This window comes from Mytilus californianus, unplaced genomic scaffold, assembly GCF_021869535.1.
Source record: "Mytilus californianus isolate M0D057914Y unplaced genomic scaffold, xbMytCali1.0.p SCAF_1, whole genome shotgun sequence".
NCBI lineage: Eukaryota > Metazoa > Mollusca > Bivalvia > Mytilida > Mytilidae > Mytilus > Mytilus californianus.
In genome coordinates, this window is record NW_026262581.1 from 36182724 (window position 1) to 36254271 (window position 71548).

Genomic DNA, 71548 nt, shown 5'->3' on the forward strand with positions numbered 1-71548 from the left:
GTAAGTTCCTTTCTCTATTTTCCAGTTTGATATTCTTTATCTAAACACTAACTTGTCCAATAAACTCATCATAAATACCAGCATTGAAATTTTGTATTTACGCCAGACTTTTCAGACTTATCAGAAATCTGTGAAAAAGGCCGTTGATACTAGATGCTACAGACTTTTCAGAATTCTGTTAAGAAGGCTGTTGATACTAGATGCTACAGACTTATATCAGAATTCTGTTAAGAAGGCCGTTGATACTAGATGCTACAGACTTATCAGAATTTTGTTAAGAAAGCCGTTGATACTAGATGCTACAGACTTATCAGAATTATGTTAAGAAGGCCGTTGATACTGGATGCTACAGACTTATCAGAATTCTCTTAAGAAGGCCGTTGATACTAGATGCTACTAACTTATCAGACTTCTGTTAAGACGGCCGTTGCTATTAGATGATACAGACTTATCAGAATTCTGTTAATTGCCCATTGGTATAAGTTTCGCGCGTTTCGTCTATAAAAGACTCATCAGTGACGCTCGAATCAAAAAAAAGTTAATAAGGCCAAATAAAGTACGAAGTTGAAGAGCATTGAGGACCAAAAATTCCTAAAAGTTTTGCCAAATACAGCTAATTTAAAGGTAATCTATTCCGGTAAAAAGCCTTAGTATTTCAAAAATGTATAGTTTTGTAAACAGTTAATTTATAATTATGACCATATCAATGATAATTCATGTCAACACAGAAGTGCTGATTACTGGGCTGGTCCAACGGGCGGGTTTCGGATAGCATTTGCTCATGTGACAGCTAGTACTACTAACATAACTTTCACTGTAATACGTCATGTAACAAATGCATACAAGAGATGTCAAAATAATACATTTTCGATATATGCTCTGCTTTTTCATTAGGAAAATGATACTAAACTTCATCAACATTATTGATTTTTATATAAATAAAGCAAAACATGTAGATTGGTTAACCATGTTTTGTTACAAAGGTATGGTACAAATAACAATATTTTCGCCTGCAATTTAGAAATATTCCTGACACAAATACCGACGAAAAGAAAGCCAAGGAATATGTTCAGCTATTAGATAGACATCGTTGATATTTATATTTATTTTTATATCTCTATCTTTAGTAGTCATTACCTTTGTCTTGGAGACTTTATAAATGAATTGTTACTCCATATAACTATAGGTTTCAGTATTATTTACCTTTAACGGCGACAATAATTGACATTTTCCAATGGATACAGATTATAATTGTCTCTAATAGCTGAATGTTTTGCACTCATGTGTAAAACCTAGTAGAAATACAAACAGAAAATAAAGAAAAAACCTTGGAAAATTTTTTACTTGAATTGATCTTTATTTTAGTTCTTGTATTTTAAAAATGCAATACACTTGAATTTCAAAATACATTTGAAGTGTTCTTCATATCTTAATATATTCTCCATAAATTGACGCATATAAAATATTTGTGGAAAAAAAGCATAAAGACTATAACATAAAAATGAGGTTTTCAGTTCCCTACTGTCAATTAAATTAACTAATTCCAGGATAAAACATATGTAATCTCATTTGATACGATATGCAAAATTTTGTTTTCTTTATTGGGATTTTACTTATAATGCTTATATATGAGTTATGTACATATTAATAATTGAAATTGTAAAAGATTGTGTATTCCTAAAGGTTTTATTTTGTGTAGTATGAAATTTTCTCCGAAGTACAGACCCTTGTAAACATCCCTGTATAGGACGGCAAGATATGTACTTTGAGCTGAATTTCAGTAAACGAAAAAACATTAATACAGCATTCATTTGTTAATGTTTGTATTTGTGTTCTGTTATTTGTTATACCACTAATAAACATATCAAATACTTATTCTGTCATGACTTTTATTGTGCGATTTATTTTATTGTTAGAAACGCATCATAATGTTGTTAAATGAAATTTGGATAAGACGCTAGTCCAGGTGGAGTTTCACATCAACTGTAGATCTTGGACTTTATATAAGTCCTTAAAACGGGTATGGATTTACAGCATGTCTGCTTTGGTGTTTGGAATCAGAATAAGGGCTCAGACAATAACATGATGTAAGTTATTTATTATGAAGAAATGTCTAAGGTTTAAATTTTGTTAAACGATAATTTCAAACGTCTCAAAAAAAATTATCAACTATCTGAATCCGTTATTTTTTTTTAGATAAGTGCTTCTCTCGACTGTAATTCACAATAAATTGTAACTGACGTAATTGACTGTAATTGAGAAACGATTTTCTTCTTGCAAAACTAATTATAGCCTGCAATTTACTTCCGTTTATTTCTCCTTGTTGTCCAAATTCCAAATTTAAGATATAAGACTGTCTCATAATTTCTCAAACATCGTTGAGAAATTAACTTTACGATAGCAGAGATGACTTGAATTGTCTCATAGTGAATTTTCTATATTACATTGCAACTGTTAGTAATAATAACGTATGTGGTATATATCTCAAAGTCGATACAAATTCCAGAACTTGCATTTCCTTATTATGATTTGCTTGATAAAGAGTTGTTGATTAAAAGTGTTCTATTTAACAATAGGCTTTTAATGGTAAAGTTGAAGTCATCTCCTCGGTTGACCGTCATGGAATATTTCAGTCACAGATGACCACAGATGTGTTCAAATCTGTCTCAACATTATAATTTAATGTGACAATTTATCGGGTTATTTTATTGGCAGGAACAACAGCCGGGTGCCCACCAGTGGAGCAGAAACTGCTTTCCCTTTTATGGTACCTGCGTTTCCTACATTTTTTATTGTTCGCGTTGTTTTTGCTTTAGTTTTTTGTGTTATTGGGTGTGATTTTTGCTTACTCAATGCCTTGATTTCTATCGGTCTTATTCTTGTCCATCTTCTGTCCTGAAGATGTGGCATATTTTCAGTTCGAGAACTCACATTTGGTCAGATTTAAAGTAAGAGAATTCATATGTACTGGTACAGGTATTTCATGATTTTTTAAGTCTTATGGAATGTTGCTTTATCACATACCGGATTTTAACTTAGCCGTACATCAGGTGTCATTATTTCAGTTATGTTTCGCTTAGACGTGAGCTTAAAGTTATATCCCTGTAATCTAAGGTCAGCTTGAAACTTATAAAGTGGTGTTTTCATTTTTTATTAACCCTTATTCTTCAATAAAGATATCCTAAATCAATATTCTCTAAGTCCAACTTTCTGGTATACATATATCAAATAAAATTCTGATGTACATTTAACATACTCATTTTTTAAACTTAATATTACATGGCGCGAGCAATTAATTAAGTGAAATGCAGTTACAACAAACACTCAATGAGTAAGGGATAGACGTGAACATAATTGTATTAAAATAGTTTCAAAGAATATAATCAATTTTATATAGTTAAGTCACAAATTAATACTCATGAGCCACTCAAGCCGTATAATGACCGTATTGCAATAATTTGCAATTGGTGAATACATCACTTTTGCATTTATTTAATTAAGCTACGTTAAAATCTGAATTTAACGAAAATAAATATCTGTGTTCCATCTCTGTTTATTTTATTATTATATGTTATACAGTACGGAAACTGAAATATTATTCATAAATTTATGATACTGATTCAATTTAATAAAGCTGATAATTAAGTTAATACATGGAGACATTAGTTGCATTTTAATTTCCTTTGAAATGATTATAATGTTAATATTCCTTCTCAGCTATTTATATGCTTTCCAATATCTTGGTAAATGTTAAACACGTGACCTGTATGGAACTTGGTCCATACAGTAGTGCAAACAGTAGTGCAAACAATGGATTCTTGCGCAGCATCATATTTTCAATTTTAACTTTTTACTTTAAATTTTCAATTGAAATTCAGTTTAGGTACGAATTTAAAGCGATGTGAGGTATACGTCAAAGAGGTAGTTACACATCAGCTGCAAATTGGATAAATTCCACCAGTTCTATGATATTCGGCATCATCCTGCTGTAGAATTAATTTACAACATATGATTTTAGTCTTCAAACAAGTCATAGTTTAAGCAAATGGACGAAGGTATCAAAGCATTCTTAAACGCTATGAGTTATTTTTTTATACTACACTGCATGTCCATATAAAGAAACTTCAAAGGCTAGTTGTTATTTACTTCAGACCATAGCAAAATTGTCAGGTGAGATGAGATGGCTGTTTTAAATACATTCTTCTACTCGATCTTTCCAATTGACGGCTAAATAAGGTTATAAGTTAAGGTAATCAATACAGTATATACAGTGTAGCCATTTTCAAAAAGCAGTCTAAGATAAACTTGATTTTACAGTCGGCTGCTTAACAACAATGTGTTGCTCATCAGAACCAAAGTTTCAGAGAATATTTTCAAATAAATTCAGCATACGCTTATGCAATTCGGTTTTGATGGGAAATGAGCAATAAGAATAGAGTAGCAGTTTTTTGTAGCTCCGGTAAATGCTGGATTTGCATCAGGACTTTTGAATTAATATGTCACCGACATTTACCACATCTCGTCAATTCTTTAATTGTGTATCATGCTATTCGTCATGTTCCTGAACCTATAGAAAAATATAAAACAAACTAAAAGAAAAAGAGTTTCAGATGTCATATTATTTTAGTTCATTGAGTGATGTTTTTTTTTCAGTTAGCAGTAACGTATCGTATTTCCAATTAAAGTTGAAATTAAGAATAAGTATAGAGAAAAAAAGATATGCTTTATAATTAGATCTTTTTTCTTAAAATTGACAATGAAAGACAACCAAAATTCAACATACACTTATACAATTCGGTAAAAAGTGGATTTGCATCCTGGGTTTTGAGTACTTTTGTCACCGACAATGACAATATCTTTTCAGTTCATTGCTTGATTGATTACAATTCCCTTGTTCTTGGATTCAAATGAAGAATTTAAATAAAACTTAAACTAAAGATAAAGAAAACATTTAGCCAAAATAAATATTTATGTTATCTTTTTTTTCAGTTACCAACTTATCTGTACTATAAAGTTGAAATAAAACGATAGTATGAAGAGAACAGCGGTTTGCTTTATATTTAGATTTTTTTCTTGCAAATGATGAAATTTTCCTATTGTCTGCTTTTCTTCATTTAGTACTACTATATCTTTATGTAGTATTAACGTACAATTAGAACATGTATACCAAAGCATGTTTTCACTTACAGAGGTAAAGTCTCGACTAATTGAAAACTTGTACAAAGTAGTTATGCATGATGATGTTCACTCCATAAGTCGCCTCGCAAATTAGTCTTTATTAGGTTTCTAAAATTTACAAAGGACATGCATATTAACCGATCTCTGGAATCTACGTGTCCACTATCGCCAATCCGACATTATAAGTGGCTTGGTGTGTTCTTAGTTTTGAAACTTTTTATTAGATTTGACTGAAACCCGTTTAATGAATATGTATGCATTGCAAGCCATTGTATTTCTGTCAAAATACCATTTAGTCATTTAACTTCACTTATTACTTAGTGTACAAAATATGTGCTAGAAACACCAAATCGACTATTTGGATTGGTTAATTTCTTAATCTGAGTACGATAATCTTACTCAAAATTTTTATGATTTTGGAGTTCGTGCTTTTCCGGATTTTTTACTCCAATGTTTTTCTATTTATTCTTGGAATTATGATAATCAAAATTTTATTATTTATGACGGTATACGATATTCATAATAATTGATACTGTATGTTCCATTTGTAGCATTGCTGGCTATTTTTGTTTCCAGGCGGAAAATGTAAAACAAGTATGAAACTATAAATCTAACGATAACCGTAATGAAATGTGCCTTGGTCCGATTAATATATTTTTAAAGTTTCAGACGGGAAAAACGGTCTAGAAGTAATTAGATATATAGACTTTTATCATTGAAACAACTACATGCTGTATCCTTTTTAAATTACGTCATATGACACTTTAATCTTAATTTGGCAATTTATGTGTTAATGTCTAATGTCTTTCTACCCTATCTGCATAACACTATATTGTAATCAGCAAGCCCATTATATCAGCAATTACAGAATTTTCTATATCTAATTAATTAGTGGTATTGCATAAACATGCAAGAAAAGGTATGCATCATCTCATTACCTCACTTGATTTCAGATTTAGATAACATATACAACAGTAATCAAAGGATGAATTTAGAAGTTAATGCAAAAACACTTTTTTAGCTAAATGAAACATTAATGTTTCAAAGGTATCTCACGACAGGTTTGAAAAAAAAAATTTTTTTTTTTCAAATGTGTTGTTCAAGTTTAAAGCACTAGCAGTATTGATTTCTAACAAGTACATAAAAAAACATCTTATTTTGTATAAGTTTTCGACTGTACGTAACATTTATATTCTTATTCAAAAGCTTTTACTTTCAATGCATTTTCTTTGAAATACACCAGAAAACAATCACAGGAATAAGCATCAATGAATTAATAATAAAGCTGTAAACTATGTGCGTTCTCTTCTTCTTTGAAATTATTTTTTGTTAAAAAAAATTATCAATCTAAACGAGAAAACAAAATCTTATTGATAAAAAATACTCATTTGTTAAAAAATTGCAAAAGGTTCATTTAATTATGGAGAAACGAAATAAAAGTTAGATTCGTATTGAGATATGTCCTAGCACTGACTGACCTCATGGTATTATAAATCGGTTTTAAACATGCAAGGTACTAATTAAAGTGCGTAAGATAATTTCTCCCAATAATGAATGAACGCGCCCCGCCTTAGATAAAATGCATATAAATAATGTTATCCTGTAATTGGCTGTCCCATTGTCACCGAATTTATTATCAGTGTCTTGTCTATGTCATGTTTCAATTAATTGTACCTCAAATTGAAGACCTTCTAAACTATATGTGATGTGTTTATCTGCGTTTCCCAACTTAACAAGACAATGACCATGATCATTTTGTGTTTAATGGTTTTAATATAACGACCAATTAATATATTGCTTTCCAATTCCTGGGTTCGGGTATTCCGGATGAAGGTAAATCCAGAAAAGTGCTTCTAACGCACCAAATATAAAGTGTGTTTACATAGTCAATGTCATTGTTGGTGGACGTTTCGTCCCCAAGAGTGTCACCAGCCAAGTAGTCAGCACTTTTGTGTTGAAATGAAATATCATTGATATGATTGTTTTTCTGTAAATTTGCTGTTTATAAAATGGTGAATTTGCTGTTTATAAAATGTTGAACTATTTGAAAAACTAAGGTTTTCTATTCCAGGGATAGATTGTTTCAGCATCATTTGGCCCACCATTTTGAATTTTCTGTTTTAACGCTCTTCAACTTTGTATTTGATGCGGCATTCTCATTGTTTTGGTTTGAGTGTCACTGATGAGTCTTATGTAGACCAAACGCGCGTCCTGGGTACAAAATCATAAGTCTGGTATCTTTGATGAGTTTTTACAACCAATGCGCCGATCCCATTGTTGGTGGACGTTTCGTTCTTGAGGGTATCGCTAGATTAGTAGTCAGCATTTTTGTGAAATATCATTGATACGTTTATTTTTCTGTAAATTTACTATTTATAAAATGTTGACCTATTCGAAACACTAAGGTTTTTGTACCCCATGTATAGTTTTTTTTATATCATTAAACATTTATAGTGCAAGTTCAGTTACAAAGCAGAGAATCAACGTATTGTCCGTTACATTTGTTTTGAACTGAACAGCAGATGGGCGTGGATGCCTAAATGCCACAGTTCATGCAGAATGAGGTAGATATGATTTCCTGATAATTTAAAAAGCAATAAAGTCATCATTATAGGTTATACGCGTCTAGTCCAGTTAACAACTTCTGTTGTCACTGAAGTTTTCACTGTACGTCTCCATACTACGGAGGACGGAAAAAGTCCGGTTTTACAAAAATAATTCAGATGTGTCGATAAATTTTATTTCTGTAAAATTTTCATGATGTCCACAATGTATCTGAAATTCGGATGGCTTCCGTCGTTGTACTTTAAGTCGTGAACTCTACTGACAAATATCCGGAAAATACAGAGTCAATCGGCGTCCGTAAATCCGTTCTAAGATTAAAAGTTTCCTCTCATCCACATAGCTTTCAATACTGAACCATCGAATCAAGGGAAGGCCCATGTCACTAAGTGTACGCCGTGTGAGTCTTTTTAACATTCAGTAGAAAATTATACAACCTATAGTTGATCAAAGTTCGAATCAGCACAACGTTTTCGGATAACACACTTGTTTCACAAATTTTGAACACACACCCGGGTTAGAAATAGCTGGGTGACATCTAGGCAGATTACAGATATAATAGTTACACGTCAGGTTCTGCAAACTTCTATTGTACTATCAATCTACTGAAGACAAGAATAAATAGTAATGCCACAATGCTTTGCTGACTTAACTGCCGGTATTCATAATACAGAACATTAATAACAAATGTTGTTTACCAAACTGTAAAAGATTACTTTTGCCTGCTGAGAACTCCAATGGATGTTGTATTCTTCACAAATTTTGACCATAACTTGTGCAAATTGGCAATTTATATCAGAATATCGTCAGCTTTCACAGGCGAATTTGCGTTAAGATCGTGTAGAAATGCGCCTTGTTGACAAAACTCCATGCTTTAATAGTATTGTTAATAAAAATTACATACAGTTGTGCTGAAAGAATACTTCCTTGACTAATACAAGTGTTTAACTTGAACCATATTGATAACGTTCCACCATGCGTATTATCATATAAAGACAAAGTTTAATGTGCAGACCATTGTGCGGAACAATATGTTTCAATTGTTTCAGTACTGTCTATTAAGATGATATTGGTGGGTCTCTTCTATTCTACTCGCGACAAAAATACAACCTCTTGTAGATAAGATAAGATGCATTCATGTTATTTAATGGTTCTTGTTAAGCAGTTTGCTGGTGATTCGGAAAATCAGGTCTTAATTTAGTAATTTCCTTCTATAGCAGTTTCTCAAAACATTTTGCAATACTTGGCACTAGATATATCATGTATATCACAAAGAATGAGTTTATAGTATCAGTACGTGGTTTATTGCCACCTTTATATTAAAGGGAAATAATACGTTTTCCCCACTCGCCATGATATATCTGCACTTTAATATCAGTTTAAACACGTGATGTAAATGTTTTAAGAGTAATTTTCCGTGGCCCGTATTCGATGTGTTCGTATGCAATACGATCATGTCCACACGCTTTTCTGTTGTTGTCTTTCAAGTGCGAACTGATGTCAATTGACATCAGAGTATTCTACTAAATTGTACGCATCTTATTAACTTCTGAAATGTATGATTCACGCTCTAGTTCAATGATCACCTAATGTGTAAATACTGTTTGAAACTGGTTATACCATATGATCAGTAAGTCCTTGTTATCCGTGAATAGAGTATCATCTGTCTGTGCATACGTTAGGTTTTTGCTATCGCTTATAAAGAAGAGGCGAAAGATACCAAAAGGACTTTCAAATTCATAAGTCGAAAATAAACAGACAACGCATTGGCTAAAAAGGAAAACGACCAACAGACAAACAAACAAAACGCACTACACAAATCACAACATAAAGACTGAGCAACACAAACCCCACCAAGAATTGGGGTGATCTCAGGTGCTTCGGAAGGATAAGCAGATCCTGCTCCACATGTACCACCCGTCGTGTTGCTCATGTTAGAACAAACCCGGTAATAAGTCTAATTCGGTAGGTCACATTCGGGGAAAACAGGACGTGATTGTAGTTACGACAATTTGAACATATCCGTTGTCATTTGTGAAACGGATATTCCATAACGGTCAACCAACTCGTTATGGCGTTCGTAAAATTTACGAAGGGACGATTTCAACTTCACCACTGGGAACCCTTGGTTTAATAGCTTCCCTGTGAGCAGCAAACCTCTATCAAGGAAATCATGATAGAAAATACAAGCCTTGGAATATCGTATCAACTGGGAGATTTATACTCCGTATGTAGGCGCTGCTGGAATGTTGCTACATAAAAATGGAAATTTCACAATTGGAAATCATCTCTTTTGCCGTAAAGTTTTGTTTTCAACCGACCATCATTGTCAATTTCTAGATGTTAGTCAAGATATGAGGATGACTTAACTGTATCTGTTGTATCATTTATCTCAAGTTCGATGGGATAGATGCGTTCAGCATAATCACCAAATTTTGAATTATTTAGTGAGAGAACATCATCTATATAGCGGAATGTGAAGTTAAAGGATACTGCTAACTTCTTTTCTTTCTTCCTAAGAAGTTCTTGTATGAAGTCAGCCTCATATGAATAAATGAATAAGTCGGCAAGAAGAGGAGCACAGTTGGTTCCCATTGGAATGCCGATTGTTTGTTGAAAAACATGTCCTCAAAACGTAACAAATATGTTTTCAATCAAGAAATCAAGCATCTTGATAATGTCAGTTTCAGAGAATTTATTGTTTGAATCAGAGTTATTTTTTAAAAAGTACGATTTATCTCTCCCTAAAAACAAATTCCGGAGAATATGGCATGCATTAAATTAGATTCTTGTATTATAAATGAAACTGCTAGTCATAACTATCAAAATCGAGTTTAATAAACGCACACTAGTTGAAATTTTGGTAACAATCCTTCAGAACATGCTATTTCGTCGTTGATAGCCAGACTAAAATGTACAATAGAAATAAGAAGATGTGGTATGAGTGCCAATGAGACAACTCTCCATCAAAGTCATAATGTGTAAAAAGTAAACAACTATAGGTCAAAGTACGGCCGTAATATAAATAAGAAGATGTGATACGAGTGCCAATGAGACAACTATCCATCCAAGTCACAATGTGTAAAAAGTTAACAATTATAGGTCAAAGAACGGCCTTCAACACGAACCCCATATAGTACATACACCAGAAACACACCTAGAAAATAACATATCAAATGCAGACATCATCGACAAAAACCTTTATGAAATATACAGAATATATCCTGTTCTAAAGTAGGTCATGAAGGAGGAGGGTTTTTTTCTACCTAGTAAATTATTGCTGGGTCTTCCATGTGCTCAACGAAACCTCTGACTAAATTTTAACATCAAATTTAACAGCAATGAAATCCGGGCTTCAAAGTTATTGTGAAACTACCTATTCCAGAGGCAGCGTGAATCAGATGTGTATACTAAAAAAAATCCAAAGATCTGTTAGAGAACAAACAATCTAGACTCTTTCATCTTGCAATATTATTAAAACATTTGACTATTCTACACTTTACACAAGTATTCCCCATTCTGAACTAAAAGAAAAATTGAAAGAGTTGGTCCAACTTTGTTTTATAAACATAAAATGGCGGGCAACGTAGATATAAGAATCTTTTCTAAGGGAGGGATAAATTGTACTTTGTAAAAATCACTCTGATTTCAAACAAATATTTTTCTGAAACTGACATTATCACGATGCTTGATTTCTTAATTGACAGCATATGTGTGACGTTTAGAAGACGTGTTTTTCATCAAGCAATCGGAATTCATATGTGAACCAACTGTGCTCCTCTTCTTGTCGACTTGTCCTTTATTCATATGAGGCTAATTTCATACAGGAGCTTCTTATGAAGAAGATAAGAAGCTGGCATTATCCTTTAACTTTACTTTCCGCTATATAGACGTTGTCCTCTCGCTTAATAACTCAAAGATTGGTGACTATGTTGAACGCATCTACTCTTTGAACTTGATATAAAGGATACAACAGATACAGTTAAGTCAGCCTCATATCTTGACTTACATCTAGAAATTGGCAATGAAGGTCGGTTGAGAACAAAACTTTACGTCCAAAGACACGATGTATGCTTCCATTTCTATGAAGCAACATTTCAGCAGCGCCTGCATACGGTGTAAATATCTCCCATTTGATGCGATATTCCAGGGCTTGCGTTTCCTATCATGATTTTCTTGATTGAGGGTTGCTGTTCACACGGAACTATTAAACTAAGAGTTCCAAGTAGCGAAGTTGAATTCATCCCTTCTAAAATTTTACGGACGCCATCATGAGTTGCTTAACCGTTATGGAATGTCTGTTTCAAAAATGACGACGGATATTTCCAATCGTCGTTACCACAATCCCGTCCTCCTTTTCCCCGAATGTGACCTAGAAAATTAGAAATATCACCGGGTTTATACTTACATGAACAACACGACGGGTGCCACATGTTGAGCAGGATCTACTTACCCTTCCGCAGCATTTGAGATTACCCCCAGTTTTTGGTTGGGTTCGTGTTGTTCAGACTTTAGTTTTCTATGTTGTGGTTTGTATACTGTTGTTTGTCTTTTTGGTCTTTTTCTTTCTTTTCCTTTTTTGCCATGGGGTTGTCTGTTTTTTTTTCGACGTATGAGTTTGAATGTCCCTTTGGTATCTTTCGCATCTCCGTAAGAAAAGATTTATAATCAACTGCTGATATTAAACATGACACCGACTGTAATAAGATTAAGATAAAAGTCAGTGGCTGCTATTATACACAACCTGAAAATAATTTAGAATACATTGAAAGCTTAAACACATCACTTGCCAGGCTAACACATTCGAATAACCTACCAAACTTAGTACTCACTGCTGATTTCAACATGCCAGACGTTAAATGGGAACCCGACGAAGAAAGTAAGAAAACTAAACAGTTATAGTATGAACATCAATGACACGTTTAAAGAAGCACTTAAAGAAAATTGTATAATCCAAAGAGTAAAAGAACCAACACGTCAAGATAACATATCAGACCTTGTCCTAATAGCTAATCTGTCAAATATTGAAAACAAATCATCCAAGATAGAATGAGTGACCATAGCATAGTCATTACTGACATAAACTTAAAAGCAAAAATAAAGGTTAATATGAATGGAGAAAACGATCACCTAGATAAAAAGGGTGGACAACTTTCATACAAAAATCAAAAACAAATATCATACAAGAATACTTGAATGGATTTAAAGATATATTATCACTGACAATAGAGAGATAATACAATAACAAGAAAAAACAGAGTCTACAAAAAGGCTAAACGTACGAACAATGAACAAAACTGGGTAAATTAAAGCTCCTAAGAAAGACTGTTAAATCTAAAATGGAATAAGCATACGAAAACTTTATTTCACAAATATTGAAAGTAGAAGAAGGCGGAGACAGAAAAACGCCCGTTGTAGGAAAAAGTTTTGGTAATACGTTCAATCAAAGAAACGAGACTCATGCGGAATAACGAGACTCATGCGGAATAGCAACACTCAGTTCAAATGGAGAAATAATGAAAGTCAGTAAACGTAAGGCAGAAGCACTTAACCATCAATTTGTTTTTGTTTTTTACAGTTTGAAATATATCGCCTATCATAAGCAAGTTCGAAATTACAGAAAAAGGGATATGAAAACTTTTAAATAACAGCAATCCCAAAAAATCAAATGGACCTGATAACATCCCTAACAGAGTCCTCAAAGAGTGTGCTACCAGTGTCTCTCAATACCAACAACCATAAATGGGATATACACATCAACAACATCGTAGCTAAATCAAATAAATCATTAGGCTTCCCAAGGAGAAACATCAATACATTAAGAAATTAAGAAAAAATCATACCAATATGCTTTTTAAGACCAAATTTTGAATATGAAAGCAGTGCTTGAGATCCATACCATAAAAAAGATAGAAATGATGCACAGAATATCAGCACGTTTCATTAAACATCGGTACAGTAGAGAACCATGATCAGCTACTAACATACTGAACGAGTTAAAATTGTCGCCATTAGAGACCAGACGAAAAATTAAAAGGCTTTGTTTGATTCATAAAGCCCTACATCATAAAATAGCCATTACTATACCAGATAATATACAACAACAAAACAGGACAACAAGGCAATGCCACCAACGAAAATTCAGAAAGTTTCAAACATCATCCAATACTTACAAATACAGCTTCTTTCCTCATACCATATCGCATCATAGACTGGAATAACCTACCAACAAGACTGTCAAATATAGATGATGCGGAGGCATTCAAAAGCAGCCTCGTATCTTCTTTAACAGAGTAGTCATGCAAGAAACAGCAAATTTTAATCTGCACATGTAAAATTAATATGGTTTAATAAGCACCATATTAGACGACTGACTTAATACTTGCTTGTATGTTTTAGATCCTTTGCATTTCAACGACGCAGATGAGGAAGCCAAATTACAAGCTATTCGAGGTAAAATCAACTGAATGGATACGTTTCACCTGAGCTATTTGATTTCCACTTGGTGCATGCTTTAACAGAATATTGATTACTAGTACTCGGTATATTGAAATTCCCAGCTGCATGAAAATTTATTAAAGAAAGAATGGTGATATATGCTATGGAATGTGATAAATAGGTGGACATAGTGAAGATCAAATTCTTATTAAGTAAAAATCATGATATTTTGGTGCATATCATTATAATGACTATGCTAGTCAGGCATTGCTTTAAATGCATATCTTTCTGGTGTAAGCACGACAACTCTTATTCTTCACACACGTAAGGCTTGGTAAAAGGCAAGAAAGGTTATCGTCGAGTTCAATGAAGTTATGATGACAAAACGGTCAACTTCCAAAGACGAAAAAGTACGATTAATGTAGGTAACTTTTAGGGAAGGATATTTTACACACAAACGCGTCTATATACATACCATTTGGCTTGGTTTTTACAGTCCCGTAAGGTGTTTTGAAAGCAGGTATACATGCATTATATAAAAATATTGAAAGCGTTGCTCAAATTTGATATTTGTTTGAATAAAAGGAGATGTAGGGTATCATAAATAAGACAGCAACCAAATAAATGCAAATTTGAAAGCTAACCAAAGCCAACACTCGGGTTTCTTCAATGGATACATGTCTTTACAATATTTCAAGCTCTAAATTAAAATAAAAATAGATAAGTGTGGATAATTTTACAAACACTTTTGAAAATATGCAATGAACACAAAATCCCTTAAGTAGCAAAATCAAATACACAAATTTAGGAGACCTTGATACAATGAACAGGAACGATCTCTGTTTGCTCATATTTGAGAAAAAACAGCTTCATGTACATGTTTGTATTGTAATGTTCGGACAACAAATGGTATATAGTTGAACTTTGTTCGATGCGTGCATATGTTAATAGTGCTGTTGTGCAAATGTTCAACGCAATAGTTTTAGTAACTATGATTTACCACGGTCCATAAAATCAGTCAGTTTGATATTTATAACATGAGAATAAATAAGAATATGTGGTATGATTACCAATGAGGAAACTATCTACTAGAGACAAAATGATGTACTAGATGTTAGCAAATTTACGCCAACCGGCATTTAACAATGAGATAAACTCATACCGATTTCAAGCTATAAAAGGATCCGACCATGATGACAAATGTTAAAATTTCAAACGACAAAACCAACGACATGTCATTGATTTATTTACAAAACAATAAATGAAAAGCAAATATAATATACAGTGCTCAACAAACGACAACCAATGAAATACAGGCTCATGGTTTTGGTACAGGCACACAGCGAACTTGGCGGGGTTAAACGTGTTAGAGAGCGCACAACCCAACCGTAACATAATTTAAGAACTATGACTGTTAAAACCAGTTGAAAAGGGGTTTACTTATCGGATTTATATAAAGCTAAAAAAGCAACTTACAAGAAGACTACTATAAAGACAGAAATAAACGATCATAGATTCACACATGTATTTACTCTACTTCACAACACGCAAATTTGTCAACTTTTTTTCAGAACTCAATTATAAACCGATTTATTTCTTCGATATTTTTCTTTACCCTTATACATAATTTCAACCAAAGATGAAGAACTGGATCTTCCATCACTGTATTGGATACCTAAACTACATAAGTGTCCTTACAAAAAACGGTATATTGCTGGGAATTCCAAGTGCTCCACGAAACCTCTTTCTAAATTATTAACATCTATTTTATCAGCAATCAAAGCCGGGCTTCAAAGTTATTGTGAAACTGCCTATTCTAGAGGTAGCGTGAATCAGATGTGGATACTAAAAAATTCCAAAGATCTTTTAGAGTACATACAATCTAAGACTCTCTCATCTTGCAATAGTATTAAAACATTTGACTTTTCTACACTTTACACAAGTATTCCCCATTCCAAACTAAGACAAATTGAAAGAGTTGGTATTGCTTTGTTTCATAAAAATGAATGGCGAACGTAGATACAAGTATCTTGTCTTGGGGAGGGATAAATCCTACTTTGTAAAGAATCACTCTGATTCAAACAAAAAATTCTCTGAAACTGACATTATCAAGATGCTTGATTTCTTGAATGACAACATATTTGTTACGTTTGGAGGACATGTTTTTCAACAGACTGTCAGAATTCCAATGGGAACAAATTGTGCCCTCTTCTTGCCGACTTGTTTCTTTATTATTATGAGGCTGACTTCATACAGGAACTTCTTAGGAAGAAAGATAAGAAGTTAGCAATATCCTTTAACTTTACTTTCCGCTATATAGATGATGTTCTCTCACTAAATAATTCAAAATTTGGTGACTATGTTGAACGCATCTATCCCATCGAACTAGAGATAAAGGATACAACAGATATAGTTAAGTCTGCCTCATATCTTGACTTACATCTAGAAATTGACAATGAGGGTCGGTTGAAAACAAAAATTTACGACAAAAGAGATGATTTCCAATTGTGAATTTTCCATTTCTATGTAGCAACATTCCAGCAGCGCTTGCATACGGAGTATATATCTCCCAATTGATACGATATTCCCGGGCTTGTATTTCCTATCATGATTTCCTTGATAGAGGGTTGCTGCTCACAAGGAAGCTATTAAACCAAGAGTTCCAAATGGTGAAGTTGAAATCATCCCTTCGTAAATTTTACGGACGCCATCACGAGTTGGTTGACCTTTATGGAATAACCGTTTCACAGATGATATCGGATATGTTGCTTATGTTGTAATTATAATCCACTTCCTTTTTCACCACGAATGTGACCTACCGAATTAGACTATTTACCGGATTTGTAATAACATGAGCAACACGACGGGTGCCACATGTGGAGCAGGATCTGCTTACCCTTCCGGAGCACCTGAGATCACCCCCAGTTTTTGGTGGGGTTCGTGTTGCTTAGTCTTTAGTTTTCAATGTTGTTTCTTATGTACTATTATATGTCTGTTTGTCTTTTTATTTTTTAGCCATGGCGTTGTCAGTTTATTTTCGATCTATGAGTTTGACTGTCCCTCTGGTATCTTTCGCCCCTCTTTTATATACTACTGGACCCTTCTCAAGTAGGATATATTGTAATGTTCGCTATGTGATAAATATGTTCGATGGTCGTTGAAACTGTCGTCTGATCGAAACGGATTAATGGGTGAATTTATAATAGAAAAGATAATGGCATGTTGTTTGGAGTATTTATATGCTTACTTTATATCGTATCAATCTTCAGGAAATGGTCGTTGTTGTTTGTAATATCGTTTTTGGTTTAGAACAGCAGGTATTGAGGTCCTCGTGGTCATTTTTGGTTTCACATGTTTGTAAAGGAAGTCAAGTACTCGCTTATAATACTACTTCTTCTTAATGTTGTTACTAGGCAACTCGATAGCTTCAGGCTTATCGATAAGAAAATTCGGTTTTGAGCTATATACGCTTCAAACCATGAATCTGACAAACTATATACCTTTATTAATAAAATTTATTATTAGTTTTGATTCAATGTTACATAAATACAAGTGTAGAAAGATACAATATCATAAAAAGTAATGGTCACGTGATTATTAGAGTAAGGAGAATATTGTTGGAACCAATGATAAGGCCTAAATTTACCTACACTGCTGACGCTGGCATATAAAAGCTCAGAAGCGGCAAAGTTCGAATTTGGTAAACGCTAATAGTAAAAAGAATCTGCTTCCCCTCAGTTATACCTATGCTGTTTTGTGCAGTATCAACAGAAAAGGGTATGTTTGACTATGGTCAATAGCTGAGTAAATTTATGAACATGAGAAAAAGGAGAAAAATAGAGAAATTAATGTTTATTTTGTTTTGAGCTTGGGGCTTTTCTCTAGAAGTTACAGAATATTGGGCCATGTATGTTAATATAGTTGCAGAGATCTTGCAAATGATATGAAGGTTTAAGGGTGTACTTTAAAGACTCAAACATCATGAATAAACCTTAATATCCGAAATTTTTAGTATGTAACTTGGGGATATGGAATTATCCTATTGCTAATTTTACAAAAGTGAATTTAACTGGGAGAATAAGTCACTTGTGCTATATTTAAGCTCTTTAGTAGAATGATATTTTTATTTACATAAGAAAAGGGGGGTCGGACTTTGAAAAATCTACCTTTTGTCACTGATGTTCAGTGTAAATAGTTGTAAATATCTTTAATTATTATTGAAGTTTGTAATATATAACGTATACATAATTGCTGCTAATAGCTCTGTAGATTAGAGAAATACTTCTAAAAACAATTCAAGAGGAGCGCTCATGTTATATTAAATATATGCTATAATTTATGCCGGTCAGTGAACTGACCTATGGCTGACTACACGTATGTGTACTATGATATATAGACTGTCAGAAATAATATAATACTAGTATATAGACAATATGAAAGCCAGTTGAGCCAAGTGGAGATTTCTCCCATATTTCTCTATATGCAGTAGCCATTATAATATAAATGTTAAGTACAGAGTATAACTCAAATGGTTGCTCCCTTATCTAATTATTAACATGTACTCTTGAAGCATCAATAAAATATGAAAACTTCCTTTAGTCTTGCCCATCTTCTTTGGTTAACTAGTTTCAATTTGGTAACTTTATTTCGAGTTCAAACGAACGTAAAACAGAAAAAATGTAGTTAAAATTACCACTAAGCCATGCTGTCACAATGATATATAGACTATATATCATTATTAGTTCCGGTATATTGAAGATTCGTTGGGATCTTAAACGTTTGTGAGTTTGTTTACCATTACGATTAATGAAAGATATTTTGATCATACTTTTCTAAAACACAAACAAACAAACAGAGAGTAAAATAAATGACATGTCTGCCGAAAAATTGATTTAAAAAGATTACCGAAATTAGAACTTGAAAAAACGCAAGTGATTTAGAAATTTTAAAGCTCTTTCCAGGGGTTAAAAATCACTAACCACCAAAAGAAAATTGTAACCCTTGAATAGCAAATTGGGCTTTCCTCTAGTCCACTTTTTTCACCGCATAACAATTTTCAACGTAATAAGCAATAAAACGGCAATTTTTTTTACCTTTTTCCTTTCTTTTTATATTTGTTGGAGGTCCCGTGCCGATTACGGGAATGTTGTACTTTTAGCAGACAAACCGGATATTGACCCGGTTTGACGATCGTGGCTTTCTTTGATTGGATATTAATTACTGAGTTGTCAACAAAGATTTGGCCGGTACACGTGAAAATGAAGACTGTTATCATGGTGTTTAAATGTTGTTAAATATACGATATCTCCTGCCAAGAGCACCGAGAATCAAAAAAATACAATACTTAAGTTGAGTCTTCCTCAAAAAAATATTTCATAGAGAGAACCATCAGCTGCTGCTTTGTGTCATTGTGATTGCACTACCTCAGAAATGACAGTTAATCGCTTGACAGTCTTCAGCTTATTTATAATAAGTTTAATCAAATATGTGGCTCTAGACAAATGTTCAGTATGCAGGGGAATTATAGATAATTTTGATGAGGTAAAATAATTAGGTACAATCTTAAAAACTGTAGTTTTCTTCAGTAATTAGAATGTTGCTGTTAGTCATGTACAAGAATAGTCACTACATTTGTAAGAACAGCACTATTTCAACATGTAAAACATATTCCAAATAATCAGAGACTGTGCTGGGCTTGGCCAATGTCGCAAATTACGATTTTTTATTTCATCTGGCAACAAAATATGGCTGATATTTCTGGCACCAACATTTTCACTTCTTAACTGTAACCACAGGAATCGGAAATTCTATCAATAAAATTCTGTAAATAATAAAGTCGACTATCAATAGAGCTTCTCGTAGCTCTACGAGAAGCTCTATTGATAGTCGACTTTATTATTTACAGAATTTTATTGATAGAATTTCCGATTCCTGTGATAAAAGTATTAAAAGTACTCGAAGTAAGGACGAATGTTTAAGCATAACATAAACTGTTTCAGTGTTAAATTTATCATAATTAATTAAATATAATTTGAGTACATATATAATTATTTATTTTAATGTAATTTTGATTTTTAGATTTGTATTATTGAAAAAGAGACATAATTTGATATTGTATAAAAAAAAACTGATATTAAATAATTAACACTTGATAAATTGTGTCAGAGTTCATTTTATTTGATAGTTACATAATGGGTTTCTATTGAATATACACCTGTCTCGGAGACATAATTTCACAGTGTGACATGTATATTAGGTTTGAATTATTCGATGACCAGGTAAATCACGAACATGTTATAAATAATGAGTTTTAATTGACACCTTGTAAACAAGAAGTTGTCACACCACAGGTGTCCACACTCTTTCCAAAAATACAATTCATAAAATGTATAATTTATTAATATGGAAAAAAACTTAATTTATTTGTTAATTAATTGTTAATCATGATAGGCTTTGTTTTTTATTCTTGATATTTATAAATTATTAAAATTTTATTTATTTTTATATTCCTCATTTATTGGGCTTTCATTGAGTTTTTTTTCTGTAGGATTGTCGGTAAATGTTTGATTTCTAAGTGTTGTTTGACAGTTTTATCATATAGGATTGCATTGAGTTGTTTTTTTAAATGATTGTCGGTAAATTTATGGTTTCTTCATGTTCGAAGTGTGTATTGAGAATTAATATTTAAGAAAATTACAATTAATTTCTCATTTGAATAAAGCTTCATTCATGTGCAAGCAATATGGAAAATTCCGATTTTATTTCGTGGGATGACAATCTTAATAGTTACGACTTAGATATACTCCTAGTTGAATAAACTGATAACGAACTCTTTGTTGATAGTGAAAAGGACGAAAACATAAGCGAGAGACCCACCAACAAAAACAATTGACAATACTGCATACATAGATGGATATGTGTGTCCTCGAAGCAACAAAAAATCTATAAAAAAACACAGGTCATACATCAAAGCAACACGGAAGACACTATTTAAAAAGTATTTTATAACCTTGTTTCCACGAGACAATCATTTGTAGTGGTTTTTGTCTTTTAATCATTTGTAGCGGTTTTTGTCTTTTTATTCTGGGGTAAAGAGATGGCAATTTAAAAGTAAGATTGTTTATGTGTATACATATACAAATCCTTGGTGTAAATAAAATCTTTTATTATCAAATATATATATATATATATATAAAAGTCTAAATTGAAAACAACGTTCAAACCTATGATTGCGTTGGATAAAAAACACAATTTTTATACGTGTGCATGTAAAACAAATTTCTTGGTAGAGGGGTCTAAATACAGCACAAACAACAATTTCCAAAAGACCAAAAAAAGTGAAAAAGTCTATTTTAACAAAACGCATTTGACTAACATGACTAACAGGTCGAACAACTGATGTTCTTAAACCCTGCTGACTGCCATTGGCGATTGCCAAATAAATTGATCACCAGATCTAACAAAATGGATCTTAATATTAATTAAATACCAAACAGAAAACAATAATCTTGTGGAAAAGATGATATACCACAAACATATATATATATATCTTTTGCAGTCACCATTGAAATGTCCTCAATACGATTTTAATTTAAAAATGAATTAGGTTCATGTTTTGAACGAGAAGCGTAGTCTGAAACGACAACAGATGCATATGAAGCTCATTCATAATATTACGACCAGCAGAAGGTTTCCTTTACTAGGAAAATTTTACTCCTTTTGTAAATTTACTGCATTCGTTCATCTTTGGCACCCTAAAAAGAAGAAAAAAACAATGACTTCAGAATAGGAGAAAATAAACAACTTTGCTATAAACAGAATGAAAAATGAATAAAATGTCTAACAAAATGCAGGCTATAAATTTCATAGTGCACAAAAAAGAAGGACTGATTTAAGGAAATTTGTTCATGAACAATTTCAATATTTAGCCAGTAAATAAAAAATTTCGGGTATCAATCAGAAAAAATCGCCACATTGTTGGTTCAAATTTTACGAAAATAGTCTTATTTTCAGTCACGAAATAACATTTGGGAGTACTTTTGGCCCATAAAATTATATATTTATTAGCATATTTTTCAAGTTTTAAGAAAAAAATTGGGAGATCAAATGGTTTCTACGGCAATAGGTGAAGTAAAATGGGCCGAGTTTTAACTTTGTTTGTATTTGATTAATCTCATCATTAGAACACATTTTATCAATAACAAATTATAAGAATTAGTTTTTTGTAACTTTTAAATATACTTGCATGCTTTAGCTGTGAAAGGTATCGGCATTATCCATTAGAAAAATCGTGAGGCGTAGAACCTTTTACACAACAATACGGGTTATTACCCATAAATCCATCGGATTAATCGGCTTTCCGGTGGCCACGTCATTTCATTGGCTGTTATATAGATAAAATTGAGAATGGAAATGGGGAATGTGTCAAAGAGACAACAACCCGACCATAGAACAGACAACAGCAGAAGGTCACCAACAGGTCTTCAATGCAGCGAGAAATTCCCGCACCCGGAGGCGTCCTTCAGCTGGCCCCTAAACAAATATATATACTAGTTCAGTGATAATGAACGCCATACTAAACTCCAAATTGTACACAAGAAACTAAAATTAAAAATAATACAAGACTATAGACTCTACTAGAGTTGCGAATCTCTTGTATTATATGTCTCTGATGGGGCACATTACGTTTTTTACGTTTACGCGCTGTTTTTTATTTCATACTCGCACAGCATTTTATTACATTTGCGCACATTCATTTTAGAGCTAACACAGGTAAATCTATTTAAAGATAATTCATTATAAATTTCTCGAAAGTTATTAACTTTGAACATATTTATATTTTTAAATTATGAATTTTTCATTTTTGTTCTAAAACAATGATCATGGGAAATCCTGTTATCGCTAATGACATACATGGTACTTAAATGTGAATATTGAATAGCATTCTTTTTTCATTTTACTGAATAGTAAAAGAACGCACAAACATGGAGTTTCGATTGTCAGAAACAAATCCGAAAAAAAATTTTACATATCGATAGAACACTTTTATTCTGCCTTTGAAATCTTTTACGGAGCATCACCATGAAATATCCCCTACCATCATAGTGATGCACTACAAAAATTGCTAAGATGGGATAAAAAGATCTACAAATAGAAAAAGGAGAATAATTTTACCTGTTTATTATCTAAATTTACCTGTTTTCCTTGTAACATGAAGGTGTCTGAATGTAATAAAAAGCTGTGTGCAAACCTAATAATTTTTACGTGTCAAAGTAATGGTAACGAGGGCAAGCGTAGTGCACCGCATTAATGATCTTCAAAATGAATTCATACAAATAGACTCGGTCATTTGGCTTTTCATCATTTTGAATTAAAATTTTATACAACATGTTTACTGTAGTTTCATGATGACAACGTAATTACAGAAGACAAAAACTATTATGAACTTATCAAAAAACATTGTCTTTCTTGAATTCCATTAAAAATGTTAAATTCAGACGTATTTTGTCTTTGTCTGTCCTCACTTTTGACAATAAAATAGCATGCCTGACGACATTATTTGTTTTACTTCTACTGTGTTTAATCTTCTGAAGAATTTAGAGCACACCCAAATGACATGACATGCCGGGTGGCCATCATTATTTTTACTTCTGCTGTGAATAATCCTCAGAAGAAGTTGGAGCACCCTAATACAAGAGAGATAATCCAATTATATTTTTTCCTAGTATTGAAATACCTACTTCAGATCTGTCTACATACTTCTGACTTTAGGACTTATAGGTTTAGAAAGAGTTGTGGTGCAAAGTTAATAGGTCTTGGTAGGTTGTTTGAGGCTTGGGTCATCATGTTCTATAATTTTTTTTTTATACAAATTTTCTCTATTCTGTACAAGCATTCATTATTCTCTATTCATTTTTTTACCATTTCTCTCTATTCTTTATTTTTGATTTTAAAACATTTTCTCTATTCTGTAACATATACAGGCCATAAGCTAATTATAAGGACAGGAACATTGATCAATAGATTTATATATAAGTCTCATTAGTCCCTGTTTTGAGCCAAAGCCTTAAAGCCCTCAAAATCCTAGCTTAAACGCTGGTGTCAGTGAACCTGTTTGTTTTGTTCTTTCACAGAAAGAAAGAAAAAACATAAACTAACAGGGCAATACATTACATGACAAATCATCCCTTATAGTTAAATGATGTACAGTGCAAAAGAAACTTATATTGAATGTGGTTTCAATATGTGTAGGAGAAATCAAGACTCTAGCTGGCTGTAAAGTTGGCTCTAAGTTTTCCAATCTGGTGACAAAATATAGCAGCTGGTGATTTTGCTGGCTCCAACTTTTTCAAGTTTTTAGGAGCCAGAGCAGCCCCTGAATAATTATGACGTCTTGAAAAGCTATTTTGATTTTTTGCTGTGACACCCACAGGCACTTGTTTCTATCTATGGGAAGGTGAACTATCCATATGTAGTACATGGACATTCAACAACACAGAACATTAATTTGGGAATTTGAATCTAATTTTAACTTTGATGATCGCCATAAACATGATAAATGAGCCCACTTAAATAATAAAGGAACTGTATCAATTTTGTTTTCATAAATATTTAATATATGTGCTTTCTAAGCATATTATGTATTGAATTTTTTCATATAGTCATATAAATAAGGAAAATAAACTGCTTATACATTGTAACTTCATTGATTATTTTGCAATTTATACAATTAATTTATAATATTGAGCTATCGGTTCATTCAACCTATGCCAGCATCTTCAAATTTAGGTATAAAATTGTTGGCAAAAATATTGGCATAGGTTGAATACCATGAATACAGATTAAGTGTTATAAAAAAAAATAATTAAGAAATAATTCTTTCATGCCATGCTCTATCATTTGTCTATGCTCATCTTAACATAGGTAGGCATTATATTTGTCAATATCTTTATACCGTCTGTCTGTCTGTCCATCTGTCTGTCTGGCAAATCAGTTTTCCACACTTTTTCTTCGTGCTTGAAGATATTGATTTGATATTTGGTATATTGTTTTATCATGACAAGTTACAGATCAAGTTCAAATTTTGTTCAGGTCTGATGATTTTGTTCAGAGTTATGGTCCTTGGACTTAGAAAATTCACTCAAATATTCAGTTTTCCGCACTTTTTTTCGTCATGCTTGAAGATATTGACTTGATATTTGTTATATACTTTACAAGTCCATGACAAGTTATAGATCAAGTTAGCATTTTGTTCCAGCACAATTAATTTTTAACAGGTAGGGGACTTTGTATTGCCATGCAAAACTCTCAGAATGCTTGTTTTATTTAATTTTCTAGCGAGCAAAACCAAAACAAATGTCCATTTTGGTTTCCTGCATTGTTCAAAACACAGCTGGCGTTGCAATTTCAATTGTGACGTCAATCACGTGCAGCCTATGTTTCATTGGAATTAGAACATGGTTTTGTTTCCAAAGCGAAAGAAGAACGTCATATTAGAATTGGGGGCCAATCAATTTACAACCAGTTTAAACTTACCGTTTAAGTGTACTCAAAACTATTTTTGTTACTTGTAATATTATTAAAGTGAAAGGAAGCAACTCTATCTTTAGTATTAGGAATTAACATAATGAAATATTGAAAATTAAGGATTTTTGTTTATAAACATATATGCATAAACATGTAAACTAGTATCTATTTGATGATATTTGAAGTAGAACTAGGTCAAATGTACACAAACGATGAAAAGAGTACTATTTAACATCTGCTCCACATTGAAAAGTGTGTTTAATTCACAGTTCAGTATTTATGAAATCATTGTGTGTATATATATAAATTTGTGTTACATGTACTTCTTATTACAATAGTGCTATATTTAGCATTTCCATGGATTCTAATATATACAAACATTTTTTTTTGTAAACACTGACATGTGAATTAAGTACAATTTTACAATGTTCATTCCTACATATGTCTCTGATCATACTGTAGGTACATGTAAAGTGTTTTTCTTCTTTTTTTTCCTTTTTTTTTTACTGTGCACTTTAATATTGACATTTGGTATATACTGTATACATGGTATATATATATATATATATATATATATATAAGTCTAGAGATTTGCACAATGATACTTATATAAGATGGTATTATACGAAGATGTTGTTATTAAATCGTGTTGACAAATATTTCGGCTTAACAAATAGCCTTCTTCAGTGTCAATTATTTTAACGTTTGTCAACACGATTTAATAACAACATCTTCGTATAATACCATCTTATATAAGTATCATTGTGCAAATCTTTAGACTTATATAATTTTTTCCTTATCTGCACAGTATTGTCTATTCTAGACGATCCGGTACATAGTAAATTTGCTGGTTGGTCCTTTTTATAGACTTCTATATATATATATAGAGTCTATAAGAATCTACCAACCAGTAAACTTAATAGGTATTGGATCATCAAAATTGACAATACTACACAAACAGGGAAAATTATATGAGTCTAAAAGATTGTGTAACAATACCGATAAATAGATGGAAAACAAAACACTAAAAAGTGTTGAATATCATCGCACAAAGTTGGAAAAACTGAACAGATGATATAAATTATACAATAATTGCAAATATTTCGGCTCAACAAATGGCCTTCCTCAGTGTTAAAAGTTTTAACAATACTGATATATAATGTATAAGGTGTAAACATAGATCAGTAATAATACAGGTAAGTTTTGGTCGATTGATTTTAATCCAAAATCCTGAATATCATAATATAAACATTAGACTGTAAATTTAATTATTTCTTTCTATTGATTCCATCTGGATGGAGGACACCCAGTATTTTTATCCAAAACTTCTCCCGATTCTCTCTTTGCCTATTTTTCCATGTACAATCCTGTTCGATCACAAGGATCTTCATGTGATCAAAATCTTTCAGATTGTGATCTGGTAACCTGAAGTGTTGGCTGACAGGAATATACGGACACTCAAGAACGTAAATCACGTTTGAGCTTTTGCAGTTGACATTGCAGAAGTGATCTTCTGCAATGTCAACTGCAAAAGCTCAAACGTGATTTACGTTCTTGAGTGTCCTATATGTGGTCTCCAATATGTTGGTGAATCTATGCAGCCATTTCACAAACGCCTTAATGGCCACAGGAGTGACCTCACAAAAAAAACGTATATTCCTGTCAGCCAACACTTCAGGTTACCAGATCACAATCTGAAAGATTTTGATCACATGAAGATCCTTGTGATCGAACAGGATTGTACATGGCAAAATAGGCAAAGAGAGAATCGGGAGAAGTTTTGGATAAAAACACTGGGTGTCCTCCATCCAGATGGAATCAATAGAAAGAAATAATTAAATTTACAGTCTAATGTTTATATTATGATATTCAGGATTTTGGATTAAAATCAATCGACCAAAACTTACCTGTATTATTACTGATCTATGTTTACACCTTATACATTATATATCAGTATTGTTAAAACTTTTAACACTGAGGAAGGCCATTTGTTGAGCCGAAATATTTGCAATTATTGTATAATTTATATCATCTGTTCAGTTTTTCCATCTTTGTGCGATGATATTCAACACTTTTTAGTGTTTTGTTTTCCATCTATTTATCGGTATTGTTACACAATCTTTTAGACTCATATATATATATATATATATATATATATATATGCAGCTTAAAAGCATGTAGTCTGATTAATTGACATATTAATTGTTACAAATATCATATAATATAGAAAGATATTTTCTAAACAGTACATATCTGGCCTTTCCAAATTATAAAATTTCAAAAGCGGTCTGACATATTACCGCTCATACATATTATCTACATTAATATATTTATGCCGCTACTCATACATGTCATATGGGCTGGGTAAATTGTAATTCTCTGTACATTTAATTTGGCAGTAGAGCACTTCTTTGATAAAAGTTAATGCACGTTTTAGCTTAGAGACTCAGCAACATGTCATAAATGAACAATTCTGATGTATTTAAAAAAATCACAAGTTAAATGGGTATTTTCACTTTTTTTTAATTCTTTTTTTTATTTTTCATTCATGTTTGTTTTTTAATTTCATATTTAGAACAACAAAATTTTGCAAGTATTTTACCATACAGAAGTGTTCTATTGTTTTGTTTTTTGTCTTTTTTTTCACAACATAATTTCGCAATTATTTAACTGTTGTTTCTAATTCTAAAGGAGTAATTTCTAATATTTAAAATACTGACTGTATTTTACCTGTAATTTATTATTAATGGTTATAACAACACCGATTGTATTTTGTTTGTTAGCATACAATGTAGGTTGAATATATATTTTTCAAATGTTGGCATAAGTTGAAGACATCGAGCTATCTATTGTTTGTCAACAAAATTGAAGTAGTGATCAACACCTGTAAAAACATATGTATGTGTCAATTATGACCCCACAAACAATAAAACTACTTGATCATTAATTTTTCACCTTTTTTTTTATTATTAATTGAAAATTTGCACTTGGTTAAGCATTTTTTACAAAAACAATGTCACATTCTTTTATGCTATCAAACAATACACATGTTACACTGCTCCAAGTTCAAGTTCCAATTAAAATTATTACATTTAATATACATATATTTAAAAAAAAACATAATTTTCACAAAAAGTAGCTTTTTTTATGTACGGACAAAAAAGTTTATAAAAAAATCTTTAATATCACAATATACAATGTAATCATATGTAATCCAAAGTAATCATGATTGTTTTAAAGAAAAGTAATCTAATGATGTAATCAATTACATTAAATTATATTAGCAAAGTAATTGAAATTTAATCTATAACATTTTAAAGTAATCGACCCCATCCCTGGTGTGGGAATGGTACCAGTCACTAGAGATTCGGAAAAATTTATTGTCTTTGTGGGAGGGTTCATAGGATGACCCATTAAAGCCTTAAGGCTCACTTCGAAAGGGGCATTTCAAAGCAAAAATACACTTCTTCAGCAAAACCTGGTGTACAAAATAAAGTCAACTGTACTGGTTTTATCTAGCTAGAATAGGACAAAATTAAATTTTAGACAGCAAATTCATTAAGAAATTGTTGTCTCTTTTGTTCAAATATAAACAATTTCACACCAGATATAAAGTCATCAATAATATTCAATATTTCAAACCTTTTTTTATTTCAATTTTTAAATTATTCCAATCTTTTATGGCATTTTAGTGAAAAGTATTGGTCATTGTCTGATTTTGATACATGTAGATCGAACATAAAAGTTATTAGTTGAATATGAGTATGTATGTACATGTATAAAGGCAATTCAATATTTGTAAATACATTTGCATCTGATCCATTCTTTCAATATATTTGTAGGGTCTTAAGAAAACTGCTAAGGCCAACTTTGGTGGTGGTAATACAAGATGGGAAGAGAAAAGTCTAGGAAGTTATGCTACAAGGTTTGTAGAAATATGAAGTGTAGTTTCAAGTACAGCAGTGTATATAAAATTGGGACATTTTAAGATATGGTATGATTGCCAATGAGACAACTATCCAACAGAGTCTAACAAAAAGTAGAATAAAGCAACTATAGGTCACCATACAGCCTTCAACAATGAGCAATTAAATGAGTTAATAAGTAGTAAAAAAAGCTAGAATTTTCAGTTTGGACTAAATTCAGATAGTCATCTTTAAAAGATTCTATTACTTTTTCAAATCAGCTAGGATTTTCATGAAACTCCACAGCTATCTCAATTATCATGATTATATATCGATCTTACAAAATGCCAGGTTATTTTGTAGTTTGATTTATTGCTGTCAAATTTAAGTATTTAATTAATAGGTACCTATCTGAATTTAGTGGAATTGAAAATTCTAGCTCTTTTTTACCTATTAATTTAATCCTTAAATTGGACAGCAACAAATCAATTCTTGACAACATTTTTTGATTTTTACAGTGAACAACATTCATGTTCAGTGAAGTGATTGAATAATTTATTCATTCTCACTGTTTAGAAATTTTGTTAACACACATGTAATAGTCATCATGTATATTACAATTTAAGAAACAATTTTTTGTGTTAGATTTTCAACTAAAATTGAAATTTAAGTTATGATATGCTATTGGAAATGGATTTCTTATGACAAAAATTAATTTGTGTGCTAACTTACCTGTGCAAAACTTACTTTTTGTTAAAAATTCACAAATTTTTAGAAAAATCTTTTTGTGATAGGATTTCAATGTTATCTTTGTGTAAAAATTGTGGAAAAAATTAATTTATGTTAAAAAATTGTAAAATTTGGGAAACATCTGTTTTTGCTAGGGTTTCAATGAAAATTGATATGTAGGTATAATATTCTTTTCCAAAATCAATCCCTATGTTAAAAATGATTGCTTGCCCATCATTTTGGAAAATTACCACCAAAATACACAGTGCTTAGATTATAATAAATTAAACTTCTATTTATGAAGATCACATCCAGAATTAATTGTTTTTAAGTTAACTTTTATTTTTCTATTTTGCAGTGAGACAAGACTTGTGGAAATTGTTGAAAATTTGTGTTCTAAAGATATTAAAGAGGTAATTTGAAATTAAGATAATGTAACTTATTGTCTACATACATGAAACAGATAGTTTAGCATGGAATGCTTGATGTTTAGCATGGATTCTTTGCCAAAATGAAAGGTTTTGTTTCAAATCTGTTTTCCAAATCTGTAATCAAAAGTTCATGTGTTTTCTGCCACCAGTAACTTGTTCGGAAATTCAATAAATATATATAAATAATGGCGATGTTGGGTGTATATCAGTGACACAGCAATTCATTAACAAAAATAACAAAAAAACATGATCTTGAGAGCAACATACAGTCATACAGTTGTTAAAAATAAACAAGTGTGATATAAAATCTTTTGAAGCTAGAATGAGATTACCTAGAGTACCTAAGAGTGAATCACCAGCATTACATTGTGAAAAATGATCACCAAAAAGTCCAAGAGTGATTCTGTGATTCTGTGTTTACCGTGTGTATTTTTCGAGTATATTTCCTAAATATTATTTGGTTGATAAGATTAAAAAAATATTTGATGACTTTTAACGAAAAAAGCATAGATATCACATTAAAAAACACTATCTGGATGATTTAGTGTTTAAACTATCATTTGTAACAGATCAGTCAAAGTAGACTAAAGCACATGTACAATAGTTTGTTTAATTTTCCATTGAAAAAGTGTGAGGGTATCTACACATACACCACAGTTCCATATCAACCATCTGATTGGTTTACCAGAAGAATGGTCATGTGGCGTATGTTAGATACCTCACACTTTTAGCCAGAACCTACAATGTAACATTTTCTTTCCTGTAATACTTTTCAACTCTAAATTTTTGCTAAAACTATAGTGTTGGGTAGTTGTCTCATTGGCAAATACCCCATATTCTTTCTTTTTCTTAAAATAAATACAACAATGAATTTTAATAACTGTATTATTTAAAAAAAATGTAAAACAAGAAGCCACATATATAAATCCTCTGATCGTCGAGAATGGCACACTGGTAATTTCACTACCAAAAAAAAATGCATAAAATTCCATTATGCAAATATTTCACTACAAAAAAGGATGGAATTCCAAAATGCATATATTCCTTTGAATAAAAGACACCACATAATCCACAAATTATGAAATACTGAAATAATCACAAATATATTTAACTTCCACTATTAAAATTGAACACACATCCAGTGAACAAACTTCCAACGCCTCCTGCAGCACTTTTTGATGGTTCACGATTTTCTGTGCGATTCTGAATTTCTGTGCTGTCTTCATGTTTAATTTTCTTGCAAATGCTTTCGCTCGGTTCAAGGATATTTGAGATATCCTTTAACATCTCATTGGAAGCCCTTTTATATTTTCTAACACTCTCCACTGACCTATGGCCTGTTCTGTTCATGATTTCTTGTTCTGGGACTCCTGCCTGGTATAATGTCGTGGCACATGTCCTTTTACCAGAGTGGTTAGTGAAATACCCATCTATTCCGGCTTCTGCACACATGGTTTTCGTTGATATTAGACAATTTGTTGACCCCTACCGACTGTTCACCGAACTTAATACTTCCTTTATCTAACGGTCTCCTGTAAAAGGCTGTTCCATTTAAATCGCGTACAATATTCAAATATTGTTCATATATCTTAAAAAGTACTGGATTTTGTAGATAGTGTTTTAAGTTTTTGGCACTTAAGTTCTGCTGATTGAGTCCACCTGAAAAAATGAAGTACTGACATTGAGTGACATTTAAATCATACACTGAACAAAACTAATTAATGAAATATGAAACAGTTTTATATTGCCTGGATTGGGTAAAATGTAATAAGCATACACGCTACGCAAGATATAATATACCCGTTTTTACAATGAATTTGCATAAATGAAGCACCTGTTGTAGCACGGACCTCAACGAAGACACCCGTTTTTCTAAAAATCGTCAGTCAAGTATTGTGACCAAATTACACAAAAGAACGAATTAAAATACACAAGAAAGGAAAATACTTAAAAAATGTAAGAAAATTAAACTGACCTTTGTATGTTTTGTTGGCTCTGCCCTTGAATAATATATAGCTTCCCGTCTGATCCTTTCCCAGTTCGAACTGGTCCACGGACAGATTCCGATGCTCATCTACACCTCTGAATCCAAAAAGTTTACTGTTATAGAAAAACATAATATTCATTATAGCTTTAGAAATGGTACTCCCAAGCAAACCCTTTTCCCAGAGAGTGCTTTCTGTTTCCTGGCTTATCGCCTCTGCCTGTTAAGTAGTGGTGCCTATACCCTGTTTTGTGAGTTCGGTCATGCGTGCGCTTAAAGAACGTCTGAAATCATAAAATACACAGTCTTTTTCGTCCAAAAAGTTCATATGCACACCATTCTCTCGGTGAAATCTCAGTATGCCAACGCATAAAAGATATAATGTCTTTGGGGGATACGGCTTACCATCTTTTCTTCTGGTCTCTATTACAAACTTGCTAAGCCACTGATTTACATCATTGGCGGTAAACTGTAAAAGTTCTGGAATGGCACAATAATTACTTTTCATTCGCGCAACTTTCCAGTCGTTAAATGTGGCGACACTCCAAGTAGTATTTTTCCGTGTATTTCTGCTTTCAGTTGACTTAACTAACTTATCAATATCAATATCTTCCACAAAAGAATAGCGTGAATTCTCGTTACAATTCACAGTAACAGCCTTTTCCAATTCTTCAATAATATTATGCGCCATAAGGGGAACCTGTGTAAGTTCAAAATCTGGCAAGTCATCCATTTCAAAATCCACTTCATATTGGTCCAAAGCCTGAGAAAGAGTTAAATCCTCCAGCTTTTCGAAAGCAGTATTTTCATTTTCAGCATCTTTGCATGTTTGTGATAATGTTAGATCGTCTATACTGTTGTCCCATTCAGGAATTACATTCAAAAAGTCAATGTCACTGATCTCCATTTTTGCAGCCATTTCAGACGACTGAAACGCGCAAATTGATAATTTAGCGGGAAAGGCACTTTTCATCACGTGATATCAGTTAATTGTGACGTCTAATGAACTTTGACACATGTCATTTACCAAATTAGAAATTTGATTGGGTATGTGTAGATACACCACAGGATGGACTAAATTTCACTCGAAAGCAAAGCTTTCTCGTGAAATTTAGTCCCTCCTATGGTGTATCTACACATACCCAACACTTTTTAATTTGGTAACTACAAAATGTATAACAATGACCACTATCCTGGGCTTATTTATTATCAATTACTTTTAAAAGTGCTTATAAGCATATGAAATGTATATCACTTATCAGATAGTTCAAAAATACTGTGATGCATGAACGGGTATAACCATGATAAAGTATTATATAGATATAAGAAGATGTGGTATGAGTGCCAATGAGACAACTCTCCATCCAAGTCAAAATTTATAAAAGTAAACCATTATAGGTCACAGTACGGTCTTCAACACGGAGCCTTGGCTCACACCGAACAGTAAGCTATAAAGGGCCCCAAAAAATTAATAGTGTAAAACCATTCAAACGTTAAAACCAACGGTCTAATCTATATAAAAAACGAGAAACACTTATAAACCACATCAACAAACGACAACTACTGAACATCAGATTCCTGTATGTATGACTGGTCTAGATAATTTTTTGCTCTTTTATCAGTTTGACATTGACACTTGCATTAAGATACCAACTGGCAAAATGCAATCTTATTGTAAGGCAACAGTACGGCCTCAACAATGAGAAAACCCATGCCGCATAGTTGACTATAAAAGGTTCTGACATGAAAAATATGAAACAATTCATTTGAGAAAACTATCGGCCTAATTTATAACAAAACAATTTACGAATAATAAATATTTAGTTTGTTGTGTAAATTACGAAAAATTTTGTATTTTCAGTTTTCAATCCTTTCAAATTATATGTATTTTTTTTGTTTCTTATTTGATTCATATTTAACAAAGTCATCAGGTACTTTAAGGAATGCAAGATTATTATAACTTCAAGGACTTACTTGCAAGTGAAAAAAAAATAAAACTCCATCAATGCAGTTTGAACACTAGAACACATGTAACATCAAAACAGTCTTTTTTATTTCAGATATGCTTTAAATAGCTAGATTAAGAATAATTTTATGTTTTTAATGAATTTCAGTGTCATACCATGGTAGAAGAATATGAAGACTTATTAGAAAAATTTTGGTTTAACCAATTTCAAAAGAAAAGAGATGCAGATTTTTTCCAGTGGTTATGCATAGAAAATATAAAAGGTAGATATTCAATACAATATATACTTATTCATTATTTACTTGTTTTGATTTGTTTTTGTTTGCATCTATAATTGTTATAAAAAGGAGACATACAATTATCTGATGTAACATTGGGCTGAAAAAATTATTACAGGGTATAATATCTCTATAAGAAAAAAATATGAGGAACTTGTCTATAGATTTGAAAATTGACTCAATTGTCAACATTTTGGTTGCAAAGCCTTTGCCAGATTCTGTTCTTTATTGTTCATGTTGTTAGTAGTTGTTAGACAATTACAAAAAATGATGAATTACAACAACTGTTTTTGATGATTTAATGAAGCCTTCTTCAGATTCTGTTTGTTTTTAGAACTTTGCATCAAGTGCATTGCTTTTGATGTTGTTTATATCATAAATAAGGACACCTTTTTTTGTATGTCACATCTACCACTACAAAAATGTACCAGATTAAACTAATCCGTACGAATCATGTGTCATGAGGCTTGCATGCATAGTGTAGTTTGTTAACATTTTCATTATGTAGTTTGGACTATCTAGGGAGTAGTTTGGAAAAGAAAATGATTTCCAAATATTCTTCTTGACATCTGCTTCTGATTTATGTCCGTACCCGTCCATACATCCCTTTCCCATGTTATCACATGAGCAGTAAAGATATGAATACAAAACTAACGACTCAACACAACATACCTAATTTATCAAAAAATCAACCTTGAAATTAATACATAAACTCACCACAAATGATAATAAAATTGGTCTATGACTATAGCTAACATCTATGAAAATCTAAATACAGCAATTGAGCTTGACAAAAAAAATCCCTTTCTTCTTTCAAAATTTGTACATTTGTACATTATCATTTTTAGCTCACCTGTCCATTTAAATCAAAAGACTTCTTATAGGAGTTATTGCCCTTAAATGACAATTTTTTTACATTTTGGCATAGTAAATTGAGAACTTTAATCGACACAGAGAACTTTATAAAGCAAAAATGATCAGCAAGGGTAGATCCACAAGATTTAAAATTGCAAAAATTGTTGATTGACTCTTTATGAGTTATTGCCCTTAAATGGCAGTTTTTACCAATTTTTTTGCATTTTTTCTTTAAAAAAAATACTTTCCCAGGACTTTGATCTGTAATAATAAGATAACATTGTTTAAAGTTATTATATATACGTAGGTATTTCTGTTTGAGGTAAACTTTCATATTTTGATTTCATAGTTGATAAAAAAAATTGTATTTTTCACTGTTGAATGATTCCTGCTCCCACAGGATTTTTCCTTAAATTTACAAAGAAAATTTAACTACATAAAGAAGATTTTATTCCTGCATTCCAAAATAATCCATTTCACGCTTTTACTTGCATCGTAGGTTTTAAAAAAAAAAATTTTAATTTTATTTCAGTTTGTTGTCCAAAGAATACCTATGGACCATCATGTTCACAGTGTAAAGGAGATAAAGATAGACCTTGTACGAGCAATGGCAAATGTGATGTAAGTAAATAAATGTACATGAATAATAAAAAGGATGTCAGAAATCAAAAAATATATTGGACAATACAATAGACCACTTGGTCTATGGAAATGTTAATTATGTGAAAAGTTGTCTTGCAAGTATTATCATGCTTACAAAATAAAGATGATCGTGACAAAACTGTTTATATGAGCCGATTTATCAGATTGATTGTTAGTGTTGAACACCACTTTCAGCACTTTTGACTTTATCATGGCAGCCAGTTGTTTTTGTTGGAGGAAGCTGGAGTACCAGAAGAAAATCACCTATATTTGGCAGGAAATTTGGCAATCTTATTTAATTAAGATTGGAGTAGAACACACCTTTCCAAAGCAGGATTCAAACTCACAACCTCAGTACTAGTGTTGACAGGCTAGTGATCCCTGTAAATGAAATACTGAGGCCGCAGATTTATTATATTATGCCCAGTGGTTTTTAGCTCACCTGGCCCGAAGGGCCAAGTGAGCTTTTCTCATCACTTGGCGTCCGTCGTCCGTCGTCCGGCGTCGTCCGTCGTCGGCGTTAACTTTTTACAATTTGAACTTCTTCTAGAGAACCACTGAATGGAATAAAACCAAACATGGCATGAATGTTCCTTATGAGGTGCTGACCAAGTGTTGTTACTTTGTAGCCGATCCATCATCCAAGATGGCCGCCAGCCGGGGGACTTAGTTTAACATAGGACCCTATGGGAAATGCATACAAATGACTTCTTTTAGAGAACCACTGAATGGAATGAAACCAAACATGGCATGAATGTTCCTTATGAGGTGCTGACCAAGTGTTGTTACTTTGTAGCCGATCCATCATCCAAGATGGCCGCCAGCGGGGGACTTAGTTTAACATAGGACCCTATGGGAAATACATACAAATGTCTTCTTTTAGAGAACCACTGAATGGAATGAAACCAAACATGGCATGAATGTTCCTTATGAGGTGCTCACCAAGTGTTGTTACTTTGTAGCAGATCCATCATCCAAGATGGCCGCCAGCCGGGGACTTAGTTTAACATAGACCCTATGGGAAATGCATACAAATGACTTCTTTTAGAGAACGACTGAATGGAATGAAACCAAACATGGCATGAATCTTCCTTATGAGGTGCTGACCAAGTGTTGTTACTTTGTAGCCGATCCATCATCCAAGATGGCCGCCAGCGGGGGACTTAGTTTAACATAGGACCCTATGGGAAATACATAAAAATGTCTTCTTTTAGAGAACCACTGAATGGAATGAAACCAAACATGGCATGAATGTTCCTTATGAGGTGCTGACCAAGTGTTGTTACTTTGTAGCCGATCCATCATCCAAGATGGCCGCCAGCCGGGGACTTAGTTTAACATAGGACCCTATGGGAAATGCATACAAATGACTTCTTTTAGAGAACGACTGAACGGAATGAAACCAAACATGGCATGAATGTTCCTTATGAGGTGCTGACCAAGTGTTGTTACTTTGTAGCCGATCCATCATCCAAGATGGCCGCCAGCGGGGGACTTAGTTTAACATAGGACCCTATGGGAAATACATAAAAATGTCTTCTTTTAGAGAACCACTGAATGGAATGGAACCAAACATGGCATGAATGTTCCTTATGAGATGCTGACCAAGTGTTGTTACTTTGTAGCCGATCCATCATCCAAGATGGCCGCCAGCGGGGGACTTAGTTTAACATAGGACCCTATGGGAAATACATACAAATGTCTTCTTTTAGAGAACCACTGAATGGAATGAAACCAAACATGGCATGAATGTTCCTTATGAGGTTCTGACCAAGTGTTGTTACTTTGTAGCCGATCCATCATCCAAGATGGCCGCCAGCGGGGGACTTAGTTTAACATAGGACCCTATGGGAAATACATACAAATGTCTTCTTTTAGAGAACCACTGAATGGAATGAAACCAAACATGGCATGAATGTTCCTTATGAGGTGCTGACCAAGTGTTGTTACTTTGCAGTCGGTCCATCATCCAAGATGGCCGACAGCAGGGGACTTAGTTTAACAAAGGACCTATGGGAAATACATACAAATGTCTTTTTTTAGAGAACCACTGAATGGAATGAAACCAAACATGGCATGAATCTTCCTTATGAGATGCTGACCAAGTGTTGTTACTTTGTAGCCGATCCATCATCCAAGATGGCCGCCAGCGGGGGGCTTAGTTTAACATAGGACCCTATGGGAAATACATACAAATGTCTTCTCTTTATTATAAGAGTACCACTGAATGGAATGAAACCAAACATGGCATGAATGTTCCTTATGAAGTGCTGACCAAGTGTTGCTACTTTGTTGCCGATTTACTGTTCAAGATGGCCACCAGGATATTTTATTAAATAACGGGACCAATATTAATCAAAATTTGGCCTCAATCATTATTTGGGTATCTGTTATGATTTTTATCTATCTTTACATGATTTCTAAAACCAAAGTAGAGTCAGGTGAGCGACACAGGCTCTCGAGAGCCTCTAGTTTGTGGAAGCTATACTAGATAGAAAAAAACTGTTTTTGCAAAAATTATCAGCATGAAAAGATTTACAATTAAGTCTATATTGCCAAAATTGTCAGTTGACTCCTTGAATGACAATTTTAACCATTTTTGGGTTTTTTCGCGTATGCTATAGTAGATGGAGAGAAACTGTAAATAGCAAAAATTATCAAAAAGACACGATCTACATATCAGTCAACATGCATTAAACCGTTAGATGACTCCTTTCAGGATATATAACCTCGGAGGATGACATTACATTTTTGGGGTGTTTTTGCTAGAAACTAATTGAAATATTCTCATTACATTGTATCAATTTTATCAAATTAACAGGTGAGTGATACAGCAGCCCCTAGTTTAATATTTAAAGTTGAAACACATAGTTTAAGTCACACACATTCAGGCATATCCAAAATTTCTTCTTGGCAAAAACTATCCTTCATGTCCTTCACAGTTCTTTTTCTAAATATGATGGTATATTTACATAGGGAGAAGGCACAAGAGAAGGAACTGGGAAATGTAACTGTGATAGTGGTTACCAAGGTGATCTGTGTGATGAATGTAAAGATGCATACTTTGAAGAAAGTAAAAACGATACACACATAAAATGTACAGGTAAGAGTAAATCAAATTACAGCCTGAATACTAAGTTGTAAGCTTGTGAGCATCTTTTTGGTGCAAAGTGTTTAGTCAATAGGTAGAATGTACAGGAATTAGGGCTTTTTCTTTTTCTTTTCTTTGTTTTTTTTTTGGAATTTGAAAAGTTTATATAGTTAACTTTTATAGTTCCAGAGATATGGTTTATTGAAAATAAAAAGAATATAGTTTTAAGTGTATAGAATGAACATTAAAATAAGTAGAACATTAAAATGATCACTTATTAAATCAAGATTTCTCAATCATCTGTCCTATTAAAATGCCAGCATTTACCAAAACTTATCCTGCTGATCTGATATCATGCCATCATATATATTACATTTTGTACTCTATATTGTGGCTGTACTTTGGAGAAGATATCATCCATCAATGTCATAAACAGAACAGGAAGACTCATACTGACACATTGTTAATATAGTCACACAAATGTTACATGAGCATCACAATAATATATTATATACATAGTTGACCCCTAAACTATCTAATACAATTGTTGATGACTGCATTGTAGCTTGTCATGTGTCATGCAAGTCCACATGTTGGGAGGCTGGTCCTAAAGGATGTGATGAGTGTGGAAAAGGATGGGACCAGAATGAAGAAGAGGGTTGCAAAGGTAAATAATTATTCTTCCACTGAGTCGGAAAATTGATTATAATTCTTGTTCAAAAATTGGTTCAATAGGTGAAATTCATTCAGAATGACAGTAAGAGTGACATTTCCTTTGATTTTGTAAACCAAATCCTTAACTTCAATATGTATAATGCTATGTTTAAAGCTGAAACATTTTCTGATATATATATGTAAAGCCGAGAAAAGATTATGTCAATCGGTATGGTTGTGTCTACAAATGTTGTTTCATTTTAAACTGTTTATCAATGGACAATTGTATGCATTATAAATCCAAATAAGAGGTTGCTCAGCATTCGTTGAAATTGGTCAAACATGCTTTAACGTGAGCAAGTATTTATGTATGTGTGAAAAAGTGTGTTTGCGACAACTGTATATTTGGGAGACATTGTTTTTGTAGTGAATGAATCAGTGATATTTAATATACCTCATGCTTCAATTTCATCAATTTATCTTTCTTTTTTGGGTTCATATCTTGGAAACTTTAATAGAGCTTGGAAACTTCATGTTGCTCTTCACAATTTAAGGTTGTAATACATCCTTGGCTTTCAATCTTTTGATGTGAGCCTTTTTGATGAAGGTTAATCCAGAAAAATGTTTTTTGGTTGCACTAAATTCATAAATTGTCATTATAGAGACCTGTAGGTTACACTTTGTAATTACAGCTGTTTCTGAACCATGCCTCTTTCGGGGAGAAATTTAATGTTCATAGATATTTTGTTTTGTTTACCTCCTGGTTCCCATATATGATCTTTATGCTTCATCTCGTAGAGACACAACTTGAGAATGTTACCAGTTTAAATACACATTGATAGCGGCCAAATTGAATTCTGAGGAAGACCCAAAGTGAAGGGAGGGGTAGTATAGAATTTTAGTATAAGTTTAAGCTCTTAGAAGTTCGAGGCATATAAATGTTGAAAATATGCTGCACATGTTTTGACCTTTTAATAATATAGTAGTACATATAAACTTTCCATTCTAGGATATAATTTTTTACGAAGCTTCATAGTAAAAGTGGCACAGTTTTAGCCGTAAAAGGAGTTCCTATGGGAAATTGCATTGTCTATATTTACAGAAGTGCAACCTATCATCATGCTACTTGATGTTGTCTTATACTTAAATGAAATTTTCTGCTTCAAACAACCCACTGATTTTTGTTAAATTTCAAATGATAGTAATATATTTGAATGCAATATGCTCTAGTGATCACATAGGTTTTCAATTTGAACTTTATTATTATTATTTATCATGTTTATTATTCCATTGTTGTGGAATCTGCTGTGCATTTAAAATATAAAACACTTTAGGCAATCTTATGTATTTTTATGCCAATATTTATACATTTTTATACCCCATTTATGGGCATTATGGTTTTCGGTCTGTGCGTCCGTTCATCCGTTCGTTCGTTCGTCCGTCCGTCCGTCCGTCTGTCCCGCTTCAGGTTAAAGTTTTTGATCAAAGTAGTTTTTGATGAAGTTGAAATCCAATCAACTTGAAACTTAGTACACATGTTCCCTATGATATGAACTTTCTAATTTTAATGCCAAATTAGAGTTTTGACCTAAATTTCACGGTCCACTAAACATAGAAAAATGATAGTGTGAGTGGGGCATCCGTGTACTATGGACACATTCTTGTTTATTCAATCATTTGCATCCCTGGTATTTAATTTTAGATATAAATGAATGTGAAACAGATGCTTCATGTGAACATGGACAGTATTGTTCAAATACACAAGGCTCATACCATTGTGCAAGTAAGTTTTACCATGTACAGTAAATTACAGCTCAGGTGCTTTTTTTCATTTCCACTTGTAAGTATTGGGAGTTGGAACAGAATTGACAAAACTTCTAGATGATCATCCCATGAATTAGATGTGTCAACTTTTTTTCTATCATTATAAGACTTGCACATATAATACCTTTTAAAAATTAGTTCTGTTTTTGTTTCTATATTAAAAAAAAAAAGATAGATTTGAAATACGAGTGACAGAAGATGGAAGTTTAAGGTGGAAATGACAAGACATATCTGAGTGAAGAAAAAGTACCAAGATTAAATGTACACGAAATACTTTATTCTGTTTCACGAAAGAAGAAATCGATATAAGCCATGATTTATAATTTACACATTATACTGACCTACATCTATTAAACCATCTTGATATTCAACAGAAGTAACCAGTACCCATTGTGTTGCAAGCTTTTTAATTTATTCTATCACTTTTTTTCTAAAACTTGAACATTATTTATGTTGTTTAGGAATTGCAAAGTTAAAACTGAAAAGCCTTTCAAATTTGATGAACAAACACGTAGATTAAATGATCAAAAGATAGCATAATTAAAGTTTTTATTAGAAAATGACAAAAATTTGTAAGTGTGAAATATTGAAAAATAACTAATTGCAACGGAGGTTTTGTTCATATAGACAAAAACGCTTGCAAATTAGTTAATCAGTACTTGAATGCATTCTATAATTTCAGGTCCAAAAACCATTTGAAAATTGACCAAAATTTATGTATTTTCTTCAAAATGTAAAGAAGTGGATTTTTTATGACATCATAACTGCATTAATAGTGAAAAGATGGATCCTTTACTTCATGTTTGTAGTTTTGATTTACCTTAAATTTGAAATACGCATCAACATAAATCTTAAATTAAAAGTTCAATTTTTAATGATAAGTGAGACCAAATATGTACTTTGAAATACATGTAATAAAGAGAAAACATAAATGTAACAAACTTTTTATTTGTTTATAGTACTATAACTGGAATATAGAGTTTTATGGCAACTATCCTTGCATGGTAATTGTGCTAGATTTTATTATTGATATAGATTTTTTTATAATTTATCAAATCAATTCAGAATTAACTTGTATGGTCTATTTGTCTTAAAAAAAAATTTATACATAAAGAGTATGACCAGTCAGGGGACTTACTTAAATGAGTGATTTTCGAAATCACTGATTCAAGTAACATTATGTCCATAAAGGTTGGAAGTAAGAGTTGTCTTTCTTTAATAATCACCTATTTAAGTAGTACAAATTAATCACTAAACTAAGTGATTTAATTTTATTGTACATTTGTAGCTTTAAATATAGAATACTAATGATCCAGGGACTAATTATGTTGCTAAAATTATCAGAACCAACATCTGTGTTGATAGGATGACTGGGTCATGTCAGGTGATGACCTTGTACTAAATCTAGGATAATGACATAAAAATCACTTGTTTAAGTATCATACCTCAATTTCCTTCCAAAATATCACTTCTTTAAGTATCATTATTTTAATAACCCCCACTAATTTCAACACCCCCGAACAGTGAAATTTTGATCGCGAACAGTAGAATTTTGTTACATAATCTATAAGATGAAACCTTGAATTTTACAGATAAAATACTCCCACTGCTGGGAAAAATCTGTTAAGAAAGTATCAGTTCATTATGCAAAGCCATTTTTATAGCATTTTTTCAACTAAAATAGAATTTGCAGCTAAATGATTGCATCAAAGGCATAAACCTTGCTGCTTAAAAGAAGCAAAAAGTTCATTTTTTTCAATTTTACTAATGAAAAGATATTATCTTAACCTGTGTTTAAAATTTTGGTAAAACTACAAAATCACAATTTGTGACAAAACTTCGAATTTGCTACTTAAATAAGTGATTTAAAAATCACTTATTTCAATAAGTCCCCTGACTGATGACCAATATTTATGGAAAGTTCATAATTTTAAATTAAGGTCTCAACATACCCGTATCTTGTTATAATTGAATGCTGTTGTTAATGGCCTGCTTTTTTACATCTAGATAAATGGTAGCTATATTTTGAATGTCTTTGCAGCTTGCCATAAAGCCTGCGATGGATGTACATTGTATGGTATAGATAAATGTGATAAATGTGCAGAAGGTTATACCATGGAAGATAACTCCTGTAAAGGTAATGTATAGTAGCATTTAGAAATAAGAAAATTGCAGTTTATTTAACATAAAAAGAAAATGATATTTGTTTTCTCAACTAAGTTTCATAAAACTTTCAAAGAATGACAGACAACACTATGACCAGATGAAAGACAAAAAGACAAACAACTGTCCACAAATACTACACAGAAAATAACTCTGTATTTTAAAAACTGAGGAACACTTGAAGCTCATAAAAAATCTTGCAAAAAGTCATAATTAAGTGAAGAAGGATTGCAAATACTAAAAATGAAATACATGTGTAGTCAACCAAGCCATTGTTAAATAAATTTATTCTGCTTGCCAAAAGGACCAATTTTGCCTTAATATTTAAACCCACATAAGCTTTCACTGTAATCCAAGCTGGAGGAGAAAAGTCCAGATCTAAAAAATCTTCCTCTTTCCCTACTCAACCTTATTTTTATTGGCCATGAACGAACAGGTAGACAGTTATTTTAAAGACTTCATCAGCTTGTCATAAATCTGTGATGGAATTATAAATATTCCAAAACCAGTTTTTAACAATGTTTCTGTGCTACTTTACTTAGTTCCAAATAAGTACTACTTGAAAGACAAAAAATAGAAAAAATGTCTAAAGATTTATGACAGTACTTCCAAAAACAGACACACCAGTGTCTGACAACAATCTAGACAAATTTGTTAATACTGCTTATGGAAGACAATTATTAAACTTGTACTTAGAAAACTTTCTTTCTTATCTGGAAAAAAGATATCATCTCAGAATTTGAGTATTTTGCAGATGTAGATGAATGTCAATTAGAAGATGTATGTGAAGATGAAAATAAAGTGTGTACAAATAAAGATGGCAGCTATGATTGTAAATGTAAAGATGGATTTATAGAAGAAAATAATACATGTATACCAAAACCAAAAGGTAAGAGGCTTTCTGATAGTGTGAGTGAAGCTAACTTTATTAGCCATATTGATTTTCTATATCTCTTAGATCTGTTAGCCAGTACTTAATTTTGATGTCAGATTTCCATTCAGATAAAGAATTTCCTTTTGGAGTTATTGTGAAGTTTAAAAATACATTCAAAATTGTATCTTAATGAAAAAAAAAGACATGTTTATGCCATAATCGCAGGATTTTTAAATATATACATTTCACAAATTTAAGATTATTTTACAGATATAGAAAAAAACAAATAACTGATATTTTATAATTTGTATTTACGTAGAGCCCTTTCTTATTATATATACAACATTGACCTAAATTTTTTGAATATTGAAAAGTAAAAGGAAGAAAAAATGTGGATTCAATAATCTATATTATAGAAAAGATTAAAAGTTTATATTTCTTTAAAATCTGCCTTTCTGCCTTGGCAGAATTGCATTTTGTTGGTAAATTAGAATTGTTTTTTTTTTTACTAATACACATAGCTCCCCTTCCATGCTGCTGGATTATGCTCTGTGTTAACAAATAAGAGATATAGGACGTCAAATGTAATGAATGAAGGACAATATTGTCATGTCTTTTTAAAAATAACAAAAAGTTGACCTTGAGATAAATGGTCACATCCAATGCTGGTATTAAGTGAATGACTTGGAAACGGGGATTGCTGGGCATTGAAGGTTGGTACACCTTGATTGATGATCCTGTCACAAGATACATATAGAATTCACTGACATGTATTATAGAGTGCATCACCTATGATAACTTCCATTCTCTAAAAAATCACTACAAGAAATGATCTTACACTGAACCTTTTTATGTGTACTTTTTGGGACAATTTCTTATGTGAACATCATGAATAACAAGTGCTTGTTATTAGAGGTCAATTACTTAAACTGAAGGAAAAAACATCTCTTTGAAAGATTTGGTTTGTTTAAATTCTGATTTTGTCACAAATTTGAAGTAATTATTTCTGAGTTCATGATAAAAAGTCATTGTAATGCATGTAATTTGTGCATAATAATTCTCATATTTCTAAAAATCACATACTTTAAGCTATTATCTCTGTAAGTACATGAAGTATGCATACAACTTTTAAATAGTCAATATATCTCTAGTTATGTATAACTAGTGAGCAAATTAAGCTGCAGATAGAAATTGAAAATAGGGGCCAAATAAGATACTAAAAACAAATCAGCTATTTTAAAAAGATATTCATGGCATGTGGTATAAATATCAGTAACCTTTGTTTATTTACACGGTAGATATACTTAGCAAACCTACATTGTGTTGTCAACATTTAGGTTTAACTTGGGGGTAAAAGGTTTTGTAAGACATTAATAATGTAGTCAAACATTTATGAAATTTGACAAAACTTGGAACAGAAGATTCTTTATGACCAAAAAACAGTATCTATTTCAACATTTTTGAAGATTTATTTTTTTTCTGTATTCTACTTATAAATAGACTCTGAGTCATCACATTTTAGATATGATCTCCATGGTCATGTTATTATGGGGGACCTCAACATTGTTCTAGACCAAGAAGTTAAAAACATTTGCTCTTTCATTGAATTGTAAAAATTTAATTAACTGTGTAAAAGCAGGAACAAATCTGATAAAAAAATGTCCTGATTATTTAGATTTAGATAAATACATGTGTAATATATTCGATATAAAATTAACACATTATGAAAATAATTTAGAAAATAATTAAAGGATACATAATACATTGTATGCCAATTTCTAGATAAGAAACAAACTTCAAGTTCTTGCAAAGTGGTTTTTGTTCGTATCGGCCAAAAAAGCAATCAACAATGTGATGATGGTATGATGTAAATACTACTTGGAATTTCTTAAGAATAAAATTAATAATTTTTCTACATTCAGGTCCATACACTCCACAGAGAGTCAAATTTTGACTTTTCAACTCTTAAACTACATTTCCACACAATCTTATCAACAAAAGTTTTCCTATTTAATTAAATTGTCATTTCAAAAATCTGTGCAAAATAATGCAATTGTATTTGCTACAACTCATATTAAGACTTCTTCTGCATGAAAAAGGTAAAAAAAAAAAAGCTAGATAAACTTACTGGAAGTGTCACGAAATGATTATGGCTGTAAATTTCCTCCTTGACATAGTCTATGTACGTTTGGGCAATAATGTTTATCGACAGGTTGTAAATATTGGACAGCATATATTTTTTTTTTTTGTAATACATGTATAACATTTTTATATTTGCTTGAGTTTTCAGCATCTTGGTCCAGGGACACAGTTAACTTCCTTTGGTTTTCATTGTCTACGAAATAGAATAGAGTCCCTAGTGTGGACAGTGTATAACTTGCAAATTTTTTCATACACCTTCCAAATTTATTTCTTTATATTTATGCCTAAAATGGTAAGTAAGGGGATGAAATTACATGTAAAAAAAATTTGGGGCATGATTTTTTACGTAAAGTAGTGATTTGATCCAGTTTGAAAAGGTCAAAAATAAGTACTGTATGTCTGAAGCTGTCAAACTGAATTACAGACCCCTTTAACATAAAACTATCCATATTTTGAGTTAGAGCCGATAGACTTTTCTATAATTTTGATATAATTTGTCCCAAAAGTAGTGCACTACACTGTAAAAATCTTTTTTGGATAATGCAGGTGCGATTTTTTTAATTTGCATTTTTTGTCTAAAAGAAATGCACTATGAAATAACTGTGTTCTCGGGGCTCTTTAATATGGAAGACTTCAATGAATACATGCATTTATTACATGGGTTTCAATGAAAAACTATCGATTTCCCAGTCAAATTTGGTATTTGACATGTGAAATAAATTCTGCATTTTCACTCCTCTGATTTCATACAGCAATAGGACATAGAAAAAGATATGGTTCTTTGCATTTTTTATTCTATTTTACATTAAAGTCAAAATAATAAACATAATAACTGAATCAAGAATTCAAAAGTTCTAAAAAAAATCAACTTGGAACCTATCAACACTGATAATTAATACTTGACCCATGCATCATGCACATGCATCATTGTTGTAAAACATTCAAATTCTGAAATAAGCTATTCTATAATCACTCTTCATTAGAAAAATACTTACATTAAATTTAAAATCTAACTCAAATTTTTGAGATCTGTTAATTGTTTAAGTATTTACAAATGCCTGAGGAGTAACATCGAATTTAGCACTAAAAGGTTATTTTACATGCCTAGTCCTACTGACTCAAGTACAGATTGGGCCAGGATCAAGAGCTATCACGGTTGATGCAACGGGGGAAAAAACAGAGAAAATTTAAATTTGTTTACTGAGCAAGCACATTTTTTACCTATTCACAGGCAATAAAGTTGTTAAGGAAGCCAATTCATTTAATATCAAATAATTGCAAACCAATCAATGATCCTTTGAAAAGCTTATTCTGAAACGTTAAAAATTTAACAATTTAGCAACATCTTTAAATATTGCCTTTATCGGTACATACATTCATTTTGTTTTAAATTAATCAACATATAACTAAAAATGTATGGATATACATTTATTAACACTTGGTCCTACATCCTATCATTACATATATTTTCGCTTTGCACAAGGCCTTGCTTTAATCAGACTGAAATTTAATTCTTGAAAAACTTGGATTATTTCTTACTTGGAATTGGCTTTGAACTAGCTTATAGTATGTCTTAGATTGGTAAATTGTATTTTTATCTTTTTTGGTTATTTTTTTTTTAAGTGCTTAGTGCTGTTCTGGTTCTGATGAGTTAACTGATTTTTATCCTTTGGTCTCTAGTAGATGTTTGTCTCATTGCCAATAATATCACCTCTCCATATTTTTATATTTTTTTGCTGTCGTATATTGGTATGACGTTGGCATCGTCGTTGTCGTCAGCGGCGTCGTCGTCCGAAGACACATTGGTTTTCGCACTTTAACTTTAGTTTAAGTGAATGGATCTCTATGAAATTTTACCATAAGGTTTAATACCACAAAAGAAAGGTTGGCATTGATTTTGGAGGTTATGGTACCAACAGTTAAGGAAATATGGGCCAAAAAGGGGCTAAAAATAAGCATATTGTAACTTCCAGACATAACTTGTGTGTTAGTGTATGGATCTCTCTGACATTGTACCACAAGGTTCCATATCACAAAGGGAATGCTGGGATTGATTTTAGGGGTAATTGCCTCAAAATTTTAGGAATTAGGGGCCAAAAAAGGGACAAAAAACAAGCATTTTTCTAGTTTCATGACAATAACTTGTGTGTAAGTGTATGGATCTTTATGAAATTGTACTACAAGGTTCCATATCACAAAGGGAAAGCTGGGTTTGAGTTTGGGGGTTATTGCCTCAAAATTGTAGGAATAAGGGGCCAAAAAGGGGCAAAAAACAAGCATTTTTCTAGTTTCAGGACAATAACTTGTGTTCAAGTGTATGGATCTCTCTGAAATTGTACTGCAAGGTACCATACCACAAAGGGAAGGCTGGGATTGATTTTGGGGGTAATTGCCTCAAAATTGTAGGAATTAGGGGCCAAAAAGGGGCAAAAAACAAGCATTTTTTTAGTTTCAGGACAATAACTTGTGTTCAAGTGTATGGATCTTTATGAATTTGTACTACAAGGTTCCATATCACAAAGGGAAAGCTGGGTTTGAGTTTGGGGGTAATTGCCCTAAACGTTTAGGAATCTGGGGCCAAAACAAGCATTTTTATACGACTGCAAACAAATTTTGCGGTTATATATTGGTATGACGTTGGTGTCGTCGTCGTCATCGATGTCGTCTGAAGACACATTGGTTTTCGCACTCTAACTTTAGTTTAAGTGAATGGATCTTTATGAAATTCTACCATAAGGTTCAATACCACAAAAGAAAGGCTGGGATTGATTTTGGGGGTTATGGTACCAACAGTTAAGGAATTAGGGGCCAAAAATAAGCACTTTTGTAACTTCCAGACATAACTTGTGTGTTAGTGTATGGATCTCTCTGACATTGTACCACAAGGTTCCATAGCACAAAGGGAATGCTGGGATTGATTTTGGGGGTAATTGCCTCCAAAGTTTAGGAATTAGGGGCCAAAAAAGGGACAAAAAACAAGCATTTTTCTAGTTTCATGACAATAACTTGTGTGAAAGTGTATGGATCTTTATGAAGTTGTACTACAAGGTTCCATATCACAAAGGGAAAGCTGGGTTTGAGTTTGGGGGTTATTGCCTTCAAATTGTAGGAATTAGGGGCCAAAAAGGGGCAAAAAACAAGCATTTTTCTAGTTTCAGGACAATAACTTGTGTTCAAGTGTATGGATCTCTCTGAAATTGTACTGAAATGTACCATACCACAAAGGGAAGGCTGGGATTGATTTAGGGGGTAATTGCCTCAAAATTGTTGGAATTGGGGCCAAAAAGGGGCAAAAAACAAGCATTTTTTTTTAGTTTCAGGACAATAACTTGTGTTCAAGTGTATGGATCTTTATGAAATTGTACTACAAGGTTCCATATCACAAAGGGAAAGCTGGGTTTGAGTTTGGGGGTAATTGCCCTAAACGTTTAGGAATATGGGGCCAAAAAACAAGCATTTTTATACAACTGCAAAATTTTGCGGTTATATATTGGTATGACGTTGGCGTAGTCGTCGTCGTCCGAAGACACATTGGTTTTCGCACTCTAACTTTAGTTTAAGTGAATGGATCTCTATGAAATTTTACCATAAGGTTTAATACCACAAAAGGAAGGTTGGGATTGATTTTGGGGGTTATGGTACCAACACTTAATGAATTAGGGGCCAAAAATAAGCATTTTTGTAATTTCCAGACATAACTTGTGTGTTAGTGTATGGATCTCTCTGACATTGTACCACAAGGTTCCATATCACAAAGGGAATGCTGGGATTGATTTTGGGGGTTATTGCCTCAAAATTTTAGGAATTAGGGACCAAAAAAGGGGCAAAAAACAAGCATTTTTCTAGATTGATGACAATAACTTGTGTGTAAGTGTATGAATCTTTATGAAATTGTACTACAAGATTCCATATCACAAAGGGAAATCTGGGTTTGAGTTTGGGGGTAATTGCCCTAAACGTTTAGGAACTTGGGGCCAAAAAACAAGCATTTTTTTCTTGTTTCCAGACAATAACTTGTGTTCAAGTGTAAGGATCTCTCTGAAATTGTTCTGCAAGGTACCATACCACAAAGGGAAGGCTGGGATTGATTTTGGGGGTAATTGCCTCAAAATTTGAGGAATTAGGGGCCAAAAAGGGGCAAAAAACAAGCATTTTTCTAGTTTCAGGATAATAACTTGTGTGTAAGTGTATGGATCTTTATGAAATTGTACTACAAGGTTCCATATCACAAAGGGAAAGCTGGGTTTGAGTTTGGGGGTAATTGCCTTAAACGTTTAGGAATTTGGGGCCAAAAAACAAGCATTTTTCTAGTTTCCAGACAATAACTTGTGTTCAAGTGTACGGATCTCTCTGAAATTGTACTGCAAGGTACCATACTACAAAGGGAAGGCTGGGATTGAGTTTGGGGGTGATGAATCATAAGGGGGTTCAAGAAATTTGAGGGGGGATTTTTTTTTCTTTAAAATTTTCCATTTTAAATTGGTTATTTCTGATTTATATATAAAAGCAAATAATAATGATATGGTTTGAATAGGTAAATAGAAAATTTTTTTAAGTTCTTAGACCACATTCATTCTGTGTCAGAAACTTATGCTGTGTCAAATATTTAATCACAATCCAAATATAGTGCTGTATCAAGCTTGAATGTTGTGTCCATACTTGCCCCAACTGTTCAGGGTTCGACCTCTACGGTCGTATCAAGCTGCGCCCAGGCTGGAATTGAGTTTGAGGGTGATGAATCATAATGGGGTTCAAAAAATTGGGGGTGGGGAATTTTTTTCCTTTTTTTCCTTTTTTTTTTCTTTAAAATTTTCCTTTTTAAATTGGTTATTTCTGATTAATATATAAAAACAAATAATAATGATATGGTTTGAATAGGTAAATTAAAATTTTTTAAGTTCTTAGACCACATTCATTCTGTGTCAGAAACCTATGCTGTGTCAAATATTTAATCACAATCCAAATTCAGTGCTGTATCAAGCTTGAATGTTGTGTTCATACTTGCCCCAACTGTTCAGGGTTCAACCTCTGCGGTCGTATCAAGCTGTGCCCAGCAGAGCATTTTATTATTATCCAGTGTCTAAATTTAATTCATTTGTAGGTCATGTTGTATATCTTCACCCCTATTTTCATTTGAAGAAGGCAAGTAAGATGAACATTGGGATTATTGGAATCAGCTTGGACTCACCCTGAAAATATCCTGATGGGAACCCTGTGTTGATCAATTCAGACACTAAACAAAACTTATATGGGAATTAGCTGTCATTTGTGTCAGTTTTATTTCTTTTATTATCATGGTTTCCTTCTGATGGGAAGTAAAGATACAAGATTATTTGGAATAAAGTGTACCCAGTCTGTATTTTGTGGAGGAAATTGCTATTCATAATAGGATTCCATCCTGCATTTCTATCTCACACTTTTTCTTTTCCTTTGTTTCAGATATTCCCAAAAAGAAGGAATCTAAACCATATAAAAAGAAACCTTCGAGCAAAGATAAAAAATCTTCAAAGAAAAGGAACAAATACTCCCAGCCAAGTTTACTTGTTCATTTTGCAATTCTTGGACTTTATGCATTGTGTGGATTACTAGTCAGAGGAAATGTTGTCATTATTAGTATTCTAACAGTTTTTCTTGGCATTTATGTATACTGGTTTGCAATATGAAGGTCTTGCTGTAGGAATAAAACTGTTGTGATTTTTTTACTATAATTAAAACCATTGATATTTTGCAACTTTGTAACTCAACAGTACTCTTTTCTTAAGTAACCATCATAGGGACACTTTGAATTGAACCTGAATCTATTTTGGATTATAATTGTAAATGTTTTGAAGGTATATGGAGAAATAGCATCTTAAATATGTCCATTATCATTTAAATGAACTTTTGGTTTGACTAAGTAGACATTTTACTAATATTGAAACTAATAGAAGGTTAATGTAGGAATGGAAATTAAACTCTCCTCCAGTACATAAACTTACAGATAAAACCACAAAGTACCTTTTATTTTATGTTTGTGCATCTTCAAAATGGTAAATACTCTTCAGAGGTTTTAACAGCATTCATTTTTAGGAGAAATAGTAGTGAGAGAAAATATGAGTGAATGATATAAAGGATAACAATTAAAATTAAAGTATATATAAAATTGAGAATGGAAATGGGGAATGTGTCAAAAAGACAACAACCCGACCAAAGGGCAGAAAACAGCCCAAGGCCACCAAAGGGTCTTCAACACAGCGAGAAATGCATGCACCCAATGGGGGACTTCAGCTGGCCCTAAACAAAAATTTATACTAGTTCAGCAAAAATGGACGTCACACTAAACTCCGAAACATATAAATGAACCAAAATTAATAAAAAAAAATTTGTATGTGTATCTGGTGTTCAGTTTATTTGGCAATCGCCAATGGCAGTCAGCAGGGTTTAAGAACATCAGTTGTTTGACCTGCTAGTCAAATGCATTTTGTTAAAATATACTTTTTCACTATTTTGGTCTTTTGGAAAATGTTGTTTGTGCTGTATTTAGACCCCTCTACCAAGAAATTTTTTTGCCTGCACACGTATAAAAATTGCGGTTTTTATCCAACGCAATCATAGGTTTGAACATTGTTTTCAATTTAGACTTGTTAACATACATATTTGTATATTTAAACATTAAAACAAGAATGAAATTTCAAGATGGAGGTTATTCGATGTAAAAAAATAATCCAGATGTGAGTTAAATGAAACCCAGGAGTTCTAAGAACTAACTGTTTCTTGCTATGACTTATATGTGAGGCATAACTGATTTTGAATATTCAAGTGATTTCAGGTTATATGAAGATGTGGTATGATTGCCAATGAGACAACTCTTCACCAGAGATCAAATGATGTTGCAGTTAACAACTATAAGTCACAGTATGGCCTTTAACAATGAGCAAAACCCATACAGCATTGCAAGCTATAAAAGGCCACAAATTGACCAATGTAAAACAATTCAAATGAGAAAACCAACTGACAGATTTATGTAGTTTGTTTTAAGTCTTGCAATCTGACAAAATATGTAATATGATTTTAAGTTCACATCTATCACCAGTATAATGTAAAAGACAGAAATGTTCATTTATCAAAGTTTTCATTGTGTATTTTAATGTTTTGTACATTTGAACTTGTCCTGAATGTGCAATAGTAAATTATGTGGTGTGTATTTGTAAAAATGTTAGCATTAATTGCAAGTTTTATATGAATTTGTTAAGCTTAAACTGCATGAAAAATTAAAAGCAACAAGAGTGCAAAGCAATAAAATATCAGACAATGGAGGTTTCATAGTACAAATGATAACAAGTGAAATCTTTTCATAACATCACTTTGTATTTTTACTGACCAGTTCAAATTGCAAGTGTTTTTAAAAAGAGTCCAAAAATCATAGTGAAAATGTAAGTGTTTATATTCTCATCCAGCAGGTAACTTTAGTCAGTATGAAAAATAGAAACTCAAGCTATTGATGAAAGGATGAGAAGGAAATCTCTTCCACCATAGGCTATATAGGTGACTGACTCTTATTAAAGATTGATAAAAGTTTCTACTGTTTATTTTGATGGTGTTTGTTCTAATTTTATTTTGAAGGAACATGTCATGTATGTTTTGCATTTAATATTAACAACCTTTTGGGATTAACCCATACTGCTTGAGATGTTATTGGCAATAGGGTATGATTTTGTGTTCACAGCCATTATTTTTCTGTTTACATGATGATTTAAGTTTAATAGGACTTCCATAGAATTATCTATTTATTGTTGATTTTGCTCAAATAAACTTTTTACAATTCTTAAACTGTTTGTTATTATACAGATAAGTAGATTGCTGCAGCAGAGTATCTGACATCAAAACTTTTTCAAAATTGAATGCAGTTAAAATAAATCTGAATAATTGTATGTGGTATTGGCTTCTAAAAGTTTTTCATACCGTACACATTGCAAATATTCAGGATTTATAGTGATTATTGTGTCTGTTCATTCATTATAAATTTGAACCACTCACTTCTCCCGAATCAATAACTGGATTTTTTTTAATCTTTCAGATTATCTTCAATACCGCATTGCATTAGTTTTTCATTCTATTGATTTTTTTTTGGGGGGGGGGGGGGGGGTGTGGAGGGGGGGTTGTTCCATTGCATTAAATTTGACCTTACCATATTTGCAAACATGAGAATAGATCAGAAATGATACATAGTAGTATGAATTTTGTATCTTTGACTTACTCCTACTCTAAATTTTGTAAAGACCACATGCGTAGGCAAACCAGTCAGGGGCATCCATAGAAGTATTTTTTGTGCAGCTTGAATATTTTAGAATTTGGAATATGTAGACAATCCATATATGATTTATAGATGGTTCTAGTCAGGAATTGCAGTTTCTATTATGTATACTAGTACCTTGGTATGTTGAATGTCATTGAAATTCTGGGCTTAGGTACGTTTCTCATTCTTTTAAATATTAGGTCAACTGAGGTCTTCAAATGGAAGTAAAATGGGAAGAAATAAAATAGTGAACTTATTAGTATTAGGTCAGTTTCTTAGTGACTGCAAAAACACATGTTAAAGGCCATCTACATTGGTCTGTAGAACACTGTAGAATGGCTATTAGGTCTGCATGTCTGTCTGATAGGGGTTTTGTGATCTTGAATTTCATGGTGCATTGGTCAACATTGACTTAGTGTGGATACACATATGTCAGTTGTTCAGTTACTATAAGTAAAAGGTCAACTATCAGTCTATAGAATCATTGCAAGGTGAAAATGTTCATCTTACAACATTAACTGATCTGATTTTGTAACTTCACTGATCCCTTTATATGTTGTTGGTCAGTTGAGTTACATCAAGTAATAGGTCAACAATTTTGGTTCTCTAAAAAACTAGTTTTAGGATGTATTCTTCTGATGTTTCAGTCTCATTGAAATCTCTTTCAGGAATTAAATCCAAAACATGTGATACAAGTGGAAAATATTAATGAATTTAAAAAATGTTATAATCAAACTAAACTCTGTGAAAAAATTGTGTACTTACTATAAGTAGTTTTTGAGTAATAAAATTTTCAAATTTTTGTAACCAATCCGGTCAGTGTCATCAGCCAAAATGTTGAAAAAATGGGTGAGGAGTACAAAGAAATGATTTTACCAAAACATGTTCATCCCATATCAATTTTTTCTTTTCAAAATTCTAGATATGTTTTTTTCAATCATTTATAACAAAAGAAGTTGAAATGATATGCATTTTGTTCTAAAAAAGAGAAAAATCAGCGGGGGATCTAGGATTTTAGGTTAAGGGGTGTGCAAACTTAAATTTTTGTGAGGTAAATTTATCGAAATATTCTTTATTAAGCTGAGGACAACCCATGCTTTGAAAATTTATGGGGGGGGGGGGGGCGGCACGCCCTCGCCTGAATCTGCCCCTGAAAATCACAAATTGACAAAATTGACAGCATGGTCAATTAGACACAAAAAGCAACAAAATTTTATAAAACTTTCTTATATTAACACCAACCTATAGTTTTTTTAAGTCAAATTTATTCAAATTGGTCCACTTCATCTTTAGTGAAAGCATGTAAAAAAGTTTGATTGTGAAATTGTGATTTTTTTCAAGATAATATCACAAAAATAGGTAAACAAAATTTTTTTAAATGGGTACTTCGAATGGCCGTAGCAAAAAAAGAAGTGCACCACCGTATGATTTTTTCTTCATCAATTACTTTCTTACAGTCATATGAACCCAAAAATCAGGTTATGAAAAAAAGTTTTAATTCTAGAAATTTTTGGCTCCTCAGAGGTGTACATCTCGTGGAATTTTATTTGATTTTGATTTGATTTATTTTCCCAAGCTCTAATGCATTAAAATCCTTTTTGTTATACAGTATAATAGGAATAACAAATCTGTGTTTTTTTTCAATTTCAATTTTAACGCAGCGAAATCATCATAGCTTTATATATAATAATAATAATAATAATAATAATAATAATAATAATAAATTCTTTATTTAAAGAGGGTAAACACAGTTAGTTACAATTAATAATCTTCCTTGGCTTTAACATAGGATACAATACATGTTGATTTATATGGGAGGTAAACTGTAACAGCCATAAATAAGTACATCTGTGAGTCTGGGCTTAAGATAGATATATAGAGAATTCAATCACACTGTTGCTAACAAGTGAAAGCAGTACATCTTATTTGATTAAACAATAGACTAGTATTTACAATATGTCACACATAACCTTAATTCTATTCTAAAAGATCTGCCAACAAAGACATATCCTCTAAATGACAAAAGATACAGGATCTACATATTACCATGTCTGTCAGACAATGTTCAACTAACTTTGATTTCATATTCATGGTTCATTAAGTAACGTCAGACTCGTCCGTTCTTCGTTTATTTTATTAGACCATACTGTAAACCAAATAATTTCTGTAACCGATATATTTTTGTGAGCAGAAAAATGTAACAAATGATATAAATACTCGCAAAATATCAAACTTGATAGCAGTTAATTTATATCCATGTAAATCTGTCAAAAAAATTTCCTAATGTTAGAAACTTCTGTAATTTAAACCTTTGTTTATATTGGGTAGCTTGCCCTTAAATTTAGTGTAAATAATGTTATGTCCATCACTCAATCTGTAATTGATGTTTAAAATGTTTTGATAATAGTATGCCTTGTTTTAAGAATAACATCATTTAATGTAGCAGGGGCATGTTTTGTTTATTTTCCAATTTATGAAATCAAAAATATCAGATATCATTTAGGGGAAACATTTTTTGCTGAGTAAACATGTTTTGAGATAAGTCACTGAGTAAAAGAAAATTATCATATAAGATGTTTGATAATTCATCACATGTACTTTAACATGTTATAAAATCATTCTAAAAATTATCATTATAATAGAAGGAGGTCTTTAAAGTCCTGCAATTAAACATTTTCCATATTGTTTTACATTTCTACCATAATTCATGCAGTAAGGTTAAATTCAAATTTGTTTTTTCTGTCATGTGCTATGTCTGATCTAACATACTTAACAAGTCCACCATCATGAAATGTTCCATCGTTCCTCCAATAGTGGAAGTTATCGACCTTAAATATTACCTTACTGCATATATATTTATGCATCAAACACAACAATAGGTTGGGTTGCTGTAGAACATGTAGCCCAACCCAACCCTGTTGTTGTGCATGATGCCTCACATTTCCTGGTAAACATCAATGTGACAGCAATCCACAAATACACAAATAACAAAACCACAGCTAGAGGTCAACATTCAGTATTGAACAATAAAAAGGTGTCTTTACAATAATATGATAGGCTCTAAATCACTTGGCCTGAGTTTACAATAATATGATAGGCTCTAAATCACTTGGCCTGAGTTAACAATAATATGATAGGCTCTAAATCACTTGGCCTGAGTTTACAATAATATGATAGGCTCTAAATCACTTGGCCTGAGTTTACAATAATATGATAGGCTCTAAATCACTTGGCCTGAGTTTACAATAATATGATAGGCTCTAAATCACATGGCCTGAGTTTAAGAAAAAGTTGTGAATAACAAATCAGAAAGTATTAAAGATCTGCCATCATAACCATATTCTTTTAAAATTAATAAAAAAAAACATAATTAAAATATAACATAAGACAACCACTGAAGGAAGCCACAAGAACAGGTGGTGATCAATTCAGCTCAGTTAGATTTTTTAGATCTGAACTCTCCCCCTTTTTAATCTCCATCAGATGATTAAAACAAAAGGTAAATTAAAGAACAAGGAAAAACAATTAGCTCTGATATAAGGGTATATAATTGATCACAGAAACACAAGTACTAACAAACTAAGGTAAAACTGTTTTATCAAAGAATGTGCAAACTTGCTGAAAGCAAGCTGAAAGTACTTTGCCTGCTGATATGAAATAATGTTGTGCATCCTTATAAGATCTTATAACAGTGGCTTTATTTAGACATGTTTGACTGTATTGTAATAAACAGTACAGGAGAATAGGTCTTGCATGATTCTTAGAAAAATATTGTACGGAATTTCAATGCATATAACAAAAAAATGTTTTAGGCTTTCTTTAAAATAAACTAATTGTATATAAAAAAAGATATCAGTAGCAGCAGAAGTACATTGCTAGTAATGGACTTCTGGTAGCAGTGATTGTACAACATCAGTATGATTATAATCTTTTTACTGTAAATATTAAAATAAGAAGATATGGTATGATTGAAAATGAGACAACTCTCCAACAGAGTCCAAATGATGAAGATAAAAGCATCTGTAGCTTACTGTACGACCTTCATCAATGATGGGTCTATTTATCCCAAAAGATAGATAGTGTAAATCAGTACATAATACACAATTTGTTAGATGAGCAATTCAATTTTCTTTTGTACCATTGAATAAGTTTAAGTAAATTAAACTTTGTTTTCTATATTTTTGTAGATACATCAGATGATAACAATACAAAAGATGGAATGGAGAAAGAGGAGTTATGACAGGATGTTAACTTATAAATGTGTATAATTGTGTATGAGTGTTTCAAATATAGTGCTTTCTATTTGTAATATTCTTACTGTTTACTGTTATCCAAATCTTTTATTTGATTTTGTGGATAGTCTGATTTTGGTTATAGTTTTGCTATCATACTTTTTTAGAACAGTATATTTTTTTATGCCCCCGCCGTAGCGGTGGGGGCATTAAGTTTTACCCTTGTCCGTCCGTACGTCCCGAAATTGGTTTCCGTTCTCTAACTTCAGTTTGCCTCAACCAAATGTTATGAAACTTATACACAATGCTTATTACCACAAAACACAGATCAAGTTTGAATTTTGGTGGCGTCACTTAAACGTTCTAGAGTTATGCCCCTTTATAAATGGAAAAATTGCAAAATGTTTAGTTTCCGTTCTCTAACTTAAGTTTGCCTCAACCAAATGTTATGAAACTTATACACAATGCTTATTACTACAAAACACAGATCAAGTTTGAATTTTGGTGGCGTCACTTAAACCGTTCTAGAGTTATGCCCCTTTATAAATGGAAAAATTGCAAAATGTTTAGTTTCCGTTCTCTAACTTAATTTTGCCTCAACCAAATGTTATGAAACTTATACACAATGCTTATAACCACAAAACACAGATCAAGTTTGAATTTTGGTGATGTCACTTAAACCGTTCTAGAGTTATGCCCCTTTATAAATGGAAAAATTGCAAAATTTTTAGTTTCCGTTCTCTTACTAAAGTTTGCCTCAACCAAATGTTATGAAACTTATACACAATGCTTATTACCACAAAACACAGATCAATTTGAATTTTGGTGGCGTCACTTTAACCGTTATAGAGTTATGCCCCTTTAGAAATGGAAAAATTGCAAAATTTTTATTTTCTTCTAGATATCAAGTTATTTTTAAAATTGGAGTTATCTTTCTTTGTCCATGATTATAGTTGAATCAGCTACAATCAATGCTTTATATAATGCAATGTTTAATTTTGACTTCCACTGATAAAATACAGATCAAGTTGAATTTGGGTAGTGTCACTTTAACTATTATTGAGTTATGCCCCTTTATAAATTGAAAGATTGCAAAAATTTTAGTTTCCATTCTGTAACTTTAGTTTGCCCCTTCCAAACATTATGAAACGTATACACAATATTCATTACCACAAAACTAAGATCAAGTACAAATTTTTTGTTTCCGTTTTCTAACTTTAGTTTGCCTCAACGAAATGTTATGAAACTTATACACAATGCTTATTACTACATAATACAGATCAAGTACGAAATTTGGTGGCGACACTTTTACCATTCTTAAGTTATGTCCATTTATAAACATAAAAATTGCTGAATTTTTCGTTTCCATTCTCTAACTTTAGTTTGTCTCAACCAAATTTTATAAAACTTATACACAACCGTTCTAGAGTTATGCGTGTTTACAAATAAAAAAATTGCTGAATTTTTAGTTTCTCTTCTCTACTTAAGTTAGCCTCAACCAAATGTTATGAGACTTACACACAATGCTTATTACCACAAAACTCAGATCAAGTTCAAATTTGGGTAGCGTCACTTTTACTGTTTTTCAGTTATGTCCCTTTATAACTATATGATATGCGAGCGGGGGCATCATCTGTGTCCACATGTGGACACTATCCACATTTTTTACAGTATCACTTACACAAAGGAGCAAGATATTATTTTTTCCCAAATTACTAGACACTAAGGTTAAAAAAATTTCAGATACTTATAAGCACTCCATGGTCCCTTTGGTGTAGTGATAAGATGAACCAACTGATAGAAGAGAGATCATGTGTCCAAACATGACAGCCAGGGGGAACAAATGTATTTCCTATATTAAAATGTATCTTAACTTTACATAATTTCAATTACAAAAAGACAACTGAATACTTTAAATAGAGTTCTATGCCCAACTGCAACCTTTCTTTTTGCTACATTTTAACCAGGGTATGGCACTACATCAATTTGTAATAGCTTATTCAAATTAGGAGATAACTGTTTTGTATTTTAAGCTTTGCCTTCGTAAAATGTAGATTTTACTGTCGCAAATTGAATTTATCTAGCGATGCGTAGAGGTTAGGGCCATAACCCCCAAAATCAATCCCAACCTTCCTTTTAAGGCATGGAACCTTGTGGTATATTCTAAAGTTATTGTCTGGAAACCAAATGTCTTCGGACAACGACAATAAGATAACATTATACTACTGCAAAAATTTTGTGGTCGTATAAAAAGTTGCTGGAATTGGACAAGTTGCTAGTATGTTGTAAAGCTCATACAAGTACTTTCAATGGCAGTCCAAATTTTCCATTGATCATCCCAGTTGAAAAATAATTAAAGGTAAGTAATTTTGATTTTTATAAATAGCAGAGTTCCAATGACATCAGCTTTGCACATATTTTATCTATCCAAGGTACAACACTTTTATTTTATTCTTTTAAACTTTTTATTAATATCAAGAGAAATGAAGGCTTCAGAGCAAATGCAATGTGATTTCCATGATATCTCTAAGGGGCACAACTGGTTAAAAATAAACCTATGATATAAGTTTCATAAAATTCTGGCAATAATTGTACACATGAGAGCGCTGACAATACAATTTTTCATATAATTAATATTTCCAAGGGGAATAACTCTTTTAAAAATTATTGATCAGCACTGGTTTTCGAACTAGTCAAAGACATTGCTTATATAAACCTATGATTTAAGTTTCATAAAATTCTGGCAAGAATTGAACACATGAGAGCGCTAACAATGCAATTTTCCATATAATTAAATGTTTGCAAGGGACATAACTCTTTCAAAAATTATTGATCAGCACTGATTTTTCAAACTCGTCCAAGACATTGCTAATATAAACCTAGGATATAAGTTTCATAAAAATCTGGCAAAAATTGTGCACATGAGACCAATAACAAGACCGGACAACAGACGGAAGCCCGGTATTTCTATGTCCCCCGCAACGCATTGCGCTGGGGGAAAAAGACTGTATTAATGATGAGTGATATTTTGGAAATTGTGTTTTTCCTTTTTTTTGATAAATTTTTGGAAGAACTTCATGGTAGGTTTGTTTGTTATCAGCTAATATTGTCCATTAATTAATAACTGAATTAAATTCCTGGTGTACTTAGATATGCTGAATCTTACCGTGTATTTAGATTTGGATATTGGACCATAATAGGTAACATTCAATTTCAAAATTTTTCAGTTCTTTGACCACATTTAATTTGTGTCAGAAACCTATGCTGTGTCAAATATTTAATCACAATCCAAATACAGAGCTGTATCAAGCTTGAATGTAGTGTCCAAACATGCCCAAAACTGTTCAGGGTTGGACCTCTGCAGTCGTATCAAGCTTGGCCCTTTGGAGCATTTTATTATAATGGTTACAATATGTAATTTGATATATTTTAACAAAATAGATTTCCCTGTTTTTCCAATAATATAACAATTTTATTGTCTCGCCACACCTGCCACTTCTGTTGCAGAAAGCGAGGCAGGGATAGTGATTTGGCAGCAGCGGCGTTAACTAATTAATTAAAAGCTTAATATTTCAGAAGGTAGAAGACCTGGATGCTTCATACTTTGTATATAGATGCCTTATGTTATGAAGTTTTAATCTGTCATGATAGAAAAACGAATGATATAGGGTATTTATCCATGACACAAACTCAGTACATAGAAATAAGAAAATGTGGTATGAGGGCCAATGAGACAACTCTCCATCCAAGTCAAATTGTGTAAAAAGTAAACCTATAAAAAAATGAGAAACGAGAAACACTTATGAACCACATCAACAAACGACAACCACTGAACAACAGGCTCAGCAAAAAACACACAAAAAGCAAAGGAACAGCACTTTTATTGCTGTTCTTCATCTCAGTCACATTATCCTTGACCACATTTCCATGGTTCAGTGACTACTTGAAAAAAAGATAAGAACTTTTGTAATGTTGATTTCTCTCCTATTAAGTAATACGATCACTGAATTTTGGTATGTGCGTATTTACCTTGCAAGGTCCTCGTGCCTGTCAGTTTTCACTTGACCGCAACCACATTTCATGAATCAGTAAACAAGATTAAGTTTCCGTGGTCAAGTCCATATCACATACAATAAGCAATAGGTCTACTATATTTGGTGTATGGAATGATTGTAAGATGTACATGTCCAACTGCTAGGTGTCATCTGACCCTGACCTCATTTTCATGGGTCATTGGTAAAAGTTAAGTTTTTGTGTTTTGGTCTGTTTTTCAATTACTAATAGCAATAGGTCAGCTATATTTGGTGTATGGAATAATTAAAAGGTGTACATGTCTGTCTGTCAGGTTTAATCTAACCTTGATTTAATTTTCATGTTTCATTGGTCAATGTTAAGGTTTCATCTGACCTTGACCTCATTTCGTGGTTCACTGGACAATGTTTAGTTCATTTCTCAGATACTATAAGCAATTTGTCAATTATATTTGGTGCATTGAACGATTGCAAGGTGTTCATGTCTGTCTGACAGAGTTCACATGACATTGACCTCATTTTCATGGTCCATTGGTCAATGATAAGATTTTGTCAGTTTATCAGATACTATAAGCAATAGCAGAGACATATAATACAATATGTCTCTGGCAATAGGCAGGGCCGTAACTACCGATGAGGGAATTTTTGGCAAAAAAAAATAATAAGAGAAAAAAAAAAGAAAATGGAAAAAGGTTGGGCATGCATGGGAAGAAAACATCCTTAGGGGACGACCATTTGATATTCTGGGGGGGGGCCAGGAGGATTTGTTTTGGATCGGTTATTTATTTTTGTAAACTAAGAGGACAGATTATCTATTTTCTGCACTATTGAAGCAAGATTTTTCATTTTCATTAAAGCAAGGGACTGATTATTTATTTTCACAAGTATATTTATATATTCGAAAACATACAATTTTTAAATTATTTGTTTATTATAAATAATTCATGTATAGTCAAGTCATTATGTACCATTTAATCAGAATTAATTATTATCCTCTGCAGAAATGAATCTCCTATATTCCCCAATGCATATACATGTATTGCATACATACACAGTATTAAAGTTTGTTTGTAACTAAGGCTCTTTTAAAAGTATTGGGAAACATGTTTTGCCGAGCGGAGCGAGGCAAAAATTTTTTTGAAGGGTTTTTGAACCGCTGAAGGCCCAAGAAGCTGTAGAACAAATGATGCAAAATCATGCCTTCTGGGTGTTCCCCAGACCCTTTCTTCAACTGAAAATGCAAGTTCTGTTTTAATAATTTTATGACAATATTTTGGTCTCAAAGCAAAATCACGTTATAGATTCAGTGCAAGACTTAAGTTTCTAGGAACAACATCAAAAGACAAATATGCATGATAAAGCAAAAATGTAATTCACATAGTTAAGTCTGTGGCTGCTGTGTTTTTTTAAACTCATGATCAAGTTAATAATAAAATTACTAAATTACAAAATGAATGCAACACTAACAGAATACAGAAGGGCAATCAATGAACAAAAGACAAATAAATAAGAAACATTGATCCCGAAAAGTCAGGGGCTACGTCTGAGGGAGAACAGAACTTGCTTCTTGCAAGGCACTCACGGTGAACACAATTTGATATGGAGACAAGCGTTTGGTTTTGAAATTTCCTACATGAGGCATTTGTCTCAATGTAGTTACGGCCCTGATTTAATAAAAGTGAGGTAAGTGTTCCTGAGACAATTAACCTCAAGTTAAATGAAACCAATTTTCTGACATTTCAATAGATATAAGAAGATGTGGTATGAATGCCAATGAGACAACTCTCCATCCAAGTCAAAATTTATAAAAGTAAACCATTATAGGTCACAGCAAGTATATTTAAATAATATTTATACTTTTATTATTAATTTAAAAGATATGGGAAGTGTTTCCCGATTATTTTTTTTTGGAAAAAAGATGAATTTATGAAGAATCTGGTGCCATCTCATACTTTCGATTAGACCTGCTGAGTTATTTATTTTCAATACATTGCAAGTCAGGTAATTTATTTTCAAACTACCACAGAACAAACCATTTATTTTTGTGATTATCAAGGCTGAGTTATTTATTTTCAAAATCCTCCTGCCCCCCCCCCCCCCCCCCCCCCCCCCAGAATATCAAATGGTCGTCCCCTTATGATAAGTCAATGGTATTTAGTATGCAGTTGTATTAGCATTGGTACATCTCATTTCCATGGAGATTGTTTAGCCATGTACCTTCAGTCATGGTTCATTGACTTTGAGTATTTGCAAAACGTACATGTTAAATAAAGTGTTTCTATTTTAATTTCAACATTTGCATTATCGAAATTACAAAAAAGCGAGACATATCTCTGTGATAACAGCTAGTTTATTAACACTACCAATACTTATATCACAGCCATTTTTCTCATGTTTTTGGGTTGTCTCTTTTAGCACTAATTCAATAAGTTGATTATGCTCGTTGTAAGTCTTGTTTTTATTGCTTTTATGAATTTCTTTTTCCAAAAGATTTATCCTCGTCCGTCTTTAGGTTATCAAAACTGACCTCTGGTGATGCCTTTCCTTACATCATTTTCAACTGCAACTAAAATGAAAAAAGCAATAAAGTAATGCTTCTAAAATTTGATAGATCATGCCGCAATACAAGGGTCATGAACAACCGAAACCTTATCCACAAAGTGCGAATTAGAACTTCCTTCATGAACCAGGGGACTATGAAAGTTTTTATAATTTTCAGGTTTCAACGTGTAAAACAATGTAAGATATAAGCCTCTAACAGTCCATTCTGTAAAATATTTTACAGAATGGATTGTTATTGGCTTATATCCCTTAGAGAGAAAATATCATGTGACATCAAACATTATCCATTGATTTATGGCAAACCTTAAATATCTAAATATTATAAAATAATTCTAAATAAAGGCAACAGTAGTATACCGCTGTTCGAAACTCATAAATCGATAGGGATAAAAACAAATCCGGGTTACAAACTAAAACTGAGGGAAACGCATCAAATATAAGAGGAGAACAACGACACAACAAAAACACAATATTAAAATGTAACACACACAGAAACGAACTATAATATAACAATGGCCATTTTCCTGACTTGGTACAGGACATTTTAAGAAAAAAATGGTGGGTTGAACCTGGTTTTGTGGCATGCCAAACCTCCCGCTTTTATGGCAACGTCAAACACAACACCAAAACCAGGGGAGTAGCTGCCGTTAGGCACTTTAGGCACGTGCCTACACATAATTTTTTCACAAATAATTTTTTTTATTAAAAAAAGTAATAAACAATGTTATCTGTAGATGCATGTGAATTCGTCAAAACTCTTTAATTATCGAATGTCATGCGTACACTAGTCTATCATCCTTATTGAATCAGTGGCGTATTGGAACTGTATGTCATTATATTCCACCTAATATAGAAACTATAAACTAGAACTTTGGTTCAGATAATTCACTTCAATCAACAAATACTTGAATGAACCTCAACTTAGATAAATGATTTTTTTAATTAGTTAATGTTGGCCCAAGTTCAATCTGATGCCTAGTGAAGAGAGAAAGAATGCCACGCTCTTTGCACGTTAAGACACTTGAAACAACTCTTTGAGGGGTTAGTAGGTTGTCTACTGAAAGGCAAATTTCTGTTCCTATTTAATAAACCCTCATTTTCCAATGCATGGCATTTCCAAATTTCCAGACCTTCATCCTGGACGACCTCTATCTGTTTTAGTCCTGAACATGCATGAATTATTTGCCACTGGACGTCTATCGATCAATCAATCAATCAATCAATCAATCAGCTTTCAGTAACTTCGAGTACTCTCAGATCTACATGTAATGACGATAATTATTCAAATTCCTAAGCAGGTAGGGATTTTACAGTACAGGATATAAGAAAATATGGATTTCTTGAATTTTGTTAGACACCGGTAGTATGAACAGAACAGAACTTCTGCATGACGTATTGACTGTGTGTGTGTATGTGTTTGTGTGGCCGGGGGAGAGTGAAGGTTTAAGAATCAAAATATGAATGGTCGATGCACCGTATTCCAAAAGTTAGTATTATTATGTAGTAGTCTCAGTCTCTTTTTTTTCGACATTGTTTTCATGTATATTATCATGATAAAATGACGTTTTTTTTATGTTTTTTTGTATACAAAATTTTGCAATTTAAATGCTGAAAACCGTTTTCCATCGGAGGGCTACGCCCCCAGAACCCCTTACCAGGGGCCTTATGGGGCCCCAGACCCCCTGCCGCAATTTGTGCCTACAGTTTATTGGATACCTAGCTACGCCCCTGAAAACGACATCACATGACAGGACCACAAAACAAATAAATGGGAGAACATATAGGACAAAGAAACACACGAATAATAGCTAACAAAAGTACTTGGCTTAAAATTCAATACGTCAGACGTGCGTCTCGTCCACACAAGACCAACCAGTGACGCTCAGATGAAAAAAGTTTGAAAGCCAAAACAAGTACAAAGCCAGAAATTATGGAACATTGTTCAAAAGTACCTTTATGGTAGTAGTAGAATCTTTTTTTAAATATATTTCAATCTAATTTATGTACATACAGGTTGGAAGAGACTGATGAACAATACATATCTGGGATACAGAATCAATGAAACATCGTCAGTACTGAAAGGTCAACATCAAAGAGGGGTCTGTGCTGTAGACTTCTCAGGTATTTATTGTTTGTTCATTTTCAATCTTAATACAAAAAAATTATGCAGATTGAAACATGACAGGATATTTTTGGTGGTTAACCTTGTAATGATTTTTACTGGAACAAAAGAATGGATGTCAGGAAAATCAGGAAAATAAGATTATAAGTACAGCTAGTATGGGAATAAACCCTGGAATTTTATCACCAGATCTGGTTGGACTTGGATATTTGTTGATTTGTTACTGCCTGAAAATTATCTACTACAGTGATACTTAATTTATTGCCACCTTTTGGAACATGTAAAATACTATCGACAAGTCAGAATGGCAGTATATCAAAGTAGAAATTTATATAAAAACTGCACACATTTGAGAAAAGTTGACTCTAGGATTATTCTGTAAATTCGTATTGGCATGCGTAGGCACCGGACACATCCATCTAGAACACCAATACCAATATTTAATATTCAAATAGTTCCAGTGTAATGCTGTGTGTTATTCAAGAAATAGAGTTAATTAATTGTCTATACAATTTTATACCCTTAAAGGACACTTGCTGTGACAAAACTCCTGCAACTTTTATTGTATTGTACTTTCAATATTGGCATTGCGCAGGCCCATGCAAAATCGATTGTTATATATAGTAATCCAGCGTACATCCAAACGTGTAGAGCCGATTTTAACTTGGGGCCTACTATAAATAATAAAAACGAATGGCAATACAACTATATCAAAGTAAGAAGATATATATTCCTTGATAATTATCAGATGTAGGCTTATCAGACTTTTCTTCCCCGATCTTCCTGATTCGCAGCGGGAGCTTTGCGTGTATAGCCTTTGATTTTCATATAGTGTGAACAATGTATTTCTTCCACTGATGACTTCCTATTTTTCTTACGCATTCCCAATATGTATATGTGTTGCGCATTAAAGATGAAATCATATTCATTTGGATATGGTTCAGTATAACAGGAACATATATATTGATATACTGTTCCCAGGGTATAAGTTTATGGAGCTGTACGTCAAACTGAATTAAATTGTCTAGTCAGTTATGACATACAATTATCCATGACTTTAGTTTGAGCAGGTAGATGTTTCTTTGAGTTTATAACCTAAAAGGATTCACCACACGCACTGTTTAGGTTTTATTAGTCTATAGATTATTGAAAACACAAAAGGGGTCTGAAAGAGGGGGAGGGGTGGGGGGTGGGGGTGGGGGGGGGGGGGGGGGGGGGGTGGGGGGGGTAAATTGTTTGATCCTTAATTTCTGGAAAAAATAACTTAATTTATACAGGGAAGTGAAAAAAAATAATTTGTTTCCCTTGAAAATTATGATAAAATAAATAAAACATTTAGTTTTAAAATAAATCGTGTTCCTGTCAATATTTGATATTGAAGAAAATAGTGTTTATTCTAAATTGATTTGCATTCATATAACTGAGAAATTCACTGCATTTTGTGCTTAATCTATTGGGTTCTTAGGCTTAAGAATTGCGTTAATTAAACATGAAAAAGGTTTTGCCAACTACTGGTATCAATTTGTTAAACAAAAAATATGTAATGGATTTCCACTTTTTTATAGAAAATTGTAGAAATGTATATAAATTAAGAATTATATGCCTAAAATACAGCCTCGAAAATTTTCCATTTCAAGTTTTCATCCAAATCTACAATGCTGACTTTCTATCTGAAATGTTTTAATGTTCTGATATCATATTTATGTGTCTAGGCTGGTGTCAAGTTTTATTGATCATTTGTGAAATCCAGAGAAAAGTAGATTAACATTGAGAAAAATGTATTCATGGTCCTGGTTCTGGTGTGTTTAAAGTTATTCAAATGTGAGGTGCTTAATTACATAAAAAGATGAAGATGATGTGTCCAGCTGTGTCCGCCTGTAGCCAGCAGATTAAATAAGTTTTATATAGATATTACGTTGTGTCCACTTGTGTCCACCTGTAGTCACTAGTTTTTATATGTTTTATATAGAAATAGCACTGTGTCCTGCTGTGTCTGCCTGTAGCCAGCAGATTCTATAAGTTTTATATAGATATTACGTTGTGTCCACTTGTGTCCGCCTGTAGGCCCCTGTTTCTGTAATTTTTATATAGAAATATCACTGTCCAGCTTTTTGTATAGAAATTACGTTGTGTCCACTTGTGTCCGCCTGTATCCCCAGTTTTTATAATTTTTATAAAGGAATAGCACTGTGTGCGCCTGTAGCCACCAGATTCTATAAGTTTTATATAGAAATTACGTTGTGTCAACTTGTGTCCGCCTGTAGCCCGCAGATTCCATAGTTTTATATAGAAATTTCGTTGTGTCCACTTGTGTCCGTCTGTAGCCCCCTGTTTCCTAAAGTTTTATATAGAAATAGCACTGTGTCCGCCTGTAACCAGCAAATTCTATAAGTTTTATATAGAAATTACGTTGTGTCCACTTGTGTCCGCCTGTAGCCCCCTGTATCTGTAATTTTTATATAGAAATAGCACTGTGTCCAGCTGTGTCCACCTGTAGCCAGCAGATTCTATAAGTTTTATATAGAAATTACGTTGTGTCTACTTGTGTCCGCCTGTAGCTCCCTGTTTCTGTAATTTTTATATAGAAATATCACTGTGTCCAGCTGTGTCAGCCTGTAGCCAGCACATTCTATGTTTTATATAGAAATTACGTTGTGTCCACTTGTGTCCGCCTGTATCCCCAGTTTTTATAATTTTTATAAAGGAATAGCACTGTGTCCAGCTGTGTCCGCCTGTAGCCACCAGATTCTATAAGTTTTATATAGAAATTACGTTGTGTCCACTTGTGTCCGCCTGTATCCCCAGTTTTTATCATTTTTATAAAGGAATATCACTGTGTCCAGCTGTGTCCGCCTGTAGCCACCAGATTCTATAAGTTTTATATAGAAATTACGTTGTGTCCACTTGTGTCCGCCTGTATCCCCAATTTATCCAAACATTTATAGCTATTTTGTCTGAAGTTCAAATAAAGTGGTAGTCATTTCATAGAAAAACTATACCTTATCCTGACTTGACTGTGCTGAAAAACTCAACATATCTTAAATTGCATAATAGAGCGCACTGGTTCCCGAAAGTTGGGTAGTA

At 32.5% G+C, this 71548-nt stretch overlaps 1 protein-coding gene across 2 annotated transcripts; it reads left to right on the forward strand.

Annotated features, from left to right (window-relative positions):
• Positions 1 to 19398: 19398 nt before the first annotated feature.
• On the forward strand, positions 19399 to 59826 carry LOC127702370 (cysteine-rich with EGF-like domain protein 2). Of its 2 annotated transcripts, none has more exons than XM_052206533.1 (11): positions 19399 to 19719; positions 29547 to 29629; positions 30697 to 30751; positions 34868 to 34982; positions 36385 to 36473; positions 39471 to 39597; positions 40151 to 40252; positions 41942 to 42022; positions 44105 to 44200; positions 44981 to 45115; positions 59705 to 59826. In XM_052206533.1, the coding sequence occupies exons 1-11, from the start codon at positions 19609 to 19611 to the stop codon at positions 59755 to 59757; spliced, it is 1047 nt and encodes a 348-aa protein (XP_052062493.1). In that variant the 5' UTR covers positions 19399 to 19608; the 3' UTR covers positions 59758 to 59826. The 2 variants fall into 2 exon arrangements, with proteins under 2 accessions (XP_052062493.1, XP_052062492.1); XM_052206532.1 differs by lacking the exon at positions 59705 to 59826 and adding an exon at positions 52682 to 55051.
• The last annotated feature ends 11722 nt before the right edge of the window (positions 59827 to 71548 follow it).

Bases quoted from the DNA above. Each gene is read 5' to 3' on its own strand.
- LOC127702370 (XM_052206532.1), top strand. From the start codon at position 19,609: ATGACAGTTAATCGCTTGACAGTCTTCAGCTTATTTATAATAAGTTTA. The intron at 40,253-41,941 runs GTAAATAATTAT...ATTTAATTTTAG, and splicing joins TGAAGAAGAGGGTTGCAAAG to ATATAAATGAATGTGAAACA. The intron at 45,116-52,681 runs GTAAGAGGCTTT...CCTTTGTTTCAG, and splicing joins ATGTATACCAAAACCAAAAG to ATATTCCCAAAAAGAAGGAA.